Here is a 72,089-nt window from a genome sequence, read left to right as displayed (position 1 = left end):
TTTTGTCTTTGACAGGGCTACTGGCCTAATGGATAGAGGGGAAGCCGTAGACATGATATATCTTGATTTTTAGTAGGGCTTTTGACTCAGTCCCACATGGCATTCTCATAAGCGAACTAGGAAAATGTGGTCTAGATTAAATTATTATAAAGTGGGTGCACAACTTGTTGAAAGACCATACTCAGTTGTTTACTGTCAAACTGGGAGACCATATCTAGTGAGGTTCCATAAGAGTCAGTGCTGGGTCTGGTACTATTCAGTATTTTCATTCATGACTTGGATTATGGAATGGAGAGTTTGCCTGTATAATTTGCAGATGGCACCAAGCTGGGAGAGCTTGCGAGCATTTTGAGGACAGAATTAGAATTCACAATGACCTTGAAAAATTGGAGAATTGATCTGAATACAACAAAACAAAATTCAGTAAAGACAAGTGCAAAGTATTTCTCTTAGGAAGGAAAAAATCAGTTGCACAACTACAAAAATGGGGAATAACTGGCTAAGTGGTAGTACTGCTGAAAAGGATCTGGGGGTTGTAGTACATCACAAATTGAATATGAGCCAACAATATGATACAATTGCAAAAAAGGAAAATATTTTTCTGAGGTAAATTAATAGGGACTGAAAATGATTAGGGGGCTGGAGCACATGACTTATGAGGAGAGGCTGAGGGAACTGGGATTATTTAGTCTGCAGAAGAGAAGAATGAGGGTGGGGGGGATTTGATAGCTACTTTCAACTACCTGAAAGAGGGTTCCAAAGAGGATGGATCTAGACTATTCTCAGTGGTACCAGATGACAGAACAAGGAGTAATGGTCTCAAGTTGCAGTGGGGGAGGTTTAGGTTGGATATTAGGAAAAACTTTTTCACTAGAAGGGTGGTGAAGCACTGGACTGGGTTCCCTAGGGAGGTGGTGGAATCTCCTTTCTTTGAGGTTTTTAAGGTCAGGCTTGACAAAGCCCTGGCTAGGATGATTTAGTTGGGGATTAGGTCCTGCTTTGAGCCGGGGGTTGGACTAGATGACTTTTTGTGGTCCCTTCCAACTGTAATTGTCTCGCTCTACTCAGTACAGCTGAGGCCTCAGCTGGAGAATTATCTGATTTTGGGTGCGGCACTTTAGGAAAGATGTGGACAAAAGGCTAGAAAATCTAACCTATGAGAAAAGATGGAAAAAAAACTGTGGGTGTTTAACTTCAAATATGTTAAGGGCTGTTATAAAGAGATCAATTGTTCTCTATGTCCTACCTTCGGTGGACAAGAAGTAATGGGCTTAATCCGCACCAAGGGAGATTTAGATTAGATATTAGGAAAAACTTTCTAACTATAAGCATAGTTAAGATCTGGAATAGGCTTCCTTGATTTTTAAGAACAGGTTGGACAAATAGCTGTCCAGGAAAGCCTAGATTTACTTAATCCTGCCTCACCACAGCGGTTTGAATTTGATGACTTCTTGAGTGGCCCTTCGAGCCCTGCCTGTAGTTCTGACCTTTGGTTAAACTGATCTCCAATTCAGATCTGAGAGCCATCTGTGACAGAAGTGAAGCTGCTGTATGATCTGTAGTAATTTCTGAGCACTATTTGTGAACACTGTATGTGGCCAGATAAGTGAGGGGAAGTTATTTTATATTGAGTTATAACATTTTGCTGTCTGGACGCATTGATCTAACTTGTACTGGGGCTGTGACACAAATAAATGGGAAGGGACACAGTGGCTTCCCAGAACTAGAACACTGGACATTACACACTAGAAAGACAGTGCAAGCTGTTTGGCTGCCAGAATTTCCTGTCTCCAACAGATGCAAATTTATTTTGCCAGAGCTAGGAGCCTAGAGATCAAAAGGAAATTAAAGCATTATAAAGGGTTCTGAGGGGAAGAAGAAGTCTTTCACTTCTCAGCAACTATTTGGCAGCTATACGCCCCTGCTTTATAGTTTTTATGATGGGGTTTCTTTTTTTAACTTTATTTTCATTGTTTTTATATACAATATAAATACATAATAAAACACATAATCATACATGCACAAGATGGAAATACCATCTTAATAACAAATAACAAAATAATAAATAACAAAATTCAGTGTTCATTATTTGTAAAACCTGAAGAAAAAAAACCCAGACCAACCAACCAAACCAAAACATGAATCCACAAAGGTCATGCAGGGCATCATTTCTTAAAGTGACTAAATAGATAAATGAGAACATAAAAGTATCAGGGACTAATATATACGAAACTTTATGCAATAGTTTCATGTGTGACCAGACTTCCTCATATTTTTTCCAAGAGTTTCTATTAGACAGAGTCATTTTTTCCATTAATGCATTAGTAGAGAGCTCACTAAGCCAGTCTATATATGAGGCAGGAGTTGAAGATTTCCATTTTCTCAAAATAACTCTTTTGGCCATTAAAATAGGTACTGCAAATTTCTTAGTGCTAACTCAGTGCATCTGGCACCCCTAAAATACACAAGTTTGGCAAAGGAAAAATAGCAACACAAAGTTTTTGAGAGAGCACTGAATATGATGATCCAGAACATGTGCATTTTTTTACAGGTATAGAGGATGTGTGAAAGGTAGGCATGGGGCTGTTTGCATGTCCAACAGTCACTTGTGTGTTGCCAAACATTCTGGAGTCTAGTAATAGCTGTTTAATATCTTCTGGAAGAATCACAAAATTAAGCCACAAAAGCAACGAGGAGTCCAGTGGCACCTTACGGTTAACAGATTTATTTTTGCATAAGCTTTCGTGGGTAAAAATCCCATGCCCAAATAAATTTGTTAGTCTTTAAGGTGCCACTGGGCTCCTTGTTTTTGAGATGAGAATTAGTAAGATCAGATGCTGTAATCGTCTTAAAGTGTTGGAGGATTCCCCCATGTAGATGCAAAGATTGGATTTTTCCTTAAGGTTGTGGGTAGCCTTTTAAGATATATAAAAGAAGAAAGGAAACCAAATGGCATAGTGATGACTCTAACCAGGGGTGGTGTGTATACAGACCCACTGGAGTGGAACCACCTTACAACAGGACACATTTGGAATGCTAGATAATATAGAATTCTTTTCCAGGTGTCTAGCTGGATCTTGCCGACATGTTCAGGATCTAACTGATCACCATATTCGGGGTTGGGAGTGAATTTCCCCCCAGGTCAGATTGTCAGAGACCCTAGGGATTTTTCGCCTTCCTCTGCAGTATGGGTCAGTTGCAGGCTTAAACTAGTGTAAATGGTGAATTCTCTGTAACCTGAAGTCTTTAAATCATGGTTTGAAGACTTTAGTAGCAGAGCCAGAGGTTATGGGTCTATTACAGGAGTGGGTGAGTGCCATTTTTATCCCAGTTGAATTATAAGTCTATTTATTCGCGCAAAGAAGAGACCTTGAAAGGCAATAGGCTAATGATATAAATCATTCATGGGCAGATATTCATTTTGGCTATTTCTGTTCTCCCCAGTAAGGACAGAGGGAGGAGATACCACCTCTCTAGATCTTTGGGAATTTTAAAAAAATATAGTCCGAATTTATAGAAAATTTTTGAATGTATTAGGACAAATCTTAACACCCACATAAGTTATTTCCTTGCATATTTGAAATGGAAAATGCTGAAACTGAGCAGCATCTGGTCTTTTGGATACATCCATTGCTTGTGATTATTCCAGTTAATGCAAAAACCAGAGATCTTTCCAAAAATGTCAACTTCATTCAATAATGATAGGACTGATGAGGATGGATTCTTCAATAGTACAAAAATATCAGCATATAAATTGATTTTGCATTCTTTCCTCTTTATAGTCACACCTTCAATGGCTGAGTGCTGACGCACGTGCATTGCTAGTGGTTCAAGAATGAATTAAAAATGAGAAGTGAGATGGGACAGTAAGATGGGTTTTCTGTGTAATGTTTTTCTTCTAAATAAATGATCATTTGTTTTAAGGGGTTGCTGATTACCATGGTCTTTGCTCCAGAGGGAACAAAATTGCAGAGTCTGGATTGACGTGAGTCAGAATTGCTCAGAGGATCCTGGTTGACACACAAGAGACTACTATCCAGCACCTCACCTGACAGGGGGAGAATTGCATGATTCCATCATGAGACAAGTGATGGCTTGAGACCTAGAGGTGGTCACCTGGAGATACCAGGAGGGGCGGTGTGAGGTGCAAGCAGTTAACTGTGACACCATTTGTTTTTCTTTATTATTTTTATTAAGTGTGAAATGCATGACCGAATGCCTGCAGCTGCTCCTACTCTGAGACCTAGTTAGATCGTTTATCATCCAGAGACTTGTGACGCCAGTGGCTGCAGCTGTCTAAACAGAGTGTAGAAAATCCTGAATTCAGTTTTTTTAATCAGCTGTTAACTGAATTTAAATTCAGTTAAGTAAAATATTTCAGACATTGGGAAAGCTGAATATTGGAATTTGTTCCACAAAAACCAATGTGTTGACTTAAAACGCTCTCCATGAAGTTACGCAAGTTCAGTATGACTGAGTATCTAAGTATTGCTATAATTACTGCATAGTTATAAGATTATTACTACTATCCTTCTGCCTCTGCACTAAATACCAGAGAGTTCCCCTCCTCTGATTTAGCATGACTCAATGTCCCATCACCCACAGTGCTTCCTATTTCCCACCATCCCAACTCCAATTTTTTATTACAGTCTGTATTTTTATTATTTTTTTCACAGATCTGGAAACCAAGGTCCCAGTCCTGAAAACATTGACAAATGAAGTCAGTGGACACTATGGGCCTGATCCAGATCCAGTGGAAAGACTAACTTCCAAGTTTATGGTAAGAAGGGTATAAACAGGTTTGTCAAGATTCTTCTCTCACCCTGGCGTAAATCAGAAGTAATTCTATTAGTCAATGGCATAAATCAGAAGTAATTCTGTTAGTCAATGGAGATACTCCAGTGTAAAACCGATCTAAGTGAGAGGGGATTCGGGCCCATTGATTTCCATGGGAGCGCTCACATTGGTAAGCATTATATGTCTGATCCAGCACTTGTTGAAAACAACGGGCGTTCCATAGGTCTTATGCTCAGCAGCACATGTCTGACAAATCCAGGCTAATTTTGGGTGATGACAGACATAGTCCACCATAATTCTAATGTGCCAGTTTTCTGTATGTTTATCAAACTTTATATATGTTTGTGAACAAATGTTGGCTGTCCTCTGGCATCCATCCAACCCCCACTTTTGCCACAGCTGAAGTAAATACCATATTCTTTAATTAAGGTTAAGTATGTTTTGGAATTGGTTATATACTTTGTGAGTTTCTCCCACCCTCCAACTTCACTGTAAAACAGCGCTGTTGAATGAGATATAGGAAGGAATGTTAAAGGAACCACAGCCCAAAGTTAATTACACTTTCTTTATTGTTGGTCAACTTAGTATTGATGGGGACGTAGAAGTCAAGTTGCCTAAGTGAGGAACTTTCCCTAGCTGACTAGGTCCAATTCCTGTGATCAGCAAGGAAGGGTGAATAAAGTGTTATGTAGAACCAAAGACTTACCAGAAACAAAGTGGTCATTAAGAACATTTGACAACTCCTGCTAGTTCTTCTCACTTTAACTTTCCAGGGGAGTGGTTGTAAATTCAAAAACAAATTAAGTATTTTAGCTCTGGAGGATACTGTCTATCTGATCTGATTAGACTTTGGTTTTGACAAACATCTAGAGTGTCTGATAGTATTGCTAAAATTATTAATGCATTGTTCTGGATTTTCTATAGTGTTATACAATGCAAACTCGTTACATGGGATGATGCCTCTCTAAGCCTGATAGCAAACTATAGATTCCTAAAACTAGACAGGTATAATGTATTAACTTCTTAAGTGGTGCTTCATGTGCCTGGTATATGGCGCAAAACACATCAGGTGCTGCCCCATGAATCATCAGGTAGGCACCTTTCTTCTTCGAGTGCTGTCCCTGTGGGTGCTCCACTTCAGGTAACGGTGCATCCCGGCACCGTTGATCAGAGATTTTTGGAAGCAATGCCTGGTCAGGCTACACGTGTGCCGCAGCTGCCTCGTAGCACTGTTGGAGTCTCGTTCAGCGTGCGCACAGCCCAACCCCCTCAGTTCCTTCTCAACGGTCCTTGGCTGAAGATGGAGCTCTGGCCAGTGCGACAGCTTCTCCCACTAGAGATAACAAAAATGGATAGTTGATAAATTCAGTTATATTTTCCCTTAGCTAGATAGTTAATTAGTTTGTAGCATTTTTTAAAAAACAACATTTTAGTTTCTTCCTTCCCTGGTTCCTGGCTCCCTTCGGAGCACGAACTGCAAAAGTTCTCTGTCTACCCAAGACACTAGCTTGATCATGCCAGGCTCCCTGGCTTCAAAAGATGTGGCTTCTACATGGAGGCCATCCCATGGTCCAACCGGTACTTTCTCTGCGTGAGATGCCTCAGAGAGACACACGTACTATCCAAGTGCGCCCGTTGCAACAACTTGAAGGCAAGAGCCCAGTGCGACCAGGATCTGCCTCTGCCTCAAAATTATCCTTATGGAAAATTTGTTCCAACTAGGATCAGAAAAGGACACCCCGAAGCCTTCTCCCAACTGCTCACCAACTTGGTCTGAACCGACGAAGAGCACGGCTCCATTCTCTCAAGAAAAAAGGAAGCGAGCCTTGACTGCTCCACAAAGGGAACCGCACAAAAAGAACCAGTGTCCTGCAGGGTCGTTACCATTGGTGCCAATGACACTGAGAGTCAGTACATATGAATTCCCTAGCACCAGCCACGTCATACATAAGAGCAAGGAGTCAAGACATGAACCATGCCATGTCTCCTCCTCAGCACCGACTGTACCGATGACCACATCAGATATGGCACTGACCATGCAACCTCCACTGGTGCTGATTATGACCACGACGCCTTGGCCTTGCTCAGTGCCGACAGATAGCACCGCAATGGGCCCACCGACCCCAGTGAAGGCGAAACAGAAGATGCCTAAACACCTGACTGCCATTGGTAAAACATCATGCCATAGCCACCAACATCGCAAAAATTTTTAACTCAGAAAGACATCACTGTTGTGTCTGTGCCCCAATCACCTCTCCTGGACACACAAGGACTACCAGTCCTCACACAACTGACATCACCATCAATGTTGAGTGATAGTGACAAAGGACCAAGAGGATGGAGTTTTTTCACCACAACGCTCCCGCACACCTCAATGTAAATCTACTGGGGAGACACTAGGACCTAAAGACCATCAGGCACAACCTCACTACTCATGGTATGGCCCACTATGGATGGGTCCTCCCATGGCATTCCCTATGCAGTCGCCACCATGGGACCCATGGTCAGCATCAAAGCCCATTACACTCAAACATCCTCACCACCTAGAGGAGAGCTCTGATCCCCTCCTGTATCTCTGGTTCCTACAACATCAGTAGTCATGGAGGATATGGCCGAGGAACCAGAGGAAGAAACTGGTCCTGAGGAAGTGTCCACTGCACACAATTCTTCTTCCTCTCCTGATGAAGCCATCATGCCTCCTCTACCCACACTGGCTGATGACTTTAAACAATTCCAGGAGTTATTTAAATGCATAGCAATTAGTCAGGACATTCCCCTAAAAGAGGTCCAAGAAAATCAGCATAAGCTGTTAAAAATCTTGTAACCATCCTCTTCATTGAAAATTGCTCTACCCATAAACAATGCCATCCTAGACCCTGCAGAAACAGTCTGGCAGACTCCCGCCACTATCCTTCCAATATGCCAATGGGCAGACAAAAATATTATGTGCCAGCCAAAGGAATGGACTTCCTGTTTTCCCACTCACAACCAAATTCTCCAGTGGTTGAAGCAGTTAACCACTGGGCCAAATAAACTCAACACTGCTCTACACCACGAGACAAAGACCACAAGTGCCTGGACCTCTTGGACAGCAAGGTCTACACCTTCTCAATGTTACAATTCTGGATCACCAACTATAGTGCCCTCCTAGCTAAATATGATTATGACAATTATGGGAAACTCTTTGAGTTTACTTCAGATCTCCCTGAGGACAAGAGAGCACAACTGAAATCCATGCTCATCAAAGGAGAATTAGTCACCAGGATGGCCCTACAGGCCTCCCTGGAAGTTGCTGATACTGTTTTGAAGGCTTGGTCGAGGTCTCCCCTTTACACCAGCACCTATCTGCCCATTTGGTCACCACCTGCAGCACTTTTACCAGCCGTGGGATCGCATTACACAAGACAGTTGGGTCTTAAAGATAGTACGATCAGGCTATTCCCTCTTCAGGGACCCTTTTCATTTGCACCTTTTAAGACTGGAAGTAGATCATCTGCCACAGTTAGGTGCCGTGGAATCACTACCAACCCAATACAGAGGGAAGGGTTTTTATTCCCACTATTTCCTGACCCAGAAGAAAAGTGGTGGATGGCGCTCGATACAAGACCTATGAAAACTCAACAAATTCATACGCTCCCAAAAATTCAAGATGGTCACCTTAGGCACAATTATCCCCATGCTGGAACGGGGGACTGGTTTTCAGCCCCTGACTTACAAGATGCATCCTGCTCACAGACAATTCCTCAGATTCACAGTGGGACACTACTATTTTCAATACAGAGTACTTCCATTCGGCCGGTCTACTGCACTGAGACCCTTCAAAACCCTTGCAGTAATCGCAGCTCACTTGTGCAAACAAGGGATAATATTTTTTCCATACTGTGACAGGTTTCAATTGGTCCACCGAGCCCCTAGGGGGCGATGGAGAGCTATGGTCCGACGGGCAGGCCTTAGTCACACCTTTTGGGCGCTGGGGAATTAGCGGAAGAGGTGTGCCTGCCGGAGTCCATAGCGTGCCCCTCAAGCCCCGGGGCGCACCGGCACGAGTCTGCAGCGCGCCCCTCAGGCAGCGGAGCGCCGGCACGGGTTTGTAGCGCGTGGTTCTGCTACCCAAGGCAGGTTGGCCGGGGTAGGGGAACGCAGGCCCACCGAACTCCACTGTGTTCCAGCCCAGGGCCCTGACAGTGGTGCCCGCTGACCAAATACACCCACCACATGGTGCAGTTCTGCCCCGGGCTACTTCCTTTCCGGTCTCTCAAGCGGGCCTCTCCGGTCCCTCCAGCTCGTCCGGGTATTCAGCTGCTGGCAGCTCCAGCTCCCCATCTGTGTCAGGCTCATGCTGGCCTGGGTTACAGCCTGGCCCCTCCAAGTCCTCCTGGTACTCAGCGGCTGGCAGTCCTGGTCGCCACAGGCCTTCCTCCCAGTCAGGTTCCTCCTGGCCTAGGGCCTCCCCTGGGTCGGCAGCAGGATCTCGAGGGAGCACCCAGCAGCCTGTGTCTGTCTCCCTCCCTGGTGCTCTCTTCACTGGGCAAAGGGCCCTGCCCTTTGTACTTCCTGTCCCACTCCTCCCCTTCCAGGGATTGGTGTAAGCTTGGTCTGGCCCCGGCCACTCAGGCTGAGAGGGTGGCTCTTTACCCTCTGGTTCGGAGGGAAGCCACCCTGGCTCCCTACACATACCTAGATGATTGCCTTCTCAAAGGACACACTTATACAGAGACAGAAACAATCACACAACTGACCATCACCCTCTTCCAAAAACTGGGGCTGCAACTGAACATCCAGAAGTCAACATTGGTACCCACACAACAACTAGACTTCATTGGAGCACATGTCGACTCAGTTCAAGCCAGAGCATTTTTTCCTCAGGCCAGTTTTCAGGCCACAAAACATCTCATAGACACCATCTCCATTTGCCCATAAATCATGGCAAGGACCTGTCTACAACTACTGAGACATATGGTCACCATTGCATTTGTGGTTAAAGCATGCCAGATTACACAAGCGGTGTCTACATGCCTGGCTGAATTCAGATACAAGCCGACCAAACACAGCCTCCACATGATGGTAACACCAAAGGTTCTAGCATCCCTACAGTGGTGGGCAAGACCCAAAAACCTCTGCGAAGGGATTGCCTTTCACCAAAGACCACGCTCAACCATAATCACAACAGATGCCTCCCTACTGGGCTGGTGGGGCACACCTGGATCACCACACAATAAAAGCAGGTGGTTGCCATTGGAGACACACCTCCACATAAACTTGCTAGAACTCAGAGCGGTAAGGAATGCCTGCCTCCACTTCCTACCACTCATAAGGAACAAATCAATATGGGTGCGGACAGACAATGTCGGATGCCTGTTCTACATCAACAGACTAGGGGGAGCCCGATCCCACTTCCTGTGCACAGAAGCCATGAGGCTATGGAATTGGTTTATCCATCACCACATCGACATTTCAGATTCTTACCTTCTGGGATGCCAAAACACCACTGCTGACACACTAAGTAGAAGGTTCTCACAGAAGCATGAGTGGGAAATGAATCCTGCTGTGCTACAACAGATATTCCATCAATGGGGGTTTCCCTCAATTGATTTATTCACCACAGTGCAGAACCACAAATGCCCCCTATTCTGTTCCAGAATGGGATTAGGGCCCCAATCTTTGGGGGATGCCTTCCTAATCACATGGGAGAGGACACTCGTGTGTGCATTTCCTCGAATCCCACTAGCACACAGAATCCTATGCAATATCCAGGAAGACAAGGCCAAGATCATCATGATTGCCCCAGCATGGCCCAGACAGACCTGGTACCACACTACCTGCTGCATATGTCTGTTCACGCCCCATGAACTCTCCCAATGAGAGCAGATCTTCGTTCACAAGCCAACGGTCAGATCCTACACCCGACTTGGCAAAACTCCATTTGAAAGCGTGGCTCCTCCATGGTTCCATTTATACGAGTTAACCTGTTCAGAACAAGTCAAACGTATTATTGAACAGCAGATGTGAATTCACACACAATACTTACCTGCAAAAATGGAATTGGTTTTCCACATGGAGCCTAATGAAACAGCCTAACCCCCAGCTCACACCTCGACCTATGGTGCTAGAGTATCTTTTAGAGCTGAAGAACTCAGGTCTGTCCTTAAGCTCTATCAAGGTACACGTTGTGGCGATCAACACTTTCCATGACAAGATCAGTAGATTCTTGGTATTTACACATCCGACTACAAAATGCTTTATAGCTGACCTCCAGAATCATCACCCTGATGTACTCTTACCCACTCCCATGTGGGACCTAAGCCTTGTCCTCAAGGGACTCATGAGACCTCCTTTTGAGCCACTGGCTACCTGCTCCTTACTACACATGTCAATGAAGCTAGCATTCCTGGTGGCTATCACAACTGTGAGAAGGGTTAGCGAGATAAACGCACTAATGGCCAATCCACCATACATGATCTTCTTCAGAGACCAGGTCACACTGCGACCTCACCCGAAATTCCTTCCCAAAGTGGCATTGACCTTCCACATTAACCAACCTATTCATCTCCCTACATTCTAACCTAAACCTCACAAAAATGCACAGGAAGCAGCATTACGTTAGGCAAGCAATAGCCTTCTACCTAGACAAAATGAAATCTTTCCGTAAATCCCCGAGGCTCTTTACCTTGATGACGGAATGGTCCAAAGGGGCTGCCATATCCAAACAGAGGCTTTGTAAGTGGATATCGAGCTGCATTCACTTGTGTTACCAAACAAATAAGATGGAACCCCCGATAGGGATCAGATCCCACTCTACACGAGCCATGGCAACATCCATTGCATTCCTGTACAATGAACCTATTTTGGAAATTTGAAGGGCTGCCACATGGGTATCAGAACATACTTTCACCAATCACTATGTGATCACACAGGATTCCATGACTGATGCTATACTAGGTCTTACAGCCCTCTTCTCTTCCACTATGCAAAAACTCCAAAGTCCCCCCAACTGTAAAGGACACTGTTCTACGTTCACCTGAAGTGACACAGGGACAGCACTTGAAGAAGAGAGGGTTACTCACCTTATGCAGTAACTGTGGTTCTTCGAGATATGTGGCTCTGTGGCTGCTCCACTACCCACCCTCCTCCCCTCTACTTTGGAGTTTGATACTAGGACTCTATGGTAGAGAAAGAACCGAGAGGGTCCGGCTGTGTGTGCGCCAAACGAGACTCCAGTGGTGCTGCGAGACAGCTATGGTGCATGCACGGCCCAACCAAAAATCTCCAATCAACAGCGCTGGGACGCCCCGTCACCTGACCACGACAAGGACACCCATCTCAAAGAATCTCAGTTACTGCACAAGGTGAGTAACCCTCTCTTATGTTCCACCTGAATGTACAAACTGCAGAGAAGCATTGCTGCAACCCTCTGCAATGCAGAAGCTACAGTAAACACAGAAGTAAAGGGCCCTGGTGAAAAAGAAGCACAAGTTCAAGGACACTTCCAGGAAAAATGTTTGGTTTGGGCAGAGGATTCCAGACAGAGGACACAGCTTGAATAACTCTTCTGGTAATATGATCTGAGTATATTTGATAGCTAAATGCCATGAAACTAGTTGAGAATGTCAAATCTTTCAGTGGTGGGGTCAAAAGGAAATTGTTGCCAATTTAATTACAAGAATTGCAAACAACATTTTTCTTTATGTAATTACAAAACTTTTCAGTAGCAGAGTGAGTAAGGCCACTTAACAAGACAGTAACTCTGCTCAGCGCAAAAATAATTAGGGGTTTTTTTTTCTCCAAAAGGTACCTAAAATGTTAGTAGTGCAGTCACAAAGTAGCTATCTTTAGGGAAAAAGAGAACTCTCAAACAAATCATTAGGGTGAGTGCAAATTAAAGGGAAAAAAGTACACACAATTGTTTAAGATCACAAATCTGTACAACACAAATGCAGGTCCCACCTCTGAGTACAGAGACTTCCCTTAAAGTGGAACAACTGCAGCATGTTACTTGATTCATTGGTATATTGCTTGACCCAAAAGGGCCTATGTCACTTTTGAAAGTGGGACTTGGGCTCCTAAGTCACTTCTGTGTTTTGAAAATGTTATTTCTATCCTCAGTTAAGTTCTTCTGAAGTCATTTATTTACCTGCCAAGGACTGTATTGTTTTTTAATAAGAAGGAAGAAGGAACCTGTGATGTAGCTACGCAGTCCAAAGTCAGATTAAGAAAGTAAGCCTTTGCATGCACCTGAGTTGAATTCAATATAACGGATTTATCTTTAGAAAAAATAAAGGTGTGGAGGTGAAATGTGGAAAAAGCTTCCTGAATTGGAAAGGATGCGAAAAAGAATGTCATGTATCCTTAAGTTCCCTTATATCTCTTGGTGTGTTATTGAACAAGACTTGGACTAAGTAGCAAGCTTCAGAAATTTACAACCAAAGGACAAAATATAATTTACTGGAAGCATAGCTGGATTAGCACATTCAAGCTAACTGATAACTTTTTGAGGAAGAGACTGTCTGACTGCTTTAAAGAAGACAGACTTTCCAACTCTTTCCTGTTGTCTGGATGCTAACTTTAGCATTCTTTGTTCCTAGACTTTCCACTCTTTTGTTATCATATAGAAATCTTGGATTTTCCTTTAATCACAAGACCTTATTTCCTATTTGATATCATACACAATGCTGCATTTCAAAGAAAGAATAGTTCATTAGGAACGAAACAGGGTTTGGTGAGCTAGGAAATTCAAAATCCCCATGGTGTAATAATAACTTTACAGTAAGTAATTCGTTTTTGCTGCCCTCTGCAACCCCCCCATGCCAATTAGGCTCAGATCATTCGATGGGAGACTGGCACCCAAATACTTTTGAGGATCTGGGCCTTACTCCTTCTGTGACGGTGGTTAAGAGGCAAGACCTAAATTCTGTTTTTTGGCTCTGCAGCAATCTTCCTTTGTAGTCTTGGACTAGTCACTAATCTTGTCTGCTCATTTTCTCTTGTGTTAAGTGGGATTACACCTCACACAAGTGCTCTGATTAAAAAATAATGCATGTTCATAAAGTGTTTTGAAATCTTCCAGTGGAAGAGAAACAGATTGATTACTTGAGGCTGACGTCAGGTTGCCCAGTGTAACATCCTCACAAGCCAGAATCTACTTGAAGCGGTGACAAATCTGCTTGAAAGCATCTTTTTTGGCAAGAAAAGGGTAAAATGTATGGTGGTATGGGGTTTAATAGTGACTAATCAGAGCTTTTGTGAAACAAAACGCAACATTGAAACTGGAATGCAGAAAATTTAAAACTCAGATTAAAGAAATGCAGGAAGGTGAGATGCAAGAATTGAGAAACAAGGTCACTATGTACAAGTTCAAAGGCTTGGAGAAAGCTCAGGAATGTGAGCCTCTTACAGAATGTCTACACTGCAATGCAAGCCCATGCTTGAGCTTGGGCTCAAGCCTAGCCCCACTTGCATCTACACTGCAATTGTGCTAACCCAGGGCTCGAACCCAGGGTCACAGGACCCTGCAAGGTCTGAGCACAAGTCAAGCTGGGACTCAGGGTTCGCTCTATTGCTTTGCAGTGTAGACACAACTCCTTTTGACTTGTGTCCTAGTAGTCTGCCAGAAATATCCCACAATTCCATGGGACAATTCCTTAGTCCTCTCTATCCCAACAATCTCCAATCCACTCTACTGAAAATGGAAACCACCCTCTCCCCTCTTGGCAGACGGCAGCAGCTCAGGTCGATGTTAACCCATTCTGTTCTGATCACCGATCTGCAAGCACACTATCACTTGCTGGAGGGTTCTCTGCACCTTGAAGTCTTCAAACCATGATTTGAGGATTCCAACTTGCAGCAAAAGCAAAACACAGAGTCCTTCAACACTGAATATTGTAACCAGTTTCGACCAATTTCTTCCCCATTAATGAGTTTCCTCTTGTAATGCTGAGCAGAGAATTTTCTTTTATTTCCATCCTTAGGGAAGGGAACTTGTTCAGATCCATGTTCCACGAGAATTTGCCTCACGCTGTCATCACATCTGGTTCATGAAGCTGGGTCCCCTTATTGTAACTTGTTTGTAACTTCCTCAGCCTTTCTTAATTCTACTTCGTTTACTTCAATTTCTGCATGTGTCTCTGAAGAGGAATAAATTTTCTCCATTTCCGTGTTAGTCTGATGCTGTGAGCTGCCTTCATCTAGAAGTAAGTTCCCATCATCTTGATGTTCCAAACTGCGGATGTGAACTAACCTCCTCTCCAAGAAAAATTCCTTCTTCTGGATGCTGTGAACTGCTTCCATCTTTATTTGGATTAAAGAGAAGATATTTCAGGAAGGGTCACTGCTGTTTTGCTTGGTCCTTTTCCTTCTCAGCCTTTCTTTTATGATACTCAGCTCCTGAGGGCTTTCTTTTTCCTCTTTCTGTTATGGGGCATTTGGATGTTGTTATGTACTAACTGTGTTCCCTCACTGCCATAGGTCCATTCAGGAAGGCTGTGAAGAGTGCAGCAAGCCACAGTAATGTGCACAGCATTAATGACTGGAATCCAAATGGATCTGTAGACACCTCCAAGGGGATTTTAATCAGCCAAAAGTGCATTCGACAACCATTCTACACCTGCTGAGAATGGAATGAAACCTCCTTTTGCCATGGCATTTGAGATAAGGGTACGGTTTCATAAGCCAAGGCAAAAGTGGGTAGTTAGGGGTCCTCTGGAATAACAATGGGGACAGTAACCTTGCTTATATCAATTGGTAGGAGTAGCCTGTCCATGAATATAGACTTCTGAGCAGCTGAAAACGGTGGCACCATGAACTTTTCCAGTACAGCCCACACTGACATGCATAAATGTGCCTCTCTGGTCCACTAGTGCCTGCATAATGATGGCGTAGTATCCTTTGTGGTTTATGTACTCACCACATGCCTGATTCCCGCAATTACTGTGCCAGAGCTTTACCCACAGTCAACTTTCCAACCCCAAACTGGTTGACAACAGACCTGTAGCAAGCAGTCCGTGGTAGCCAGCTACCAGATGCCTACAGCGACCCAATTCTGAATTGGCCAGGGTGATCTCAGTTGTGTCTCATTATGCTGGGGTGGGGTAGGGGCAAGCTACTCACAAAACTCCAGAAATGTGGCTTTCTTCATGCAAAAGTGCTGGTTCCACTGCTGGCATACAGGGGGGTGGCTGATGTGGTTTATGAAGTGGGCTGCCGTCACTATGCCAGTTATACTGAGCAGCATCTACCAGTGTGAGTCTGTGATGCCAGGGAACTCCTCCTCCTCCTCCAGTTCCATCAGGGTGGTACAGAAAATGCCACCAAACTGTTCACCAGTGCCTTGCAGATGCAATGTCAGTTTCCCGACACAGGAGTGAAAGTGCAAGCAAGAGAAGTTCACCAAAAGGCTCCTCCTCCATGTTGCTGACTCCAGTGACTAGGAGTGCACAGACCCGAAGGACTGCTCAGCAGGCTGTGTTGGCAGGCTGGTCAAACTTCCTGTAACATGCAGGGTGGGCAGTCAAGGTTTTCTGCAGTGCACCACTGTCCTAGGTTTAGAGCAGCCACATTTCAGGAGTGGGGGATTCTGCAATAGGGTTACTTTGACTCAGGTCTCTGTGCTGCAGTGTGGATGCCAGAGCCCCAGGTTCAAGCACAGATTAGAAAGTCTTAACGTAGGGTTAGTGAGATGAGGTGGGTGAGGTAATATCTTTTTTGGGGCCAACTTCTGTGGGTGAGAGAGAGACCAGCGTTCAAGCTTATTCAGAGATCTTCTTCAGGTCTGGGAAACTTAGGAAGTAGATGTTGTTGTTAAGTTTTGCTTCCTTTTTCTTCATATTATGGCTTAAAAAATGATGTAGGTGCTCAAGCCCCAGGGTTCCCTTACATGGCTCAACTGTGTCAAGTCCCACTAACCCAGGGCTTACATTGCAGAGTAGACATGCCCTCAAGGAGCAGCATGGCAAGTTGTAAACACAGTTAGAAGCTGTTGGAAAATACAGAACTGACAGAAACTTTTAATCGCAGTGAAACTTTTGGGAGGAAAAATGGCATAATGTGGACAGTGTTGCACTGTCTGAAGTGGTTCCAGCTCCTTATTATCCACTCTTTCCTTCCTTGAACAATCTGGATTCTAAAGCTCTTGGCACTGTGGAGCCTATAATCATGTCCACAGTCCAAAACAATCAGGGTGGTGGTACCTGTACAGATGTGAAGGTTAGAAACTTTCCCCAGAGGAAAGCTCAGCCATAATGAAAGAAATAGGTCCTTGGCTCCGAAGCAGGGGCATAGAGGAATTTCTAAAGTGGCTTGTGAAAACTGGAGAGCAGGTTGAATTTTGTGATCTGATTAGAGGAGATTGGGAGAGAATTTTGCAAAAGAGCATCAGCTCTGGGGTTGGGCAGCATATTCCATAGGGCTATGGAGCTTCAGGACAGTGGCAGTTCTTGTGGTCAGAGCTCATCTGAGTTTTATTCGGGTCTGATGTGGCAATCACCATTTTTGGTACAGTTAAGCAGAAACTGCACAAGCCCCTGGCAAAATATGAAAAGTGACTGGTTTTTCTTGTGCTTATTCTCTGACTGTGAATAATTCAGCTTGTGATGGTCCAGGCTATCCACAACTTGTTATAGATGGGCAACTTCCAGAGGTGAGAGAGGCAGCTAAAATGGTGTTTGATAGGAGCTGTACTTACATTCAGATATTCGTTGGAAAAGCAGCAGAATATGCTTGTCGGCGTACCCAGGAGGGTAAGGCTTGGGACCCAGGGGGTGAGAGGAATCTAATTCTGAGGGTAACACAGGAACCCCTGGGTACTGGAGAGGACGTGGCCAAGGGAAAGGAGGTAGCCATGAGAGCCCCTGGATCACCTTTTATGAGGTGCAGAGGCATAATGAGGAACTGGAGGAAGAGGTGCAGAAGCTTTAGGAGCTGGCCTTGGGAACAGGGCACAGTCCACCAGGTGGAACGGTTTCCTCCACCCCCTCTAGGGATACTGAGCTTCCTCCCAGTCGTCCGAGGATTTACTCACATTATTTTGGATGAATGAGGATGCCTCAATGTGTTATTAGTTATGTGAAGCATTTGTAGGCAAACTGTGTTTGATTGTGGATGGTCTATCTCTTTAACATCTATAATTCAGGCAGGCGATGTCACACAACTGTGTATTACCGTGACCAGAGTGAAAGGGCAAGGAGCCACTGTGGGGTTACTAAACCCTTAGATGTCACGGTAGGTAGTTTTCTGTTACTCATAGCTGTGTGGATGATGATTTTAGGTAGATTTTAGGAGCAGATTGGATGAACGCTGGGGGGTTGTATGGTGCATTTAGCTAATCTTTTGCTGTGGAATATCTCTAAGGACAAAGAGAACATGTCAATAGCTATGGCTCACACCGTGTTTACAGTTAAGGAGGTACATTCTTTAGATTGGCAGAAGTATGTGACAGATGCTGAGTTTTTGGAGCTGTGCATGCCACTTGTTGAAATTTTTGCTGAAGATGAGTGTGGGAGGATAGATGTACGTTCCAGGTTCAGGGACAGAATTTTCCCTCCCCAGAAATAGTATCGGTACCCGAGGGAGGCAGTGGACTCTATCCAGAAAGCAGCGGTCCTTAAAGGACTGTGTCTGGGAGTAGTTTTGCAGACATAGCTGCAAAGTGTGCTAAGCTGCAAAATGAATATAAAAGGCACAGAGATAAGCTTAAATCTGCCAACTACACTGGCTGAAAACAGGATCACTCTGGGTGACAAGATGGAAAGTTTCCAGTCCCAGATTCAGTAGCCAGCAAGGCCTTGGGAAATGTTTTACTTGACAATGAAAACCTGAGGCTGAGTGGGTTAGGGAAATGTGGAGGTAAAAGATGTTCTGCACAGACTCTCGGAACGCTGCAGAGCTCAGAGGAGAGTAGACAGTCAGGGCAGTGCAAGGGTTAAAGTGTGAGAGTGGAAGTGCATGTGTTAAAAGGATGTTAAAATTAAACAACAACAATAAAAACAAAAAAGAGAAGGGGGAAATACCTAGGAAGCGAAGAAGAAAAAATAAATAACACAACAGCTACCACTGCCTGTCAGAGAAAGAATAGTAAAAATGCAACAGCAGAACTACTGAAATCTATGTTGGCTGAGCCTCCGAAAAGAACACAGAAATCGAAGTGTCAGTAAAATGTAATGCTGCTAAAATATAGCTATTAACAGAGCCCAGGCCAAAAACAACAATAAAAAGTTATCTCGCCTGCGATGTTATTCAAAGCTGAAATAGAAAAATGAAATTGCAGGTTAGAAATGTGAGCTGCTTAATTTAGGGGAAGCCAAGTGAAAAATGAAAAGTTATTCTTATGGCCAAGCTTCTCGCAAGGCGTATGACGTGAGGGAGCGGGGATTTGTGCAATATGTCTCAGATAAAAAGCCCTTTCCAAAAGCCATTTGGGAGGGTCCTGGCTACGTAATGGACAAAGCTAGTCCAACAGTATATGTGGTTTGGGTAAAGGATGAAAAGAGGTGGTGAATCAATGGTTGCATGTTACGCAGATGAAAGCATACAAGGGGAAGGACAGGAGGGAATCTACTAATTGTAAAAAAAGAGGGAAGTGAGAAAAATGGTTTTCTCTCAGTTTTTGATCATCTTGTGAGGTATAATATGCACTACGTTAGGGTCTGTGGAATTTGGGATACAGCAGAGAAACAAAGCCGTGACAGTGCATGAGAGATAGAATGCCACCCTAGCCTTAGGGTTCCCAAGTAGTCATGCAGGAAAGCCTACAGTGTTCTGGTACAGACTGGACTGCAGCCAAGATGAAGAATCCTGCAGCCCAAGCAAATCTCAGGATCAGGGACTTGGACTGGGGGACCTACAAAGGCCAATGTGTTTAAATGGGAAGATAATGGCTAAGGTAGCCATTCACAGCATGCAGTTAATACACTCAGGAAATATTACAGTTACTTGAGCAGATCACTGAACTACTGCCCAGGAATCCACCTACCATACCAGGAAAATGAAAGTGACTGAGACTTTGACTGGCTCCAGGAATGTCATTAAGGACTGGCAGAGTATCACTACCTCTCCTGAATATACTGAGTAAGAATGCCTCCTACTCCAGAACTGAACCAAGATGATGAACTGTGCCCAGAAAGAGAGGCAGGACCTGACAATGGACTAGTGATAAATTGTGAACATCAGATTATGTATAATGTACAGTACCAAATGATACCTGAATTTAACCAATTTTATATTACCACAGCAGCTCAGTCATGCAAAATATGTGCATTTCTATATGCAGATGATAGCAAAAATGGTGCAAAATTTTAGACAATCAGAGGATGGGGCAGCATTGGAGGAAACTTGGTGGTCTGAAAAGGAAAAGCAGCAGGGAGAAAGATATAAAAGAGATATAGGAATAGAACTAGCAGTTGGGGCATTGGCAACATCACCATGGAATCATATGAATATCAAGTGTTGTGGGAGGAAAATCAGAAAGTTAAAGTTCAATTGCAAAACTTGTTAAAGTTAAATAAATGACAGAATCAGGATATAAGGGGGGATTTAAAGGATTTTCAGGGTGCTAGAATAACAGGACAGCTGTTCTAGGGAAGTGGAAGCAGTTGTCCATTAAATGGGAAAAATCATGAACTAATGTATTGAAGGCAATCACCTGTTTGTGCTATGGCAGCTTCCTAATACAGGAACTACAGGTAGGACTAAAGGAAACTCAAGGTGGGGAAGTGCCTGGGTTCATAACTAATAAGATGTTGGAATAATGGACAGAAATGTAAGAAGTAGATTTGTTCAGGGTTAGGTATAACTCAAGGGTCTCTTACACTCTGAAGAGGTGTAATCTTGATGCAATTTGGATACTTCCTGTGATACTAGCAATGCCCGTAGCCACAGGATTAAGTGCGGCATTAAGTGTATAGTGTCCCATCCATAAGGACGTTGGCACCTACTATAGCAGATTACACGTGAAAGGAATATGTCACTTGTCCTCAGGTACAGCTAAGGATGGGGCGGGGGGGTAAGGAAAGCCCCAGATACCTTATGTTGTTTCAAGAGGCATGGTACTTGGTTTTGTCATTGTGATGTACTGCAAAGTGCATTGCCGGAGTGTGAGTTCATCTTGTATAAAGGAACCCAAAATTGCACAATATGGCTGAGGCAATGGGGACAAGGTCAAGCCAAGGTCGCAAAGGCTGGAGAAGGCAAATATTGGGCAATCTCATGCATCAGACACTTTCAATATGGGACACGCATGTGGCGTTATGATTGGCTAATTGTTGGCTTAGTTCCAAGAAAGGTTAGCCGAATAGGGGACAAGGTAATTTTTCCAGTTCCCCAACATGAGATCCACAGTCTGTCAGTTGCTGCTCCTCTGATTGGTGCTGCCCAGGTACTGTGAGATACTGTTAAGTCAAATGATACCACCATTGCATTTAATGTGCAGTCCTTAAAGAGTCAACTTTCAGAATGTATGTTGACCTTGAACCAGGAGAGTCAAAATATTCAGTGACATAGATATTCTGGGAAATGCTCCATGGTGGAGGTTAGCATACAGCATTGGGGAACATTCATGGATATGCATGATATCACTTGGCTTTGTAACTGCAAGCCATATTACTAGGGGTGTTAATTGCATTGATTTGGAAGGTTAGGAGCATGGTTAGGCAGTTAGGAAAGAGAAGAGATGTATATGAAATACAGGCTTGATGAAGCCATAGAATGAATTCTATGGCTTCATAGTAGGAAGTGTTGGAAGTGAAGCCATATTTAGGTGTGATTAGAAGGCTCCTGTTATTTAAGAGTCTGTTCTGATAATCTTTAACAGCATATGCATAAGTGAACTGTATGTGTACAAATTCCAGAGTAATCGTGCATAGTGTTGCACAGGTGTAAGAAAGATACAGAGTAATCATGTTTTTAAGGAAAATAAAAGAGAAAGCTAGAAGAAACTGGCTTGAACTAACACTAAACCCGTATTGACAGGGGAGGAGAGTTAACATGGAAATGAGAGATGTATTTGTATATATAAGAAAAGATAACAGAAAGTTATAAATAAGTCTCTGTAACACAAGGAGATTGAAGCTGTATTGTCCACTGCTGGAGGTGACTATGATGAGATTGTCCTGATGTGGTTCCCACTTATATCTGATCACTACTTTCTGAGTGTTTTGCCTGAATCAAGATTTGTTAGACTAACCTGCTGAGTAAGTGAATCTCAGTCCAGCAGTTTTAATACCGGTGTGTATAAAAGTGTGCACTTAAGGAAATTGAGCTTTGCAAGAGTCTCCCACACTGAGTCCTCATTGTCTTCCCCTTTTGCATAGGACAGAATCTTCCAAGCTTGGTGTCTAACCAAATAATTCCTGATTATAGTATTTTGCTTCTATCTGGTTTCATTGAAAAATAGGAGAACCTAGGAAACTATATTTAAAAAAACAATAGTTGAGACCATTACATTTACATGGTTAATCAATGAAGAGATGAGAAATAACACAACTAAGTGAGCATACACGAGCTTAACTCTGCCTCGTGCTACATGGGTTAAGACCACAATTCAAGAAAATATTTCAGCACCTGCTTAAGTCTACCCCTATCAGGAAAGCACACAGGCCAGTACTTAAATGCTTTCCTGGATAATACCTAGCTTTTCTATAGCACTTTTCATCAGCAGATCTCAAAGCACTTCACAAAGGAAGTCAGTAGTATCATTATTTCTATTTTACAGATGGGGAAACTGAGGCACAGTGACTTGTCCAAAGTCACCCAGCAGGGCAATGGCCAATCTGAGAATAGAACCAAAGTCTCCTGAGTCCTAGTCCTGAGCACTATCAACTAGGCCATGCTGCCTCCCCTGAATTGGGTCTTAAGAGTGTCTAATTACATGCTTTTATACTATTTCTTAAATAATATAACTAATTTACTCCCTTCCCCAAGCAGTCCTGTAGGATGCTCACTCCAGCTCCCCTCAAGTGAATTTTGTTGCCTGCAGTGGGAGTTGGATGAGGGCCCAATCAAGGGACAGTTGTTCAGTAAAGGCTAGTTTGATAAATTTCTTGGGCTGTGTACGGCCTTGTCTACACTACAAAGTTTTGTTGGCAAAAGCTGCCTTTTGCCAACAAAACTGGGGAGGTGTACACACTACAAAGCTACTTTTGGTAGCAAAACAAAACCACCTCAACAAGAGGCATACAGCTTTTTGTAGCAAAGTTAAGTGACAAAGCGTCAGTGTAGACGCTGCTGTTTGTTTTGTCATCATAACTGGCTTGGCTCCCTTGACACCTTCGAGGAGCAGTGGGAGCTGTCCGGGGTTCTCTGCTCAGTGTCCCCGTCAGGTTCCCTTCGTTTAGCCCTGTGACATCACTCCTGTTCCTGTTGTATCTTTAGTTGTCCCCTGCAATCATTTGGAATCCTGGACCTATAGGTCCTTCCCTTAGGCTGGGGGGAGGTCCTTTAGCTTCCGCCCACCCACTTCCTGGATCCCAACAGGACCAGTATCCCGCAATGCCTGCGGTGACATCTCTGCTCACTGTTTTAATCTCTGCTGCCCTGCAGGCATGTGCCCCTCCCTTTTCAAAGCTCCGGGAAGGAGAAGTATGTGACAGCTGGGCATGCTGCTCTGCTCCACAGGCAGACTGCTGTGGCAGGGAGCAGGGATGGGGGGGGGACGACTGCTGTGCTGCTTTGACATTCCTCAGCAGGGAGAGCTCACAGAACTGCTCAGGATGCCGCTCCCAGCAACTGAGGCAGGCTGTGGAGGGGGAGAACTCAAGGGAGAACCATAGGCAGGCCAGCAGGCAGAGCAGGCTGCTTCGGGAGAGACTACAGGGAGTTTCCCTCCCTCTGCCTCAGGATAGGTTGGCCAGCCTGCTGTCTCCCTTACCCCAGACACACTGCTCTCCTCTCCCCCCCACACCCACCCACTTCAGTTGAAAAGCAGCTGACAATCTACTCGGATGCCCCTGGAACTATGGGATTGAGAAACTTGCATCATGTGACACTGCACCTGCCCCATGAGGCATTGCAAACCCTTCCCAAAGCACCCTGCGGCCCTTGCACAGTGGGATGGCTATCACAATGCACTGCTCTCTGTGTCAATGCAAGGGCTGTTAGTGTGGGTGTGCTCTGCCGACACAAGGAGCTAGTGTGGACATGCAACAGCGGTTTTAATTAACGCGCTTTGATTAAAGCAGCATAAGTTTGCTGACAAAATTTGTTGTGTAGCCAAAGCCTAAGTTGTATATGAAATTGGTTGTTAACCTGATGCTTGCTGAGGCTACATAAATGGAGAACATGACAGGAGCCTGGTGCACACATTAAATTCTAAAATTTGACTTTTTCTGTCAAGTATCAAATATCCTCAAATACTCTTGATTTGTTTTAGTTTTCTAGTGGATGCACCAGTGAAATGTTTCATTCTTTTGTTTACAAAAAAGAACTGTTGCCCACAAGGAACCCGCATTGTGGTTATTATTACAAGTATTTCTACAACTGTAACAGAAGTAATATGTTTAACGATGTTTAAAGTTATATAGTTTGCTGAGATAACATGTAAGCAGAACCAAGACTGTTAGCCAATGGCCAAGGATGTTTGGTGAGGTGCCAGCTATGCCCGTTTTATACCATCCGTGACTTTAACCGCTAGGACGCACTGTCCCTTCGCAGCGAGCAGCCCGGGCTAGGCTGACGGATGCCCCAAAGTCTTAAACACCCGTGACTTTAACTGCTAGAGCTCAGAGCTCCTTCGCAGTGGGCAGTCAACACTGACTGACAGGTGCCCCAATGGCAGCACTAAGAGCCTCTCCACACCCGTGACTTTAACTGCTAGAGCTCAGAGCTCCTTCGCAGTGGGCAGTCAGGATTGACTGACAGGCGCCCCAAGAGTTTGCCCCGTGGAGGCGGCACAACTCAACGCTAGGCTCTTAGTACTCTCACCTAATGGCCAGGCTTTATAGCCAAAACGGCTGAGGTTCTTTAATTGTGTTGGCTGCTTTACAGTAAGCCAGAGAAACAAGTCAGGCTTATGCACAAATGGTTACCAAAATTTATTAAACTAGATTCTAATCGTGTGGTTACAAAATTGCTAGTGCCTACTTATTTAAATGTAGAGATGTTACACACACAAACAAGTTACAAAACTGAAGCCACAATCCCAAAGAAAGAAAACAAAGTATAGAGCTCTATTTCAAAATATGTGTACACTAAAGATAGGAGATCAGGTGTGGGTGCTTCTTACCCTCCTTGCATCTCTCGATTCCAGCGGTGCCAAGCCAGGATCGGTCACTCAATTCCGCAGAAAGACGAATAAGGGACAAGGCTTAGGGACCCTCTTAGCTGCAGAAGCCTTGGGAGGCTGTCACTTATCTGACCAGCAGATAGATAGTGAAAAGCACTCAAAAATCATGGTACTGTAGGTCCCATACTTATACCTCTGTACTCCTTTTTTCTCTTTCTCCTTTCTTATGCCAAATTGGAGCTGGTCTGTCTGGGTGACGCCAGCTCTCGCAAGAGTAGTTTACACTTGCAAGTGAGAGAAACAATAAGTTTCGACTACTGGACATTCCTTTTATTAGGGTAAATATTTTCCCACCTAGGATGTTGGGGTGTGTGCATCACGCTATTTAGTAGGGGCTAAGAGCCATGTCTGTCACAGCTTCTCTGTCTGCTGTGAGCCTAATCGTTGTATATGTTCCCAGAGGCACATTGTAGCAGCACACCTGTGCTTCTCACAGCTTCAAAGGCTGTGCTGGAATTTATGTTAAGTGCCCTGTTGTTTTGGTTCCCTTGTGTTCCCAGCAATGCTGGTCTGAGAGCGGGGGCTGGCTGTCTGGCTACAAAGACTCAGCTGTTTATACAGGGATGTTGCAGAAATTGAAGTATTTATTCACCCACCAAGTCAGTTGGACCTGTCACATTTCCAAGAAAATAAGTAATTATTTATTAACTAAACACATTTACTGTGCCCTCCACTTCATTCAATCCCCAGTTAATTTGATCATTGTTTCAATTTGATGATAACCGCTGGCACCTAACTACTTTTGTGTAGTTAAAATTGTAACAATAACAAAATCTTCATCCTTTCCAGATAACTTTGGCTCATTTTAAGCACACACTATTGGATAATTCAACTCTAAGGAAATGTACTTATTTAGGAAGGCCAAAATTCTGGATTCCCTACCGATTTTCCCTGGACATAATCCGAGTGGTGTTATTCAGACATTGTTAAGATCTGCTCTTTGCTAGGCACCTTGACTTGACGAACTTGATTTTTTTTTTAAGAGGAAAATACTGTTTTCCTCCTTTCTGCTGGAGAGAGTCCAAACTATTTTTTTTAATGTAAGCACAGATGTTTTTATTGCTTATGTGAATGTGTATCAGGACTCTGTTGTAATGCACTCATACAAGCAGGCACCCACTGCTCTGAAATGAGGGCTGAGAGGGGTTGGTGTAGAACCGGCTATGCTAGCTCTGTGCTCGTGGAAGATTCCATTATGCCCAGGGAATGCTTGGCAGCTAGGTGGCCTCAGGTAAGTCAGTTCATATCTGCTTTAGTTTCCCCATCTACAAAATGCGATAATATTTCACCCTTTGGAAATTTACTGAGTATAGATTAGTCAATGAACAATGATAGGAATAAGCATTGTATTAAATGGAGGCAGACAATTTGGAGCTCAAAGAAGCTCAGTAAAAATGAGAGACCTACAGCACCTGATTCATGAGTAGATATTAAGAATTTAGTGGGTTTAGCTCAACTTGGTGATGACTCAGGAAGGGATGTGTGGCTGTCTACGAGTACAAAGAAGAGGGAGAGGAATTATTTAGGCATGTGCCAGGAGGTCTGTTTAGAAGCATAGTCCTGGGATCTTAAAATTTCACTTGTTGAGCTGGATCATCTACTCAGCAGAGGGAATCCCATTGAAGAGCGATACCAATATATCAAATTCTAATTCACTCCCTGAAGGACAAAGCTGGCAGACTAAGGGTTTGTCTACACTACCGCTTCAGTCAATATAACTTATGTTGCTCGGGTGTGAAAAAGTCACCCACCCTGAGCGACGTAAGTGACATCAACTTAAAACAATGTCCACACTGTGCTATGTCAGTGGCATCTCGGTGAGGTGGAGTAATTACGTTGGTAGGAGAGCACTCTACAGTTGACGTAGTGCATCTTCACCAGACATGCTAGATTGGTGCAGCTGCATCAATGCAGCTGGCTGATATAGCATGGTAGTGAAGACAAGCCCTGAGGTCCTCCAACTAGAATGGAATGAAATTAAAAAGAAAACTTAAATTGAATATCAGGAAAACTTCCTGACAGGGACAAATCCTTTCCTCTCAGAAAAACTTGCAGGAGGAGGAAAAGTTCTACCAGAATACCCGCACTGTGTGCTTGTGGAATTTCCCATGTAAGGGGTGAATAGAGGAGAACAGTCTGATGTCTTGTAATTGCAGTGTCAGAGGATCAGCAGGAAATCTAGTATCAGTGGTATGGAAAATCTTGGTACACATTGCCATCTGGTGGGCAATTACATTTAAGAATAAAACAGTTAAGGAGACAAACCTAGTTGTCTGTGGGAAAAGATGGCATTTTTTTCCCATTGGACAAAAATAACAGAAAATTGCCTTTTTTCTTATGGTATTTTAACTCAGCTTGATTTGGAAATCAAAGTAGTTTGCAGAGTGGTAGGAACAACTACAGAAATTGGAAGAAAAACAAGCATGAAGAAACTTGACAGACATAGAAAATAATTAATTGGGTAGTGAAAACTGACCCTTTTTACCTTGTCCCAGAGTGAGAGGAAACCAGCTTGTACAAAAATGTCCATCTCCCTTCAGAACAACGCACACCACTGTGGCGCTGTAGGGTACATCTACACTGCACGCTTCTTTTGGCAGCATGTAGTGCAGTGGCTCTCATCCAGCAGTCTGGGTCCCACTAGGGGGCCGTGGGCAGGTTTCAGGGGAAATGCCAAAATTAAACCAGAGAGTAGGCCAGGTGTTAGACTCACTGGGGCTGAAGCCTGAGCCCCACCGCCTTTGGCTGAAGCCAAAGCTCAAACAACTTAGATTTGCGGGTCCCCTGTGGCATGGGGCCCCAAGCAGTTGCCCTGCTCACTACTCTCTAATGCCAGCCCTGGCTTCTAATCTACTGGAGTTGTTGTGGCACAGGTGGGCACTGGAGCTTTTATAGCATGTTGGGGCTGCCTCAGAAAGACAAAGGTTGAAAACCTCTGACGCAGCGTACATACACATAGACCTCCCGTAGCTTGGGGGTAACGAACAACATAGACTGTAAGGCATGGCTTTGGTGAGTACAGACAGGCCTGAAGGGTGTGGCTGTGTACCCGAGTACACACCCTACATGCCTCTCTACTCCCCACACATTGCCTTCGGTCTCCACTGCTGTTTTTGCCGTGTCGTGGCCTGCTGCCTCCCCACTGCTGGAGTCTTTCCCTGAAGCAGGGAAAGACCAGCAGCAGGGAAAGGTTCTGGCAGGTGTGAACAGTGGGGAAAGGCTGAACCTTCCTCCTCTGCCCACCCCCTGCCAGAGTCTTTCACTGCCACAGTGAAAGGCTCCAGCAGTGGAGAGGATTTTGAAAATACCGATTTCTCCAGGAAAGCATTTGAACAAGATTCAACCCTGGTTTTTATAAAATAAGGGTTTTGCAGAGTTTGTCTCCTCATGACTGTTTCCTTTCATAATTTGTCTGCACGTGTTGAGTCACTTTATTCATGTACCATTTCAGTTTGTCCTTCCTGTCTGCTTCACTTTAGCTTGAACACATTCGGTTCTCTAAGCTTTCCGTAGATAGTAGGTTTCATTTTCCAAACATTCTATCCTTTCTGTTGCTCTCCTTTAACTCTTCCCAGTCTGGCTCTAACTGAGGCCTACCCAGTGCTCAGAAGAGAGGCATTTTGAATGTCTGTCTCTGTGAATGATATAACCACTATCCTTTGGGGGTGAAAGGTGTCTTAAAGTGTAACTATCATTGTTACAAACCCCACCACCGCTCTGCTAGTATATTCACTCTATCTGTGGCAGCATCATGCTGCAGTTTAAAAAAGTAATGACTACCAGACTTAATGGTATTCTGGGTTCAGATCTTCAGACTTCTCAGAGGGAAAATATGACTCACTCCTCGGGGGCTTTTTGTTTTAAACAGTCCTTCTGACAGTGCTTTTTTGGGAAATTCCAATGTATCTATACACAATTTCACACTAGAGTTCACTACTACAAATGTAAGAAGTTGTTTTAAGGCCCCTCTGTTCCAAACTGGACAAGCTGTGTGACCCACTCAGGCCTTAAGAAATGGGCACTCATAACTTGCACTTGTCAATAAAAAGGAGCCATAGCCGGTGCTGCACCTCCTTGTAAGTGAAGCCAGAATGACAGTCCAGGATGAGGAGATGTAGATGTGCCTTTAAGCTACTTCTTATACTTCCCTAATTCTGGCCTGCTCTAGGGGTTGGCGTGGCAGATTACAGAATGTTCCAGCCACACTCTCTCCCTCCTGCTTGTCCTCCATCTACACTAGGACTACATGGGAATGTAGCGTAGGACAGTCCATACTAGTCCTATCCTACCCCTGCATTGGGGAATTCCCAGGAGGGCATTCCATCCCCTTTATGGCAGTAGAGCAGCATAAAAGGGCTGCAGTGGGGGACATAATCAGCCCCAGGGGGTGTGAGATCTGTACACTGACAAAGGCAAACAATCTGGTTACTTATTACTAATTATTCATATAGTATCAGGGTGCCGTTCAGGTCCAGCAACTCTTCTGATCATGTGCAACATACAGAACGCAGAAGTTAGATCACCTATTTCCTAGCTATCATTGCAATTAGTAGAGGGCTACTTGAGGTTCCTATAAAGGGAGGAAGATTGTGAGCGTTTTGGCACTCTGTCTCTGACATCGGCATGCTGATTGGCGTTAATACATAGTGGTTGGTCATTCTGAATGTATAAGCATGGGCTAGATGTGAAGTCTTGCTCCACACATGTCAAGAGATGTTTCCAAAAGTTCAGCAGGCATATTCCATGTAAGAATTGAGGTGTAGTTGTGGATCCTAAACTAGTTGTAGGCTGGATAGCCATAAAAACTCCATGGACAGAACCACGAATGGCTGAAATTTCTCAAATGTATCTTATTGAGAGGACTGTCTCTCATTTTAATCTCAAATTTATCTGTTTCACACAAACCTGTCTTTAGCACTAGGATCCATTCAGGTCAAACTTTCCTTCATAGCCCTCCCAGGTCATGCAATCCTGGAAGATTTACTGTATTTCATTAGTAGCATGATCATTAGTAGCAGACTCCTAAGACTGGTCTCAGCATTACACTCTGCGCAAGCCTGCCCTGTAGCTGATTCACAGCACCTGATGCTCCTTTGCCTTACATCTGGGTAAAGTGCTACTTTTCTGATTACAACCACTTATCACAGGTGTAAATGACTGCATGGGTGCAAAGGCATAAGGTACAGACTGGGGAGAAACAGGCCCATACTCTTTGAGTAGCCAAAGAGCCATTAGTAGCAATGTGGCTCATGGAAGCAGTGTCAGGCAGTGCACTGAGTCTGACTAATGGAGTTACTGCTGGAGGACTGAGAGGCAGTGAGTCAAATTAAAAATAGCAAAGGCATCATGTGACCAGAAAATCTCAGTCAGGAAGAAGAGAAGCGTTCACCAACCTAAAAATTCTCAGGAGACTACCAATAAGCTGCATGGAATCAGTGAGTGGAGGGGGACACTCCCCAGATTTCAGTGATAAGGTGAAGTCCTCCACAGGAGTCATGAGAGGTGAGAGACTTCCCTCAACAAACAGTCCTTGTAACTACTTTTCTTTTCAGCCAGCTGTACCTGGATGCAAGAAAATTAACATGATGGACAAACGATGCGATACAGTGTAGCAAATATTTGTACCTCACTTGCTCCTGGAGCTATATAAAGGACCTAGGAGAGAGGGAGAAAAGGAAATAGCTCCAGCACAAGAAATTGTGGACTGTAGGAAGTAGGACACTAACATAGGCTTACAGATTAACCTTTCCTTCCACAGAGTAGCCCTGCAGTTCCCTAGATTCTTTTGGAGGTTGATAAACTATGTGGCAGCCCAGTCATGCTGAATAGATTGGTCTGGTGCTCAGCTTTCTGGGCTTCATATGGTCCAGAGATGAATGGAGCTTTCAGTTTTCATTCCTGAGGTTTACTGATATCAGGAATCTGAAATCTTGAAACTGAGGTTATTATAGGCCAATTTATACAAATTAAAGGAAAGAATCATACACTATTTCAAGCTCTTCTTTTATTGCAGCTTGTTCTTACTTTAAATCTTTGCATTAGAAAAGCTAGTATCAAACATTTGGGCCTTGGAGAGATCACAGTCGGTATGACAGACCTTTAAAAATTGAGGACCCAGTTCTGTCCTTCAGTTATACAGGCACAGATCGCATTTCATTTCACGGATTTTTTTTTTTAAGACCAGAAGGGACCATCATGATTATCGTAGAAGGCAATAATCTGCACCCACACATCTGTGGTTAGTTTGGGGCCTTCCATGAAATATCTACATGTTCATATGCTTTCACAACTGAAAGTATCATTTAAAGTAATCTATAAAAACAAGTATATTCATCTTCCAAATACATAACAAGTGAATAGCCCCACTGACTTTAAATGGGATTTCTCATGTGAGTAAATCTTTAACATGTTTACAGATTACATTAAAGTTAGTCTTTAAATTTAAAGTAATTGAATTCCTTTTTTTCCCCCTAAGTGTGTTTGCTGAAAATACTGTAAACGTAACACCAGAGTTTTCATTCTCTTACATAAGGAAAATAGCTATAAACCATAATTTTAGCATAACTAAACACAAAGATCATCCATTGTCTGGGACCATAAATCTTTAACTAAAGCTTCATTCCAAAATGTTGGCTGAGTTTTTTTGTGTGACACACAGAAGCATTGTGAGTCCTCTGCATGAACTCCTATATTGTTGTTTTTTTTAGTGAATGCTTCCCAGAATCTCTGTTCCCAGTCCTTTACAAAGGATAGCAAAATCTCAATCTCTGAAGTGCACATCGATGCATTTCCAGAAGTTAGCCATGCTGTCTGTGTTTGTTCACTCACCTCTTCTTTAATCAGGTAGAAATGCTGAAGGAAACGGTCTTTGAAAACTTTGTTATTTACAACATAAAAATAATACTTACCTGTTTAGAAATATTTTTCCACTGACTACACATTATGTCTATCAGAATGGGTGCTGCTTTGCTCAGCAGTATTGACATTTGATCTTCCGTTTTCCTGACTGCTGAAAGTGACCGCATTCAGTTTTTTCTCAATTTTATCAGCAACAGCACGCATTTTTAATTCTCTCAGGCTGACGATCAAATTTTCATAAGCCCCCTTCATTCCATGATGTTGATACCACATATGGAACAATTTGATTTTCTGCTCAGTTGAATCATTTATATAGTCCTGGAGTGTCTGCTCTATGGCAGGTTCTGGGATTTCATGCTTCCGAACAAAAGCCTTGACTTGTGGTAGCGTCATCACCTCCACAATAGCAGGAATGTGGGCACTCAGGTCAACATCTGACAATACAAATAACATTTGAAAACACAAATTCATGGCACTAGTATTTTACTGATTTTTTTTCATGTTTTAAATAGATTACACGTTTCCTATTCAAAACAGATATTTCAAGCCTAAGTGAGAGATCGAGAGAAGTCTTTTACAGGGAACTTCACAGTAGACATGGGTCAACATGCTACACTTTCCCTTGTGTTAGAAAATTCAAATGTTCAGGTATGGACCCATATCCCCTTCTTGTGACTTCAAATAAGTGCTCGGATCTTTCTATAGGACCCTTTCTCCTTCCCTTCCTCAAGCAGACAAACACCTCTGGCATCCTCTTAGCTCGGCGCTGAACCTCTCCATAATGATACTTCCATTGCTGGACTCATGCACTTGACAGTTCAGTGTCTAGAAGCCTATCTTCTGGGCTTTGCGTACTACTTGATCTGTAATACAGGGTGAATGCCTTTGGCTTTGAAAGCTGCAGAGTCCAGGAGATCAGAATATATGAATACCTGAGATCTGGCAACAAGATTGCCAGTGTATCTACTGAACCACCAGAGGGTTTCTTAGTTAGAGAGTCCTGTGGGACAAAGTCTCCAAAAATCTGCATATACTCACAATTTTTTAACAAGCAGGAAAACAGTTGGGTGCTCATCCAAGCAGAAACATTTTGGGTTTTTCAATAACTAATTCCTGCTAACATTAATCAAGTAACACAGAGTCTGCAGACCTTACTGAGGCAAAACGTCCTTTGATTTAAAAAAAAAATGAGCGTTGTGTCTTAGTTAGGACTGGAGGTTTGTTCCCATAACTGACATTTATTTAATAAGGAGAGTTACAAATCAGTGAGGAGTGACAGCTCCTCGAAACAGAGACTGACCTTGCATTAAATTGAACAAAACATATATTCTTGCATGGTTTCTAAACCATATTTCTCACCATTCCTACACAGAAAGTAAAATGTTATTTCATACCTGTGTACACAAGAGGCTCCACTTCCTGGAAACAGATAAAGAAAAAAGTGTAAAGGAGGCCCTGCAGATTGTAGAGTCTCTGCCCTTCCCCCCCCCCAAGTTTTTCTTGATTATTGATTTTTTTCTGTTTTTTCACTTTGTACCACTGAAAGAAGAAGAGAAGATGGGAATGTCTCTTTTGTACCTTAGTGGGGGGGTGGGGTTGGGCTCCCACTACCAATTTTTTTTAAAACACCAAATTATGCAAAATGCTAAATTTCATGAAATTTGGAGTTTTCTCTCAGCTTTATCCATGACCCCTCTCTTTAGTAGCCAGGCCATGTTTAGAATACAGTGCACTAGCCAATTTTAAACTGAATAATAGAAATGAAGGTGGTCTCTATTTGGGTCACCGGACTAGTACACGAACTTCAGGATCTTAGCTACTCAGAATGCTTAATCAATGTATGGAACATTCTTTAGGAGAGAAATGATCCTTTGTCTAAGTGAGGAGCTCTGTACTAGGCTGGAGAGAGATGCTGCTGCAAGAAGGTAGCTTCCCCTAGCTCCACACCCTTCCTGTCTACAGCCCACAGACAAGCATCGGGGGCGGGGAGGAGAAATGACACTCAACCCCTCTTCCCCCACAAACTTTGGGCCGCTTTTTGCATGTTTCTGTAATGATCTGACCCTAATGAGTCAGGCCAGGAAATACATTCCTCCCCCACCCCACCCCCGCCCCAGGGTCCTCTGTAGAAAACTCTTCTGACCCCAACTCTCACTCTGCTTCCTCATGGTCCCCTCAGTGTTGCAACTGTCCTTTGGCCATAGAGAACTGGATTAACTGAGCCCTTCAGTACTGCTCATAGATTATCTGAGAGAGTAGAGAGGGTCACAGCAGAATGACACAATGTCCTCTCTTATCCTCAGCTGCTGGGCACTCATTGCTAGCACCTTCCACTCTAAGGAACAATACGTGTTTAAAGATAGGACTGTTTAGGGGATAAAAGCTTCAACTTTATCTCAGGCAGAAAGAGTGGAGCTATTCGAATAAAATCCCTGACTTCCTTCCTAGCTTGTGTGTGTAGCTGGGACAGGAGGGTTTGAAAACTTCTTCTTGTTCTCCATATATACATTGTACTATACAAAACACTCTCTTTTTCAGAAATGCTCATAGGAAGCACATGGACAAATCCTGTTATTTGCTTGGCAAAAATAGTTTGGAACTCTCCCACGTATCTTTCTCTCTGTGGTGAAGTTCACTTCTCTCACATAAAGCCAGAGGGTAAAGGGAGGACAGGCCTCCACAATCTACACAGCCCCAGTGTGGATTTAAGTGGTGCAGAGGGCCTCATGCACCAAGCTGAATTTCAGCCATGCTAAACAATGATACCTACAGAGGTGGGTGGTTTGTGGACAACCCGAGACAGCATCTGATTGTTCACATCAAAATCCTTCCGTTTCTTCTTGTCTGAAACAAAACATGCCAAAGAATTTTAAAAACCAGCGCATAGTATGTATCAGTGCTAGAGTGGAGCACCTAAAAGAGGAGAATTATGATTAATTAAGCAGTAGTCAATTCAGTATACAATATGGATGAATAAAAGAAATTAACTTACAACAGTACGCTGCTACGGCTGATAGTGATGCTATAGCGATGACAATTCCAATCACTAGATAAATCCACCAGAAGTTTCCTGATAATTTAGAGCATTGTAAAATTTACATAAAAGCAAAGCACAGAAAATCAGTGCAATACAACAACACACTTGGAACCCTTCACAGGATTATAAAGGCCAGACCGTGGAAGGACCTTGTATAGATGCCTCCCCAGACGCAGCACACGACTGGTGAGGTGCAAGGAGTCTTCCCTCTCTGCTCCTTGCAGCCCTGTGCCAGGGCAAGACACAAAAATGATTCCTGTTCTCTCCTGCCAACAGGGACTGCTCCCCATTACTGTTCCTACGGTACAGGCCACTCTACAAGGGGCAACCCCGCCATACCAGCCAGCAGAACTGACCAGTCATGGACTGGAAGCCATGTTCCACCCTTGTGCAGCCATGGGTGTGCTCCCCCTGCATACCAGGTGTCCCCAGGAAGCATTTTATATGGTGGTGCAGCTCCATGCTTGCTCCACCTTGGGTCTAACACACACAATCTGGCCTACACTGCATAGCTGATTCTGCTGTATCCAACTGACTCTACCTATGGAGATACCAAGATTAAGTAATTCACTCTCACTTTTGCATATGGTATTTGTGGTCGGAGTGCATACTTTTTCAATTGCGCCATTTTCACACCTAGAGAAAATATGAAAAATATGTATGTATTTAATAGTAATTTAACAATAGAAAAACAACACAATCTGTCATGAAAAGAAGGCAAAGTTATCTATGCCCCCCACACTGTTACCAGCTGGCTTAATATAGTAAGAAATCGGAATTTTGAATTTAGTAGGGAGGAAGAAGTGTCTCTCTAGTCCTCCAATGTTGTTATATTTAGTCTCTAGGGATTCTTGTCCAGTTTCCTATAAGTCATAATGTAAATGATGTTAATACCACTATTTACAGAGTGCACCCGCACGGCCTTGTGAGCAGCTCAGGGTGCTGTACGCCAAGATAAAACCCAATGAAACACAAAAAAAACAAAAAATATCTGCAAGATAAAAGAAGGGAGGGAACCTAATAGGAAAAAAGGAGTGAAGAGAAAGGCAATAAAGAAAGGATCAACAGCGCTCCTTCAAAATAACCCAAACACCTTTAGAATAAAGTTTTTTACTTGCTTTTTAAAAGTAGGGAGAGATTAGGAAAGAGATGGTTTTGGGGAGGCAGAAACAGTTCCACCCATTAAGGTGCCCAATAACAAAAGCACAATTGCACCATGTGACCTCCAGAAGAAGAAAGGGGAGCATCCATGTACCAGCAACGCAGATACAGGTAAGTAAACATTTTCATGTTCTCTCCACAGGTACTAATGCGGAGGGTGGACTAGATGATACATCTGAGGGAAGGGGACAAAAGGAGACTCCGCCGATTGGAAGGCATGAGATGCACTGTCCTAGGGTTGGGGGTTCCACGACCACTGCTCCCAAGAGAAGGAGGCAGGTGGTGGTGGTCGGGGACTCTCTCTCCTCAGGGGGACCGAATCGTCTATCTGCTGCCCTGACCGGGAAAACCGAGAAGTCTGCTGCTTGCCAGGAGCTAGGATTCACGATGTGACAAAGAGACTGCCGAGAGTCATCAAGCCCTCGGATCGCTACCCCTTCCTGCTTCTCCACGTGGGCACCAATGATACTGCCAAGAATGACCTTGAGTGGATCACTGCAGACTACGTGGCTCTGGGAAGAAGGATAAAGGAGTTTGAGGTGCAAGTGGTCTTCTCGTCCATCCTCTCTATGGAAGAAAAAGGCCTGGGTAGAGACCGTCGAATCGTGGAAGTCAACAAATGGCTACGCAGGTGGTGTCGGAGAGAAGGCTTTGGATTCTTTGACCATGGGATGGTGTTCCAAGAAGGAGGAGTGCTAGGCAGAGACGGGCTCCGCCTAACGAAGAGAGGGAAGAGCATCTTCACAAGCAGGCTGGCTAACCTAGTGAGGAGGGCTTTAAACTAGGTTCACCGGGGGAAGGAGACCAAAGCCCTGAGGTAAGTGGGGAAGTTGGATACTGGGAGGAAGCACGAGCAGGAGCGTGCAAGAGGGGAGGGCTCTTGCCTCATACTGAGAAAGAGGGATGATCAGCGAGTTATCTCAAGTGCCTATACAGAAATGCAAGAAGCCTGGGAAACAAGCAGGGAGAACTGGAAATCCTGGCACAGTCAAGGAATTATGACGTGATTGGAATAACAGAGACTTGGTGGGATAACTCACATGACTGGAGTACTGTCATGGATGGATATAAGCTGTTCAGGAAGGACAGGCAGGGCAGAAAAGGTGGGGGAGTTGCATTGTATATAAGGGAGCAGTATGACTGCTCAGAGCTCAAGTATGAAACTGCAGAAAAGCCTGAGAGTCTCTGGATTAAGTTTAGAAGTGTGAGCAACAAGGGTGATGTCGTGGTGGGAGTTTGCTATAGACCACCGGACCAGGGCGATGAGATGGACGAGGCTTTCTTCCGGCAACTCACAGAAGTTACTAGATCGTAGGCCCTGGTTCTCATGGGAGACTTCAATCACCCTGATATCTGCTGGGAGAGCAATACAGCTGTGCACAGACAATCCAGGAAGTTTTTGAAAAGTGTAGGGGACAATTTCCTGGTGCAAGTACTGGAGGAACCAACTAGGGACAGAGCTCTTCTTGACCTGCTGCTCACAAACCGGGAAGAATTAGTAGGGGAAGCAAAAGTGGATGGAAACCTGGGAGGCAGTGACCATGAGTTGGTTGAGTTCAGGATCCTGACACAGGGAAGAAAGGAGAGGAGCAAAATATGGACCCTGAACTTCAGAAAAGCAGACTTTGACTCCCTCAGGGAGCTGATGGGCAGGATCCCCTGGGAGAATAACATGAGGGGGAAAGGAGTCCAGGAGAGCTGGCTGTATTTTAAAGAATCCTTATTGAGGTTACAGGGACAAACCATCCCGACATGTAGAAAGAATAGTAAATATGGCGGGCGACCAGTTTGGCTTAACAGTGAAATCCTTGCTGATCTTAAACACAAAAAAGAAGCTTACAAGAAGTGGAAAATTGGACAGATGACCAGGGAAGAGTATACAAATATTGCTCGGGCATGCAGGAGTGAAATCAGGAAGGCCAAATCACACCTGGAGTTGCAGCTAGCAAGAGATGTTAAGAGTAACAAGAAGGGTTTCTTCAGGTATGTTAGCAACAAGAAGAGAGTCAAGGAAAGTGTGGGCCCCTTACTGAATGAGGGAGGCAACCTAGTGACAGAGGATGTGGAAAAAGCTAATGTACTCAATGCTTTTTTTGCCTCTGTCTTCATGAACAAACTCAGCTCCCAGACTACTGCACTGGGCAGCACAGCATGGGGAGGAGGTGACCAGCCCTCTGTGGTGAAAGAAGTGGTTCGGGACTATTTAGAAAAACTGGACAAGCACAAGTCCATGGGGCTGGATGCGCTGCATCCGAGAGTGCTAAAGGAGTTGGCGGATGTGATTGCAGAGCCACTGGCCATTATCTTTGAAAACTCATGGCGATCAGGAGAAGTACCGGACGACTGGAAAAAGGCTAATGTAGTGCCCATCTTTAAAAAAGGGAAGAAGGAGGATCCTGGGAACTACAGGCCAGTCAGCCTCACCTCAGTCCCTGGACAAATCATGGAACAGGTCTTCAAGGAAATCAATTCTGAAGCACTTAGAGGAGAGGAAAGTGATCAGGAACAGTCAGCATGGATTCAGCAAGGGCAAGTCATGCCTGACTAATCTAATTGCCTTCTATAACGAGATAACTGGCTCTGTGGATGAGAGGAAAGCAGTGGACATGTTGTTCCTTGACTTTAGCAAAGCTTTTGACACGGTCTCCCACAGTATTCTTGCCAGCAAGTTAAAGAAGTATGGGCTGGATGAATGGACTATAAGGTGGATAGAAAGTTGATTGTCAGATTGATAGATTGTCAGGCTCAATGGGTAGTGATCAGTGGAGTGCTCCAAGGGTCGGTCCTCGGGCCGGTTTTGTTCAATATCTTCATAAATGATCTGGAGGATGGTGTGGATTGCACACTCAGCAAGTTTGCAGATGACAGTAAACTGGGAGGAGAGGTAGATATGCTGGAGGGTAGGGATAGGATACAGAAAGACCTAGACAAATTAGAGGATTGGGCCAAAAGAAATCTGATGAGGTTCAACAAGGACAAGTGCAGAGTCCTGCACTTAGGACAGAAGAATCCCATGCACCGCTACAGACTAGGGACCGAATGGCTAGGCAGCAGTTCTGCAGAAAAGGAACTAGGGGTTACAGTGGACAAGAAGCTGGATATGAGTCAACAGTGTGCCCTTGTTGCCAAGAAGGCCAATGACATTTTGGGATGTACAAGTAGGGGCACTGCCAGCAGATCGAGGGACGTGATCGTTCCCCTCTATTTGAGATTGGTGAGGCCTCATCTGGAGTACTGTGTCCAGTTTTGGACTCCACACTACAAGAAGAATGTGGAAAAATTGGAAAGAGTCCAGCGGAGGGCAACAAAAATGATTAGGGGACTGGAACACATAACTTACGAGGAGAGGCTGAGGGAACTGGGATTGTTTAGCCTGCAGAAGAGAAGAATGAGGGGGGATTTGATAGCTGCTTTCAACTACCTGAAAGGGAGTTCCAAAGAGGATGGATCTAGACTGTTCTCAGTGGTAGAAGATGACAGAACAAGGAGTAATGGTCTCAAGTTGCAGTGGGGGAGGTTTAGGTTGCATATTAGGAAAAATTTTCACTAGGAGGGTGGTGAAACACTGGAATGCGTTACCTAGGGAGGTGGTGGAATCTCCTGCCTTAGAAGTTTTTAAGGTCAGGCTTGACAAAGCCCTGGCTGGGATGATTTATTTGGGGATTGGTTTTGCTTTGAGCAGGGGGTTGGACTAGATGACCTTCTGGGGTCCCTTCCAACCCCGATATTCTCTGATTTTATACCTACAACCACTAATAGCTGGGGGGGCGGGGGAGGGGCGAGGGGATAAGGCAAACCTTGATAAAACTGAAAAGCATGCTGGCCTTATTCACAACAGATCTGGTAATCAAACAGTCATGCAGCAGGAAACAGAGGGTATGCCTACAGTACGCTTAGACACCTGTGGCTGGCCTGCTCCAGCTGACTCTGGCTAAAATAATCTGGCTAAGAGGTTATTAAACTGTGGTGTAGACAGTAGGGCTGAAGCCTGGGTCTAGGACCCTGCAAGGTGGGAGGATCTCTGAGCTGCAGCCTGAGCCCAAACTTTTACACTGCAATCAAACAGCCTCTTAGCCTGAGCTCCTTAGCCTGAATCAGCTGGCACGGGCCAGCTGTGAGTGTCTAATTGCAGTGTAGACATACAGAGAATTCCTGTTGCACCAGAGCTACATGACTGTTTATGAACAGGAACCAAACTCATTTCTCACTCTGCCAAGGCCCCAGTGTGGGATACAGTCAGTTTGTGACAAAGACCCAGAATTAGAGATTTAGAAAACTCATACCAGAAAACTAAAATGCTGAGGGATTCCTTCAGACAAAATCGCTCTAAAACCTCAGTTTCATAATTTTAGATTTCTGATGAAAATTAATTTTCATCAGTAAATGAAGGAATACCAACTCTGTATGCACTATACTTGCTTTGTGACTAAAATGAGATGTATGCAGTGTTGTTGTAGCTGTGCTGGTACCAGAATATTAGATAGACAAGATGGGTTATGCAATATCCTTTATTGGACAAATACATTACCTCACCCATCTTGTCTCTCTAAAATGAGAGATGTCACTTCCTGGGGGGGAGATTAGAGAGGTATGAGTCCAAATGAATTTGTCAGAAGATCCTATAAAAGGCACCTGCTGCTTTCCCTGAAGTTCTCTTCCTCTACAAACTGTCACCCTCTGGTATTGCCAGACCTTCCAACTTTACTTCCTCACCCATCCAATCCATCATTCCATAACCTCCTGACATGGAATAAACTTCTGTCTACCCCAACAGAATACACAAAGACAAAGCTCAAAAAACTTGGAGTGGGAATTATTAAAAATGGCCTCTAAATTTGTGTGCAGATTTGTGCATTCAAATGCATACAGATATTTGCACACAATTGTGGTAACTATCCATGCAGATGGGTACCTATAAAATTTTAGGCCTTGTCCAGACTAGAAAAAAAGTGCTTTTTTCCCCCTAAATGAATGAGTTCAATAGGACTAGCTTAATTCATCTGAAAACCTTGCTAGGCTATAACTTGACCACTAAATGGAGCTAAAAGGTGTTTAACCGTGTTTATGTCGATGTGGGATTTTCAATTGAGTTAAGTGAGCTAAACTGACTTCTTTCCTAAACAATGCATTAGAGGCCACATTGATATTGAAAAACTGGCTGAGCCTGGATAATTCACATTAAACAACAAACCATCTGAATAGTTAAATAATAAAGACCTCAAACTTACTTGCTGCATGGGTCGCAATGATGACATGAGTCAGAAGAATTGCAAAAGTAGTGTTGTTTACACCTGCATTTTGTGTTCTGAGTGACGGTACAAGTTTCTGCAACTTCGAAACCTAAAATAAATCCCAAGAGTTTTCTTCAATTAGAAGAAGGTGGTACTCTAACTATTTTAGTGTACCATTAGCAAATGCTATGCTCAGGCCTATTGCTTTTAAGCTCTATTGCTGTATGCATCAATGTGAGCTGGTCATAAAAGCAAGCATCACCATATTGTTTTCTACATGCTCCTTCTGATTGTGTGATACTGGGAAGAGGAGGGAAGGAAGGAGTCCTCTGCAAGCACATGCTGCGAAGAAAAAGAGCTAACAATAAGCACTTGCTTTGCTGGAAGGGGACTAGTATATAACATTACAAAATACTGGCTGTTTTGTTTTCATTCATCATTCTATGATCATTCATTATATAAAGTGTCTGGTCTCCTGCATATTCAGTTGCCACTTCTATAATGATTCCCTGTGCATCTCCTGCATCATCTGCTGGAATCATCCCCTGGTGCAGTTCCCTGATGTCTGTCTACTTATTTGGACTGGACATTGAGTAAAACAGACAAGTTGGGCAGTGCCAAGCCACTCTGTTTGGCCTGGTTTGAACTAGTTTAGTTTTCTTCTACTAAGCTCTTGCTATTTAAAGTAAGCTTTTATCCATCATTGGCTAGTGAGATTGACCTGACTGCGGAGATCTTATAACAGCAAGAAATACCCATACAGTACCAGTAACACACCTAGACCTGAAGGTGACTTTTAAAAAATAATTTTCTTTAGCTGACAACCATTTGAGTCCCTGGTGAGGCATGCACTCAGATAGTGAGTGGAGACCTTGTCAGTACCTTGAGAAAGATTAAAGGAAAAGACATGCTGCTGAAACCGAACCCCAGCCCCCACCTAAAAATGCCAATTTCAACAGCCACCAAGGGTTGTGATGTGGCTGCAAGAGAAAGCTCTGTGTGCCCCCTGCCACACACTTGCACAGCCAGAGGGCCAGACACAATCAAGTGCAAAACCCTGTTGGATGCTCAGTGTCCTGAGCCTCTAATAACTTTAAAATGAAGTTTAAATTCATTTAAAATTAATACAACAATTCCTTATTGGAAACTCTTTGTAAACTAAGGATTTTCAACTCTTTGATGTGACTTGTCGCCTCCCTCTCAGCCACTTTCAAACGGGTTTCCTCAAATGCCTCTTATAATATTATGCACAGATTCTACTATGTGTTGCTTATGCAGCACCTCTGAGTTTGAGAAGAAGCAGCTGCAAACCTGCTTCAGCGAGGACTAGAGTGGGAACAGGTTTCTGTTCTCCCAGATGATTGCTTTGTGTCATGGGTGTGTTTGTCCATTTTAAAACACTCAAAACTGTGTGTCTGTGAGAAAATCAAGTTTTATCTCACATTGTCTAGTGTGTGTGGGGTTTTTTATCATAAGGAATGATTCAAGGTAACTTCTGTAAGCAAGGTACTAAATAAAAATATTGGTTTTGGTGTACCTTTTGTTAACACCCGAAAACCTTTGAATATATCTAAAATGGTTTCACTGAGGATCAGATTGTGAGCCAAGGTAAATGCCAAAAAAGGGACTCTAGGGCATAAGGTGAGTGTGACCGACTGCACCCCTGTATTCTGACCCTACACACTATTGTAATAATCATTGTACAGAATATGCCTTGTGAGGTATTATTTGAAAACTAATAACTCACTGGTCAATCATATCATAGTGAAATGCACATAATGACAAGGTACAGTTATGAACATAAGCTGAAGTTACAACTGAAATGTGTTTACCAGACAAGTTTGGGGAGTAGGTAACCAATTTCCCGAAGACAAAGGACAAGCTGATGCCTCTAGCCAAGTGTCATCAAAGTTGGCTGGCCATCACCTTTTAAGTGGCCATACTTTGGCAGCAAAGAGGGGGGCAGGAACAGATCGATTCACATTTTAACAAACAACATGGAACCTCTTTTACCACGAGACCCCATGCCTCCACCATCACAGCTGGAAGGTACTTGATCTAGGGGTAACCCTGACGAAAATGCATTTCAAAGGGTGGCTGGACTATAAAAGAGAGGGGGCAAAAACACCCCAGGTAGTCTCTTTCTCTATTCTTTCTCTCTCTCTCTCTCTTGCTTTTTCATCTAAGGAGACAAAAGAAGCAGTCTTTGGACTTTGGAAGGGGTTCTGACCTGTGACTTTGGTTAGCCCTATTGCTGGAAACATTTGGTAAGAACCTTGAATCAAGTCTAGTTTGCTTTCTTGTAGTTACCAGAAAGCATTTTATCCTTATTTTTCTTGTAGCCATTTCTGACTTTAATGCCTTATACTTGTACTCACTTAAGAACCCATCTCTTTGTAGTTAAGTAAACTTGTTTTGTTCTTTAATCAAAATTAAAATTAATCCAGTGTTGTGTAAAAGGTTGTTACAAGGAGGAGGGAGAAAAATTGTTTTTCTTAACCTCTGAGGATAGGACAAGAAGCAATAGGCTTAAATTGCAGCAAAGGAGGTTTAGGTTGGACATTAGGAAAAACTTCCTGTCTGGGTGGTTAAGCTCTGGAATAAATTGCCTAGGGAGGTTGTGGAATCTCCATAATTTGAGATTTTTAAGAGCAGGTTAGACAAACATCTGTGAGGGATGGTCTAGATAATATTTAGTCCTGCCATAAGTGTAGGGGACTGGACTAGATGACCTCTCAAGGTCCCTTCCAGTCCTATGATTTGACCACTTACAGAGGCAATGGATATATAATACCTGACTGTTCAGGAGAGGGCTGGACAGAATAGAACACACATTTTTTGGGGAAAATGTGGGACTGGGAATGTGTTGGGGCCACCCTCAAGTGGTAACCAAGGCGAGTGGAAGCTGGAGTTTGACTGGAGTGTTGCTGGCAGGCTGCAGCTATATACAGATACTCAGGGTGTGACCTGCACACTGTTTGTCTTTGTGAGGGGCCCATAGCATTGTGAGGCACCCAACGTTGCAAGGCAAGTGGTGACACAACCCCTCACTAGTCTGGATTGCACCCCGGAATGTCATAGTGAACTACCCAAATCACATGTCACACTGTGGGCAAAAGAGCCAACTCCAGAGACTTCTACTTGCCCTCCAACACAGGTGGGTGAGGAATGGACAGAGCCTTAACTCTGTTTCCTCTCAAACTGCCAACCAGTGCACCTGAACAATTGCTCAGGAAAAGCACTGCCATGGCATACTTCCTCCACCCCTGCAGAGAAAAGGGGATCCAGGGTACGAATTGTAACTCTGTCACAATTTCCTCCCTGGTCTATTCCTGGGACATCATAACTATATGCTATCCCTTACTCAAAGCTTGTGGTAACTCCCCAGTCTTGTCCTATGGACAGTTTTTGTTGCCTGAGTTGCTATTTTACAGACATACCAAGTTCAGAGTCACATGACTTGCACCTTCTGCACACATGGAGGGAATTGTAATGATCCATGAATGTTGATCCTTCTTCACATGGTTTACAATTTGAGGTTTTGTTGTTCTTTGTGCAATCAGCAAGTTTAAATGAACCTGTTAAAAAAAAAAAAAAAAGAAGAAGAATGAAAGTTGCAGTATCTCTACCCAGAAGTTGTCAGCTGGAAGTTCTGCTTCAGATTTTCTATTTCTCTTCATCTCAAACTTTCTGATTTATGAATAATGACGGGATCAACACTTTCTAAATGCTACAGATAAATTATATGGGTATCTATCCATACATGTCTTTTGGTAATGTAGCATATTCAGGGTTGGATTTAAAATTCTAATTATTAAAAACAAGAAGGAAAATTTACTAAACAAATGATATGTTCAATGAAAATATGCATTCACAGGTATAAATGGGGAGTTGTGTGGGCAAAAGAGCATGAATGCATTTTTTTAGCTCCTTCAAAATTGTGCATGTCAATATCCCAGTGGTTCTCTATGAATCCAAGTAGCTTACACGGACTTGTCTGAAATCCATGGAAAGTTATTGGCATGAACTCAGTAAATATTTGTGTGTTTTCTACGATTCTGCATTCTAGCTACGCTTGGAACAGATCATGTGAAAGTGCTAGAATAGCATGGAATAATCATATACATCTTTACGGAAACAGCATAAATACAAGAAGGTTAGAGACCAATCCACAGAATACAGTTTTTAGTGCCCAAGGGATTTCCGAATGAAAATATGAAGCCAATGTAGTCCTGTCACTTGGGGGCCAGAGGAAGGCCCTATAACACTGTGTCCCAGTAGAAGCTACAGCATGTAGAGCAGGAGTAGTCAATTATTTTTATTTGTGGGATCCATTCAAAAGTGTCTAGTGGTCCAGATTTGGCCCACAGTCCACCTATTAACTACCTCTTATGTAGGGTATTTATCAAGCAGTATGTCATTCTGCCTGTGGCCATTTCCACTCACCTCTTTATTTTTCAATAAATTATTTTAAAATGATACCTACCAGGTGCACACTCCTTACAGCAGATATTTTCTGCAGCATATTCTCTCTCTCCACATTTAAGTTCCCTTTTAGAAATATTCCTCTTTATAGACAGCTTATCATATATCGTGTGTGCAGCAGATACATCACTGTCCCACTGTGATCCAATAGTCCAACCAAACACCTAGGAGAGAACAGTAAAATTATAGGTGTGGGAAAATTGCTCACACTCTGCCTTTCTACCCTATCCTCCTGTTACTTGTACAGTGGGCCACAGTAGCACTAGACCCTGAGAGAGGAGTGGATGAAGGTGTGGGAGCAGTACCCCACAGCAAGGGTTGGAGGAGAGGTGGGGAGGGGAAAGGGGGAAAACAATATCTCATTGTGTGTTCCATATCTCAGGGGTCACCCTACACAAAGATGCCGCAGTGACAGGATCATTACCTCCTTCCAGGCCTGTGAGGCGATTGGCTCTGGAGCCAGAAGTGCTCCGAGTGCTGTAAAAGCATTGCAGGGATGTGGGTGTCCGTGTCCCCCAGCGCTTGCAGCAGCTCTGACTGACTGCTTTGCTAGGACCTACAGTAGGGTCTGTAAGCCTGAAGTCCATGGGGAAACCTGTAGGTTAGCAGGTCTGACACAGGCTCAAGGAAGTAAAATGGAAGTAGAATTGTCCTTAATCCATCTACTTGGGCTATCCTGACCACAGGTGCAGCGCACAGGTGTAAATGGGGCTACACTGTGAGTAGACCTGAAGGAAATTATTATGCTGGCCACAAACAGGAGAGCTGTGACTCAGAGAGGTTTCTGAGTCAGAATGCTTCTCAGAGCAGCTCTTTGGGCATGTAGTCTAGCCATCATTCCTTGCTCAGGGCTGTGCCTAAAGTCACATTCTTGCTCTGAGAAACTGTTCATGTTCCAGAAATATTTATTCTCAGACACACTGGGCCTAATTCTCCTCTCCTTTACTCTTTTATAACAGTAACAGTTGCAGTTCCAGCAATTCAGAGGAGGTAATATTGATTGACACCAATGAGAGAGAGAGAGGAGAACCAGCACCAGAGTATCAAGCCAAGCAGCTGTCATTTAGAAAAGGAGGATACAGTGTGGAACAGAAAGATAAACACAAGGAGAGTGTACAGTGGAGCAAGAATCAGTGAGCCAAATGTATAGTGTTACTACAAATGCCATTTAGTTCTAGGGACAGAAAGTGAAGGACATTAGAGAAGGAGCAAATACAAGATGAACATGAAAAGAAAAAGGTGTAAAGAATGGGGTAGAAAACAGGATAAAATAGGTTATTGTAATAGAACTTTCTAAATGACAGACACGTGCAAAGCAAATAACTGATAACTACGCAAAAACCACACTAACAAACCTTTCTAGCTTCTATTACGTGCATGCATGAACTCAGAACTCACCTCAAAACCACCAAAACCGCCCCCTTGTTGACACAATAGGGAAAGACAGAAACATAATGTGTAGTAACATATATAGAACCAATTTATTACCAGATAATTCTGTACTTCCCAATACAGTAAGTGTGGACTACCTCTCAGGATCTGTCTTTCAAGTAGCATCATATAGGCACTCCACACAGAAACTTTATACAATGCCCTACATCTGATATTCTTCCTTTTTTGCTTCCCCTCATCCCCAAAGTGACATTCTAAATTTTCCACAATATTTCTTTATATCCTAGAGTCACTTTATATTTTTTCTTTTGATTCTCCTTGGAATTGCCACTCCCACATGATATTCAGTCCTCTGAAATTAAAATTTCATTACTAATAACAAAAGGAACACTAATGTTAACACAATTTGATGGTACGCTTGGGAAACCACTCATGTCCTCAGTAGTACCCATATCACTCAGTGACAATAACTGAAGGTACACACATGCATTAAGGGGATGATAGGTGCTTTTGGATCTGTTTTCATACAAACAGATGTATACAATGTATGCTTTCAGCCTACAATGACTCATGGAGGCTTGTTTTTGTTCTTTTCCTAATCTAACACAAATGCCATTTTTTAAACTAAAAGTCTAAACATCCAGTAGGAACAAAATAAGTAGGGGCAACTAACCCCAGAAAAACCCTTAGAAATCATAATTTGGGCCAGATTATCAATTCCAATTGATCTGCTCAGGCATTAACCTTCTTTCAGAGCCATAGAAGTGGGTTCCAATGGCAGGCATCAGTTGGGGAATCCGTGGCAGTGTGGCAATTAAGCCAAGCTACCTACAGAGCCAAGGCAGAGCCACTGAGGGCCTAGTGGCTCCTCCGGGATCCATGTGATTTGTGGACAATATCCCAGGTCTTTTACACAGGGGGAACACTTCAGAGAAAACACTATGAGGGGCATAATGCTCTAACCCTACCATAGTCATAATACATACAATATTTGTACGTGAGACCCAGATAGTGATGGACAATTGCTTCAATAGTAAGTTTAAAATAAATTCTCTGCTTCCTCTCAGTCACCCATTCTCTTCTTCCATTAATTTCCCATCCCCACATGGGAGCATACACCTGCATCTATTCATTTGGGGCCATAATTTTAACCCATTCAAAACCTCCCATCTGTTCTTGCATCAGTCGCACAGCAGCAAGTGCACATAGCTCATTAGGGGCTCTCAAGAAATTTAAAAAGGGGGAGAGGAGATTTCCTTGCTTTGGTGTTGGATAGCAAGACGTGGGAAGTTTCGTTTATGTTCTGATGTTTGCTCTTGGTAGTTCTTTCACAAAGGATGATTTTATGAACAGTTTATCCCCCTTTTGCTATTTTAATGAATTTTTTCTTTTGCAAATTAAAAAGCTTACATTAATCCTATCAAGATGGAACTGTCAAACAGGTGGTAATTTTATATAGTTTGGCAAATGGATCCTTTCCTTGCACTCTTTTAGATGAAGCAGACTTCTTACTATAACAGGTGCTCTCTGGTCCAGACATGCCAAACCCGCAAAAAAAACATGCAGAAATTGGGCTTGTTTTTGGTTTAATTGGCTTGTGAATTGCTTGTGGGCTAAGTTTGGGCTTGCAGCTTGTTTCTTCTTCTTTTCTGATTGGCTCCTGGCAAGCAGGGGCAAGGGGCAAACAGGGGCAAGGGCGGGAGAAAGTCAGGGGTGCACAGCAGGCCCACCACAGTCCCACACTGCACACCGGGATGATCTAGTTACACAGAGTGTTGGGGTTCTTAGGGATTGGCTTGTTTTGGCCTTGTTTTGAAATGAGATTAGCTTAATTTTTGGCTTATTATGAAAGTTGGGGGGCTTATTTACTGTGTGAAAGTTGGCAACTGTGCTCTGGTCCAGTTTCCAGCAGCACATTTTTCTCTTTCCACTCCCTCCTCTTTTTGCTCTCTTTCATCTATCCTTTTCTTTTTTCACACAAAGATGAAATGCACAGTTATCAGTGAACTGCCCTGAAGCAACCACTCAAAGTGACAGTTCCTCATGTTCCAAAGTTTTCAGCGCACTTGAGTCATGAGAACCAGCAGGGCCAGAAAGAGGAATTGAGTTTAATGTTGTGAAGTCTACACAGTTAGAGTGGTGTAAACCCCCTAGAATCTGTGTATCTGTGGTGCTGAGGTTAATAGGATCTGTGTGTGTTCAGTAATCAGACTGGAAATCAGATTCATGGGGGTCTTAACCCTAGTCCCCACAAACAAGGTCAAATTTGAAAATGTTGGCATTAATATCTTATCGCAGTTTCCCCACCTGTACAGTGGGGATAATAACACATCCTTGTATCACACGAGTGTTCTGTGGATTTTTTGGAATTCTTTTTCAATGCACATTTATTAATGATTACTGTCTATTGTTAAGACTTGCAGCAACACTAACAGCTTCTATGTCATTGTTGCTACTCTGTGGCCGGATGTCAAAATGGAAGATTCAAGGGAAGCTTATGATCTGTTTTTTTTCTTGTATACAATATATTGCAGTTCACTTCTCAGCATTTCCTGGTTGTTCAGTGTATTGCATCAAAGTAGGAGAAAACAGAAATTCATCTTAGCAGTAGAATAGGTAAACATATTGTGCAAATACAGACCCAGTTATGCAAACACTTATGACAAGATTAACTTTACACGTGAGTCATCCAATGGACTTGAATCTGACTATTTATATGCATTCATTTTAAGCACGTGTACAAATCTTTGCATTATTAGAGTCATAAAGAATATCATGGGTGGAACAAACACTTTAGTGTGAGGGCCTTAACTTCTAAGAGGTCTTTTCTAAATTCTCAGAAATTGGCTATTTATTATATACAAGACCTTACTATATGAACTAGAAAATTATTGGCTAGTATTAGTTTGCTGTTTGAAGGTACCCAAATCTGTTCCTATTAAATTTAGTTGTTTTTCCTCTATTCTGTTTTATATAGGTTCTGGTACCACACTCATCATTGTACGAGTGTCCGCCAGCTGTTTTTTCAAATGGTCTATGCTTTGCTTTTTATATGAGGACAGGCCTATGATTAGTCTTTTGGTAACAGAGAAGGAATAGTAAGAGCCTAAGGAGGCAAACTAGGCATCACCTAATGAAATTAATAGGCAGGAGAGGAAGTACTTTTTCATGCAACACACAACTAAGTGGTGGAACTTATTGTCATGGGATGTTGTGATAGCTAAAGTATCACTGAGTTTAAAAAAGGACTGGATAACTTCAAGGAGAATAGGTCCATCAATGGCTATTAGCCAAGATGGCCAGGGTCACAGCCCCATGCTTGGGGCAATCCTAAACCTCCACCGACCAAAAGATGGGAGTGGAAAATAGGGGTGGATCACTCCATAATTGCCCTGTTCTGTATGCTCCCTCTGAAGCTCTGGTATAGGCCACTGGGTAAGATGGACCATGATCTTACGTGCTTAAGGATCCATTTCTGCAACTGATGTGCGATGATTCCACAGAAGCAAACCCTTGCACTCATTTTCAGGATCAAGGCCTAATAAACCCAACTACTCTCATATTTGGGTGTAAGTAAATTAATCAGCCAGACACATACTGCAGGGCTTTTTAAAAATTTATTATTTTTTTTAAGTGTGGTAAAATCATATGCTAGAAAAATCAGGGAAGAGGGAATAATAGGTTTATGGGAGAGCTACTTCCTCTCTGGCTAATGGGACTGGGATTTGACAGAGAGCCAGGTTTAGATGGAAACATCAGCCTATTGTGTATATTGAAGGAAGGGATGATGGGAAGAAGTTTTGTTTACACCACTATCAGTTTGACCTAAATAAATTCAGGATATAGATGCAAATCTATTTTTGACTGTGATTATGTCTATTTAAGCATGATATATTTAGAGTACGTCTCTGCAATTGGTGTGCTGAAGGCGTTTCTCCCCTTTTGACACACACAACCTACACTTCTGCTGTTTGGATGTAAAGCATCCTCTATACTATTTAATCTATATTTTGGTGTTTTGTGGAGTGGCACAGTTGTAAAGCTCCACAGTATAAACTGAGTCACATAACTGCATTACCAAAATTAATTTTGTACCCTTCAAGTGATGAATAAAATCTACTGTTAAAATTTTGCTACCAATCATCTCAATACTAGCCTCTGCTCCGCAAACAATCATTCAGTGCCAATTGTAACCATGCTGTGGGAAGATCTTACGTATGAAATTCAAGACCATATCTCTGAGAGAGTTGACAGCAGTAACCGAGGGACAATTCATAGAGTTATGGTCCTCAGACAAAATGCTAGGAAACATCAGAAAGAGTCTTAGGTCCAGTGTATCTCCCTGGACTGGAAGAAGGGAATGATAAATCCCAGTCCTGCAAATACTTAAGCACATGCTTAACTTTACTACGCTGAGCAGTCTCGCTGATTTCAATAGGACTGCTCATGGTAGCAAAGTCAAGAATGTGCTTAAGTGTTTGCAGGATCGGGGCCATAATAAATAAGTTTATAAACCAAGGATGTCACATTTTCAGGGCCCAATCCTGCTCCCAACTGATATCAATAGTAGTTTAGCCATTAATATTTTTGAATTTCATCTCAAGTGTGCAGTTTGCATGGATCACCATTAAAGGATCAGTAATTGCCAACTGCTGGGACAGTTTTCTTATACTAGGAAATAGATGTGATAACTGTGTAGTGTTGGCAAATGTCAATTTTCAAAAATAGAACAGGAGTACTTGTGGCACCTTAGAGACTAACAAATTTATTTGAGCATAAGCTTTGGTGGGCTCAAATAAATTGGCTAGTCTCTAAGGTGCCACAAATACTCCTGTTCTTTTTGCAGATATAGACCAACAGGGCTGCTACTCTGAAACCTTTCAAAAATAGAACAGCAGCTCTCCAAAAATAGGAATTCACTTGTAAGCCAATTAAAGGAGGGCCCTATACCAAGTCTGAAAAACATTCAGTTTGTCCTCTATTGTATCATGTAGTGTACTTTATAATTTTAGTACAAGTGAGGGAGCGAAAGACTTCAGTTTTACTGCATTGCTTCACTCCACAGAAAGACCCGAAGCGAAAAAAAGTATAGCTGAATAGAGGAGTTCCCTTTACAGGCCACCTGGAGTCTTCCTTCACTAGTCTTTTTAAAACAGTCCCAAAATCAAACCGCTTCTAGGAACCAATATTTCCGAGCCACGTCTCCTTCACATGGTCTCTGAGTCAATTGGCCCCAGACTTAAGGAAGCAGGAATGCTTTCTGTTTATTGCGGTTGTGTCACGCAGCAGGCAGGACTTTATCTCTACCTGATCTCGCTTCTCAGAAACGATCATTGTTTCTGGTCGAAGGCGAGACAGCGAGCGAGACAGCGAGCGTTACCTGAGGACGGGAAGCTGGTTTCTGCCCCGCGCTGTGCACCCCAGCAGAGCGAGGGAAGTGACCAGTCCTGACCATCGTCCCCCGGCAGCTGTCTGCGCCCCCCCCCCCCCCCCCCGTAGCCACCGGCGCAAATACGGGGCCGGAGACTCTCCGCGAAGGTGGCCCCGCTAGAGGCGCAGCCCTGGGGAGACGGACAAGCGGCCGCCCGAGCCGCGGGAATCCCGCCCGGCCCCCTCCCCGGACAGTCCGGCGGCCTGGCCCGGGCGAGACGGGACTTACGAGGACGAGGCGGAGGAAGAGGAGCCCTGCGCTCATGCTGCCGCCGGCCGGCGCGGTGCCCGGGCAAGCCCTCCAAAGCGAAAGTGAGTCGTGGCGCCGGGGAGCTGCCCTCGCCGCCGTCCCCCCTGGGCGCGCATCGAGCACTGGGTCCCCAGCTGCAGCACCTGCCCCGCCCCGCGCTGTGCCGGCCACCGGGCAGGCTCCTCCTCCGGGGTTAGGCGCCGCCCGTCCCGCTCCCGTGCCCGGCGCCGGGGTTGGGCGGGGGGAAGGAAAGCAGGGAGGCAGCACCGCGTAGGGTAGGGAGCGCCTGGAGCACAAGGGGACCGCCTGGCCCGGAGAAGCTGGGCAGAGCCGCAGTTGGGAGGATCCTCCTCCCCCCAGTAGCCACCGAGGGTTGTTGCTACAGCGTTGCAAGGTGCAGTGTGGGCTCCCTGCTCACCCCAGCAGCAGGCTCGTGGACAAGCGGGAAACAATTGATCTCATCGTTAGGCGTTAGCGTCCTCTGGTCCTGCGCCTGAACGGGGCCCTGCTATGCTTCTATCTGGCCAGCTTATTTTGGAAAGAGTCCCAGATGTCTCTGGCCACATGCTTAGGCTTACCAACCTGTAGGATTGGCCTGGAGTCTCCAGGAATCCCCATCAATCTCCCCCGGGGACGTTGAAAGCCAGCCAGGAGATTTTAATAGGATATTTTAAGAAAATGACATTACCTTGGGGGGGAGAGGCGGGGAAATCTCCCGGAATAGCTTCAGTCAGAGTTGGCAGCCCATGCTCTTTCAGATGCCTCAGTCCAGAACAGTCTTGCTGTCAGGTGCATCTGAGTGGCAGTTCTGTGGTGATCTATGGGGTAGTAATAAATTGTACTCCTATAGCACCTTATGTACAGTGACCTAGGTATTTTAAAATGAATCAGTTAAAGCGAACAATACCTCTGTGATGTAGATTTACAGAAGAAGGGCAGTGCACTGGCTAGGCTGCTAGACTGGGACTTGAAGTGCTCAGATCAGTTTTGTTCTCTGCTGCAGAGTTCCTGTGTGACCCTTGGGAAAGCGACTTAAAGCCGAATTATTACATGTAGGTACATAATGATTGCAGATAGCTGCCTAGTGGGATTTTCAAAATGCCGAGCTGTCTAACTCCCATTGCTTTCAGTCCGCACTTTTGAAAATCCCATGTGGTGCCTATGTGCATCTTTAGGTGCCTAAATACCCTTAAAGTCTGGATTTTTGTTCTTTCTCTGTCTCAGTCCCCATCTACAAAATGGGGGAATAGTATTTTCTGGCCTTGCAGGGGTGTTAAATAAATATTTAAAGGCTATGTGGTGTTCAGATATTATAGTAATAGGAGCTGCAAAAGTACCTAAGATAGATAGTATTAAGTCACTTGTTAAAGTTTACACAGCAAATCGGAGATGGATCCAGGAATAGATCTCATGTCTCCCCACTTCAACCACTAAATATGAGACTCTCATCTTGGGGGGGAGGGTTGACTGCCCTGCCTTTGTTAAGTATGTAGGTGTAGGGCAAGAGAACCCAGATAGGATAGAAGTGAGTGGAAATATGAAAAAGATTGAGAGACTCACTGCAATGGACAAGGCTGCCTTCCACTGTCTTGCCTGAAGGGGCGCTGACGAGGCCAGTAATGTGATCTATCATCCGTGCTGTTTCACAGCCTTTCACATGCACATAATGTAACGGTTGTCTCTCTTGTGCTTGCCTTCAGTGAATCCTTGGTCTTCCAAGCTCTGCCTACAGTATCTGTTGAAGGTAATATGACAGTCTCAATCAGGTATCAGTTATTGAAATAGTTAAACATGTTTCAGTTTATGCCATGATAGTACTGTGTTTTCAAGACTGTGGTTGCATCTGAGCTGGTATTTCCATTTTAAAGCCAATTTTTCAGGGGTTTATGACTCACCCTTGTATTTGCAAGCACAGAAGCAGCTGCGCTTTGAGAAATGTTGCTAAACCAGTTAAGCTATGTTCAGAAACTTATTAAAAAATAGCTTCTCTTTCAGACATTTTAACCACTTCCGCCTAAAACAAAACTCTTCATCTAGAACTGCTGATGCTTTGAGATGCTCCATCTTTGATGTAGATATTAATGGCAAACTCCCCTATCTCCCAAAATGAAGTGAGATGGCTAAGAAGTATGTGAAATGTGGGCCCTGTATATACACCATAGTTTCAGTTCACAACGGGCCCAAATCCCAAAGTACTTACTCAGTTCACACTCCAAGCTATTGATTTTAATAGGAGCTAGCCTGAATAAACACTGAGTACAAATGAAGTGCTAGATTGTCCTCACTGGCTGGAGGGGCTCTGCAAGGCTACAGAGCCATAGCCGAATTCGTCAATCAAGAGAGCAGGGTTCACCTTAAAAACAAACACCCCCCCCCCAAAAACCCATCCAATAGGGTTGGCCCCTTGATATGTATCATTTTAACATAAAAAATATCCAGATTCTGTTCTATACCGCCCTCATCATCATAGTCTCTGAGTGCCTTCCAGCAATGCATTACTAAGTGACATGACTAACGTATTTCACATGTCAGTTGGTCTTTCTGTCATCATCTCCCCAGGGGAAGAATTGTACATGCAGTGTAGTGTGTTTTGTTTTGGTAGGTGTAGTGTATACAAACTGGGTAGGATCCCTTTTAAATAGCTTGAGCCCTCTAGTGGTTCTTACTGGCTTCTAGGTTTCAGAAGCCTCCAGAACCCTGCAGAGCAGCCATTGATTTATGTAGCTAGGCCGTGCATGTGGTATATAGTTAGTAAACACTGTTGTTATTTAGACCTCACTGTGTGTGTGTTTGTAGTTCCTTTAATTACCTTTGTTGTATAAAGAGCAAAAGACACAACAGTGGGATTTTTTGGAAGGGAGAGGGGAGTATTGTTTTTGTTTTTTAAAAATGATAGTCCATTAACATTTCTAATTTACTCTGGTGAAAGTGTTTGGTTTGTACACAGCTACCGGGATTGTAGCAGCTTCTTTGGCTGGAGGGAGTGGCTGCTGTGACTTTGAATTTCTTTTCTCCCCCATTCACCTCTGTTTAAGGGCTTGTCTACACTTAAAATGCTATGCCACTGCACCAATGCCATTGCAACGCTTCAGTATAGATGCTACCTATGTAGCCCTGTACTAGCTTTAACATTTATTTTATTTAGCAGTAATGCAAGGAGCCTACAGGCCTTTATCCTGTATGACATTGGCTTCAGCAGTTAGCATGAGGGCTGAGATCTATGAACTTGGCACAGATAATGGCCCGATGGTCACCCTAAATTTTGGGGGACTGGGAACAGAGTGTTTAAGGGGGAATTTTGTCCATAACGACACCAGCCGACCACAGGAATATGAGCTAACACCAACTTTTGGATATTTTAGGATGGGAACATCTGCAGATGTCTGACCACAAGAGTACCATGGACATATATGATAATTGACATATATGACATATATTGACATATATGATAATAAGTTGAGATCATTAATATACTAACCAAAGGAGAAGGGCACCCTAACATTAATAGGGTGAGGAAATACAAATAAGGAAGACGGGAGAAACCCTTACTGAATATGCATTAGAGTGGCATCAGTGTAACATATTATAAAAGTTGTATCCCAGCCTGTGTGCAGGAGGAGGGAAAGATGTAGCCCTTGAGAGATGCCAGAATGATGGCCCCCTGGCAATAGTGATGAGAAAGATAATGGCTAACGTTTCAGGCTGTTCTGTAAGGGGTGGTATGAGTATATGGATGTTCAGATGTACATTCTGCATGATCTTTGTCTACCTTGCTGGGACAGAGTTTTGTGACTTTGCCAAATGTATTAATAAAACTATTACAAATATAGAAAGGTTCCTAAAGTATGAGTGTTGCAACCAGGCACATCAGGGCTACCAACTGAACAGTAATTTTAATAATACAATCCATAGATCAGGCAACACATATGCCAACAGGAGGTGTTCTCCCATCCAGGTAGGTAATCCATCTCCCTGAGAAGTGGTAGTTAGGTTGATGGAAGAATTCTGCAGTCGACTTAGTGCTGTCTTCACAGGGACGTATGTTCTTATGACTTAGGTCATCTTAACAGCGCCGCTCAGGGATGTGGATTTTTCACACCCTGACCGACATTGTTAAACCGACCTAATTTTCTAGTGTAGACTAGGCCTAATTCTTAATGTGAACCTGGATTGTACTGTTTCAAGTTAGAATAATATAACCTCTGGCCTTAACTATACTCTCTTGCCACTAGATGTCCTCATAGCTCTCACCGCAGAATAGTTATAAAAAACTGGGAGCTGTGCCTCCAGCTACAGTTAATGCACAGGATCCTGAACTTTTTAGGTCATCAGGCATTCAGTCTTTGAAAATGTATGTTGTTACAGTGAACTCATCCATTCATAGTTTAAACTTCTCTCCACACTAGTTTGATTCACAGTGGCCTTTATTTTGCACCCATGATGATGGCCTAATCATCACAAAGTAGACTGGAGAGAGTCAATAGAAACTCACAGGAGTAAAACTTTGACTTTAAAACACATGACTGTAGTGCTCTGCTAATAAGAATCATGATGTTTTAATTTGTATTTATGCTTGAGTTGGTGTCAGGGTTCCTCTCTTTTCCCTAAAGGTGATCTGGCACTTGGGAAAATGGTACCCAACAGGCATTATGGCTTCTTGGAGTGACTATTAGTGTAGTCTTCTCAAAAACTGGCTCTATAGGGGAAGAGAAGCAGGACATTGTGGGATAAATCAAGACCATAAGCCTGTGATCAGTAAGAGGGATAGAGCCTGTGGCCCCCAAACCGTAATGGGTTGTTTTCAACACTTGGAATAGTTTTACCTTTTTAAAGAGAGAGAACCAGATAAAGCTGCATTATAATAACCAATCTTTCTTTCTTTTTTTATTTTTTAAAACATACCAAATGTCTGCAAATGCTGTGTTTACTTTTGAGATGCTTTCACATATGTGTGTGTCTCTTTCACCAACAGAAGATGGTCCAATAAAAGATATTACCTCACCCACCTTGTCTCTCTCATATCCTGGAACCAACACAGCTACAACAACACTTCACACAATATTATAGTGACAGTCATTCTGCATTAATATATGCTGTTATTAGGTTAAATTGTTCTACACTAACTCACACAAATAGTCCCATTGACTTAAATTAGCCTTTGGCCCAGGGTTCATGTTGGATTGTTGCACAAAGGAATTATGGTTGTCTTGATGCTAAATTATTAAGGCAGGATTGGTATTTTGTACCTGCACAGCAGCTGTTAGGTTGAGCAGCTGATGAAAGATGTGGGCTAGAAACTAGGTTCCTTTTCAAGTTGGAAGAATTAACTAGGTATCTAGATGGCTTTTACTGCATCTTCATTTTTCTTTGTTCATATGCCTTATTCTGTAACTTTATTTTTTACACAAATATTAGATTTTTTTCAAAGTTGCTAATGAGTCAGAATAATGAATGAATCAGGCAATTATTACTGCAATATGATATGGCTTAGTTCTAACAGATTTTATATTTCCACTTTTCCATTTCAGTTTCTAAGTTTGTATTTTTATTTCTAATCATGAATGCAGGAAAAAGAATGGAAGGATCTCAATATATCAGATCATCCAGTCATAAAAGATTACAGAGGCCCAAATGTGCTTCTCCCTTTGTGAATGGAGGAGAGCTGACACAGAACTATGTGGGCAGGAAGGTAATGCATGGGTGGAGAGCTGTGGCAATGGCACATGTTCCACCCTTGCCTATGATCACCGTTTGCGTGATCACCAAATGGTGGTGGTCCCATAAGCTTTGGCTAGTGGGGGTGCATCAGATCTGAAGGGGATGCATGTGGGGAACATCCATTGTATGCAGCATGCTCCCATTAGAAGAAGGCTTAAAGTCTGCAGCAATTTGATGGTCAGGCTGTAGAATTAACTTTATGGAAGACATTGTAGTGTACATCCATGGGGGAAGTATTGCCCAAAAGCCAGCCATGCTGCCAGAGACAGGATCTTGGAGGACACATAGGTCTTTTGTTTCATGAGTCCAGTCAGGGTCTGAGGGTTGGGACTACATTTAACAACAGATCTCTAGGCTGTACAACCTCACCTACTTTACCTTCTCTGAGGCCACGTGGGGTTGATATGGTTGAGGTATTGCAGCAGGAACCTCACCATCCAGAGTAAATAATCTTTCCCCCCTGCAGTTTTTCCACTGGAGGGATGATTGGTCCATAAAGATCAGTGGTTTGGAATGGTCCCTGTCATTCTTGTGGGAAGCTAAATTATATGTGTGTCCTGTCTATTACAATTCAGCTTCTTGTTACAGCCCTGAGCCTCATGTTTTCATTAAACAGAACCGAGTTTGACAAGGTCAATGAATTTTTCGCAGCAGAACCAAATTTCAAACCGACTGAGCATTTTCTTAGTCTCGAAGAGTGAACTGGCTGGGTGCCTGGTGACTCTCACAGCCAATCACTGTAAAGTTACCATAAATGTAGATATGTTCCATCTCAGAGTTGACTATCTGGCTTTGTTATTTTAACCATGTGTTGTAACACTCTCATGTGTGTTCTATCAATGAATGCTGAGTTTTGTACTGATCCCTTCTGGTACTATATTATTAAACAGTCATTTCTCATCTCTAGGTACTCTTTATAAAACATCACTTTGGTTTCTTGATTAAAGGTACTGTAAATGCAGCTGCTTATTGTAAGCATTGAGATTTCTATATCTCTCCAGATTTTTAGCAGCATCAGACGGTTTCAGTACCTGGCTTGCTGTCCATTTTTAAAGTTTAGCTCCTATCAATCATTCCCATGGAGGTAATAGTACTAAGGTTCTGCTTTACACCCATAAAGCTTGGTGCAAACATGGAACAGCTGTGAAAGCTGCTCAGGGAGTGTGATGGAAGTCAAGATCCCATCCAGAGATTGTCAAGGAAAAGTTTAACTCTTTCCCTCTGCTAGAGAAAGAGCACACAGTCTGAGTCAGTCTGAGGAATTTATTAATGCCCTCCAGCGTGTGCCATGTTGAGTGTGGGTCTGAAGCTGGCAGTGAAACTAGGGAGAAAAGACCTGCAAAGGGGAATGGGAAATATGGCTGAAGTGAGCCACATTTTATATCTTTGCTTTGGATGTGGCTGTACCAGGCCACACCATATACCTTTCCTTTATGCTTTGCTTAAGGGAAGCCCTATTTTTCACCCAAATAGGTGCCTGGCATTCTTTTAGTTACTTTTCTCCATACTCCATCTCAGCAGCAGAATCCTTTCTTGCTCTGTCTGACCAGCTAGTCACACACAAAAATTAGGAAAATGTGGCATTAACTTTTTGATAAGCTTTACTAGCCTTAGGAACCTAGGACAAGTTAGATTAAAGTCAATGTAAAATGTTTCATTATCCCTTTACTTTTAAAGAGCTATTTTAGAGCACCAAACGCGTGGAAAGGAATTAAAACATTTGTTGGTTTTGGACTTGGTTGATGAATCTCATGGCCCATTTGTCATCTTCCCATCTCTGGGTGCTTTACAGAAGTGAAAATAACATATCTAGAAAGAGTGATGGTATGACGCTGAGTCTCCCCTCCAAGTTCTCCTCCCTCTTACTCTTTCTACTTACCTCATGCCTTCTGACTTTTAAAAAAAGGATTTAACAGAGCTACTCCCTCTGTTTCTAAATCAGTCTCCTGTGACGTCTAACTGTCTCCTTCAGAAAGAGAATAGGATGCAGTGATCTCCATCTGAACGTTAGCTTAGATGTTAGCAGCATCATTCCTTTTCTAGTATCAGAGGGGTAGCTGTGTTAGTCTGTATCCACAAAAACAATGAGAAGTTCTTAAAGGTGCCACCGGAATCCTCATTATTCCTTCTCTACTAGCCAAAGGTTAAAATTCCCACCCGGTTGGTGGCATGAATTTTAAACTAGGGTTGCCATTTTAGGTTTATGATGAAAAATACGGCTCTTAGACAAATCGCTGTTAACACCGGAGATAACACTTGCATGGCTTGATGTCTAAAGCTGAATTTGGCCTGCTTTATGCCAGCTCAGATGTGCCAGCTGGTGCTCTGGGGAGGCAAGAGTGGTGTGGTTTGCCCATATCCTGCTCTTCCTCCCCCTCTCACCCCCACTGCAGTACCTGCTTCCTCCTGCACACCCAGACCCAAAGTTTGGGAAGGGTGTGTACAATGGTGAAAAGGGGTCTTATTCCCCCATGTCACCTGTTCAGGGCACAGCCCAGCAGGTGATTAAGCTCTATATAATTATAAATAAAATGAAATGAATAGAAAATGGGAACTAATTATTTTTGCCTTGAATAACTTATCAGGAAACTATTATTATCTACCTATGGTTTTTATCACTGCAGCATCTGTTCTGGAAATGGGGTGACTGGATTTCTCTAGGGACTGATGCTGATGAGCAGGGATGCAGTGAAGTTTAGTTTTGAATAAGTATATCACTACATTCCAGCCAAAATGTCAATATTCAACTTCAGCCAAATAATTTTTCAAATACTTCTTAGAAGCCAAGTATTTCAGAAGAGGCACCTTCCCTCACTGTGCTATGTACAGCAGTTTGGCTGCTGCATCTCACCTCTTCTTTATAGCCAGTTCTGATGGTGTCTCACCAAGGCTCAAAGTGTCTGTGTTGGAGATTAAGTGGAAGTATTAGAAGGGCGTGAGTAGAATGCTGCTTTCTGGTCCCTTCTAGCATCATCATATGCATCTCCCATTATACTTCTGACTAGTTCAACCTATTGCTTAAATTATCCTCTGTACCAGAAGACTGAAGAATAGCTAATGTAACACTGATTTTTTAAAAGAAGTCTCCAGAGGTGATCCTGGCAATTACAGGTAAGTAAGCCTAACTTCAGTACCAGGCAAATTGGGTGAAACTATAGTAAAGAACAGAATTATCGGACACATAGCCTAATAAGATTTGTTGGGGAAGAGTCAACAAGTCTTTTGTAAAGGGAAATCATGTCTCACCCATCTATTAGAATTCTTTTAGGGGGGTCAACAAGCATGTGGACAACGGTGATCCAATGGATACAGTATATGTGAACTTTGAGAAAGCCATTGACAAGGTCTTTCAGCAAAGATTCTTAAGAAAAGTAAGCTGTCATGGGATAAGAGGGAAGGTCCTCTCCTGGATCAGTAACTAATTAAAAAATAGGAAACAAAGGGCAGGAATAAATGGTCAGTTTTCACAATGAAGAGATGTAGATAGCTCAGTCTCCTAAGGATCTATGCTGGGACCTGTGCTCTTCAACATATTCATAAATGATCTGGAAAAAGGGGTAAACAGTGAGGTGGCAAAGTTTGCCAATGACGCAAAATTACTCAAAATAGGTCCAATGTTGAGTAAGAGTTATAAAGGAATCTCACAAAACTGGGTGACTGGAAAACAAAATCGCAGGTGAAATTCAATGTTGATAAGTGCAAACTATTGCACACTGGAAAACATAATCCCAACTATACATGCAAAATGATGGGGTCTAAAATTAGCTGTTACCACTCAAGAAAGAGATCTTGGAGTCACTGTAGATAGTTCTCTAAAACATCTGCTCAGTGTGCAGCAGCAGTTTAAAACAACAACAACAACAGAATGTTAGGTACTGTTAGGAAAGGTATAGATAAAAAGACAGAAAAGATCATAATGCCACTATATAAATCCATAGTACATCCACACCTCGAATACTGCATGCAGTTCTGGTTGCCCCATCTCTAAAAAGATATATTAGAATTGGAAAAGGTACAGAGAAGGGCAACACAAAACATTAGGGGTATGGAATGGCTTTAAAGATTTAAAAGATTGGGACTGTTCACCTCAGAAAAGAGACGACTAATGGTGTGGAGAAAGTGAATAGGGAAGGTGTTATTTACCCCTCCACATAACACAGGAACCAGGGTTCACCTGATAAAATTAGTAGGCAGAAGGTTTAAAACAAAAGGAAGTACTTTTGTAGAACTTGTCAACCTGTAGAACTTGTTGCTAGGGGATATTGTGAACTCCAAAACTATTCTGGGGTTTAAAAAAACTAGATAAGTTCATGGAGGATAGGTCCATCAATGGCAGTTACCTAAAATGGTCAGGTATGCAATCCATAGTCCAGGTGTTCCTAATCCTCTGACTCTCAGAAGCTGGGACTGGATGACAGGCAGTGGATCACTAGATAAATTGCCCTGTTCTGTTCATTCCCTCTGAAGCATCTGACATTGGCCACTGTCAGAAGACTGGATGCTGGGCTAGATGGACCATTGGTCTGACCCAGTATGGCCGTTCTTATCTTCTTAGATCCTTAATTTGTCATTCATTTTCTCTATATCGCCTCATGTCAGAGTACTCCCCTGCTCATGAGGATGCTAAGGAACCCTGCAGATTTGAAGTAGCCAATCAAGGGGTGCATTGCTTCATTCCTCACTTTTTTGTGAGAACCAAGATGGGGCTCTCATCCTTTAAGTATAATGACAGGTGCAGTGAAAGTCTCTTACCCCTGTAAGTAGACGTTCTGGACCAGATTCTCAGCCCTTCTTAGCTGTCATTTTACCACTCCAGTGGGGCTGGGATTTCACCCCTGAAATCAGTGGGAGTTTTGCCATTGAATGTGGCCAGGATTTTGCCCTAGGTGCACAAAGGGGACATAAAACTGCTTTAAGGCAGCAACTGGGGAATTCTTCTATTGTTGGGGAATTGTTCTGAGGTGCAGGGCTGGCAACCATCCCGTTAGCCCTCAGTGTAGGGGCATTAAATGCTGCTCTAAATTATGCAGGGGGCCAAATTTGCCCTTGGAACATCCCAGAGTCTTGGTGGTGAAAAGGTGTCCCAAAGCCACCTCTCTTGGCTATAACCTGAGAGGCCCAGAGGTGAATCTGACCCCACTGTTTTTTGTTCTGAAGGACCTAGGTGAAGTACAGGATCTGACAGAAAGCTCTGCACACAAATAACTCCGCTGCAGGGCTACACATGATTAAAATATTTTCTCACGGGGGCAAATCAACTAAGAAGGAAAATATAGCTCTGGTAGAAACAGTAGCTTATACTGTACACTTCCTAAGCCTTAAAAAAGCCTATCACCACCACACAAATATTAGAATATTTCCTTGAATGAGATTTCTTTCCAGTGTTTTATGAGATGTCCAAGCTGTTTACAATCTCAGTGGCACTGAACTACTTTAGGATGTCTATAATAAGTCTAAACTGTTTTGATTACACACTGTTCAGCAAGAGGGAAGAGTTTATACTTAAGAGCTGCTAATTGCATAATTTTCTCATTTATTAAACAATGTGTTCACCCTGTATAACACAGACTGATGAGTGCACAGCAAAGGTTTATGTTATACTGGAGAGGCTTGAGCATCTGACATCATAAATGGATTCCCAGAAACAGATAATTCCAGCTTATAAGTAACAAGCGCTAACTATGAGGATGAAAGTGAGAGATGTGCAAGGCTCTTGTAAGTACTGTGGAAAGTAAATTTAAGAAACTCAAACCTGGCAGGAAGTTGGTTAGGCTGCTGCACATTTTGCCAGAGAAACTAATGGATATCTGGGTGGAGTGTTTTCCTAAGCTGAATTTGCTAAATCAGACGCTTCAAAGGAAAGCTGGACTATGTTCTTATACATGGTAAGAAAGAGGAAACTGGACATGCCTACGTGTGATCACAGAAGCCATAGTCCCAAGATTTAAGGTATGTAGAAAGCCTCGGATGCATTTTATTTTAATCTATCGTCTAATTTGTAATAACAGGAAATAATTTTTAAACAGCGAGCCTTACAACTTCCTCTCTACATATATCTGAGACCAGTGCTTAATTTGTAATGAAAGAGATGCTGGGGCTCAAGCAATTAGGTGCTGGGGCTCAAGCATTTTTTTACTTTCATAACTGAGGTGGCAAGCCTGGAGGTGCCAGGGCTAAGAGCTGCCAAACCTAGAGGTGCTGGGAGTATGAGCTTCCAAGCCCAGAGGTGCCAGGGCTCAGCCCTGGCAAGCCCTGTAATGAATTAAGCACTGCCTGAGACCCTCTCCAAAGCTTATGCTCAAATAAATTGGTTACTCTCTAAGGTGCCACAAGTACTCCTTTTCTTTTTGCGAATACAGACTAACACGGCTGCTACTCTGAAACCTCTCCAAACGTTGAGACTGTCTCAGTGATGCCAGGTAATATATTTTCTCCTTACTCAAGTGGATGCATGAGAATGAGGTTTGTGTTTAGCAACTGACACTACCAATCAACATAGACCATATATTTATATTTAAAATTACATAGACTAATATAAGTATTTGCAATACAGACAAATGGAGAGACTCGTATTGACCACAGTCGGCTTTGGCTCAAGCCCTTGGGGCAAATCCTGCTCTTCTTGATTTCAATGGGAGTTTTGACAGTGTCTTCAGTGGAACAAGAAGTTAGCCCTAAATGGCACCACATGAAATAATTAAGAGCTTTGCAGAATCTTTCTCCTGAGCTGAGAAAAAACTAATTTAACATCTCTCTGAAATTAGTGAGTGTAAGACTTTTCTTGTAGTTGTAGATAGAAAACTGAGTAAAATAATATTCTTTGGTCTAGATATATGAGAGGAAGTCTGCACAAACAAACATCTGTGGGCATGGAAAATCCATCTTGGGAGAAGAGAAGGAACATTATTTGGCCATAAAACATGGACAAATACTCAGAAAACCAAACCAGAAAAAAAAGTACACAGTTCTCCTGTATAGCATTATGTACGGTACATTTCTAATCTATCTACAATTATTTGTTAGGGCTTCATCCAAAGCCTATTGCTATATGAGTTTCTCCATTGACTTCAATGGGCTTTGGATCAGGCTCATTATGAGGTTCTGAAAAAGTGAGATCACAAGCGTTGTGTGTATATTGATTCTCAGACAGAGAATTTCTCTAAATCCACTATGCAATCACAACTGATAATGGTATTTCAAACACAGACTATCAATTTGACTCCCCAGATCTTGCAAAAGAGGCCATTGACACCAGGCAGGACTGTCTGTGAATTTGGAATTGTTACTTCACTGGAAGAAGAAAGAGAGAGAGAGTGTGTGTGTGTATTTAAAGGAATAGGGAAAAATCATTACATAGGTCAAATCAATAAGATACATTTCAGAAGTTCTTCCTGGCCATCTACCTTCTCATTATTCATTGGCAGTCTCCTGTATGTGGGTCAGTAGAAACAGGCCTTGAGGGTTAATTTGAAGAGAGTGTTCCATGAATAATGGGCAGCATGGAAGAAAGCATGAAGGAACTTGTGGCAGAAGCAGGGGAACAGAGTATGGAGGCTGATGTCCTGGGAGAGTGGAGGAGGCAAAGCATTACATTTTCATTCCTTGCTGCACGCTAGTGAATAATACAAGCTCTGAGCTTGTATGTTTCTCTGCATTCTTATATACAACCAAAATGATTCTGGGCAGGGTGAGGATGAGGGGTCTTTTTACCACATATTCAAGCTTCGAAAAGGCCATATGTCGTGGCCAGCATCCTAATGAGAGGACTCCTTTCTGCACTAGACAGTGGCTGGCAGTGGCAAGAACATGGTTATGCAACACAAAGCAATTGCTTCCCCAACCACATCAAAAATCTGGGAGATCAGGAGTGAGAATGTTAGTCTAATAGTTGCACTGGGGAGGGGCATATAGAGGACAGTAAAGAATTGCAGTAGGAATATGTTTCCCTTGTCATCTTCAGCAGCGGCACCTATGCTTCAAGAGTTTAGGGCTGGTGGAACCCTCCTAGCCCAAACAGCTAGAGAAGGGGACTGGAAATTGGTCTTCTGTATGGGAATGCCCACATATAAATGACAGGTTTCAGAGTAAAAGCCATGTTAGTCTGTGCTCGCAAAAAGAAAAGGAGTACTTGTGGCACCTTGGAGACTAACCAATTTATTTGAGCATAAGCTTTTGTGAGCTACAGCTCACTTCATCGGATGCATACTGTGGAAAATACAGAAGATATTTTTATACACGCAGACCATGAAAAAATGGGTGTTTATCACTACAAAAGTGATAAACTCTCTCCCCCCACCCCATTCTCCTGTTGGTAATAGTTTATCTAAAGTGATCACTCTCCTTACAATGTGTATGATAATCAAAGTGGGCCATTTCCAGCACAAATCCAGGGTTTAACAAGAACGTCGGGGGGGGGGGGGGAGGAATAAACAAGGGGAAATAGGTTACTTTTTATAATGAATCAACCATTCCCAGTCTCTATTCAAGCCTAAGTTAATTGTATCCAATTTGCAAATTAATTCCAATTCAGCAGTCTCTCGTTGGAGTCTGTTTTCGAAGTTTTTTTATTGAAGGATAGTCACTTTGAGATCAGAAATCGAGTGACCAGAGAGATTGAAGTGTTCTCCGACTGGTTTATGAATGTTATAATTCTTGACATCTGATTTGTGTCCATTTATTCTTTTTCGTAGAGACTGTCCAGTTTGCCCAATGTACATGGCAGAGGGGCATTGCTGGCACATGATGGCATATATCACATTGGTAGATGTGCAGGTGAATGAGCCTCTGATAGTGTGGCTGATGTTATTAGGCCCTGTGATGGTATCCCCTGAATAGATATGTGGGCACAGTTGGCAACGGGCTTTGTTGCAAGGATAAGTTCCTGGGTTAGTGGTTTTGTTGTGTGGTATGTGGTTGCTGGTGAGTATTTGCTTCAGGTTGGGGGGCTGTCTGTAGGCAAGGACTGGCCTGTCTACCAAGATTTGTGAGAGTGTTGGGTCGTCCTTCAGGATAGGTTGTAGATCCTTGATAATGCTTTGGAGGGGTTTTAGTTGGGGGCTGAAGGTGTGTGTGTATAAAAACATCTTCTATATTTTCCACAGTATGCATCCGATGAAGTGAGCTGTAGCTCACGAAAGCTTATGCTCAAATAAATTGGTTAGTCTGTAATGTGCCACAAATAGTCCTTTTCTTTTCACATATACAATGTAAATTCTGTTGAGGGGGGCTGTCTGACTCGGCAGTTTTTACTGTCCAATTTACATATGCAAATAAGGCATATATAGCACCGGGAAGATCAGAAGGCAAGATTTTACTCTTCCGCTTTCATAAAGGAACATGATTAAATGCAGAAGTGAAAGAAGAGTCCTTCTGCAGGTCAACGAGGAGACCAGAAATGAGGTGAATATGTAACCATGACTCTCAAAGAGGAAACAGAAGTTAGAACTCTTTTGAAATGCAAAAAGCTGCTGGAACCCCAATGCCAAGAGTTTCTGAAACCCAGAATGAGGCTATATAAAAACAGTAGAAATAAATGTTGGGCAATTCCCATACACTCACCCATGTATTATTATCAACCAAACAGCAAATTGAGAGTTGGCACAAGCGTAGGCATCATTAGAGCTGCTAAACCATCGATAGTGACCATCTAGAACAGTACAGTAAGTGAAGCAGTTCTGTGTATATATTTATATATAATAAATTTAAATGGTCAAAGTTATGATTTATAAACAAATTTTTCTTCTTTGAAATTTTCATGACACTGAAATTGAAATTCAATTGAAAATTGAAATTAACCTTCAGTGTTTCTGAAAATTTCTCCACCTTCAACTCTTACCTAAAGTTTGATAAACAAAAGCTTTACTTCATATGCCACCAACCAATAAATCCCAAGCAGTGAAGGGTGTAATAGTGGTCATAGTGAGGTCATGAGGTACCCAACCTTGTGTATATGTATATCATTTTAAAAAAGATTTTTTAAAATGTTCTCTAAGGACTTTTTTCCACCGCTGCATGACTTAGATAGGGAACTGTAAAAGCTTGAAATAAGCACCAGGTTAATGCAGCTGTGCACAGAAGTAGACACACTGCACCTATATACATGCATCTTTGATTGACTACTTCTATATAATGGAAAAATGAGTAGAGTGAATGGCTCTGGAGCTGCTGATGCCTACTTGTACATGTTAAATGGATATCAGATGGGAAGACTTCCTGTCCAGACAAATACAAACAAATGAATACTTTGCAAAATCAGTTCTGATCAAATGAGCCTGATTATATTCTCACACTAGTGTGAATCAGGAGAGACTTCATTGAAGTTAATGGAATTATGCCAAGGTAACATCAGTGTAAGTGAGAGTGCATAAATTGGAGCAGAAAAGAACTATTCACACATTTCAGGTGTGAATATGCCTCTTGGGTTTTGGACTAGAAGGATCTTTATTAGAGAGATCACAGAGCAATATGCCCTGGCAGGAAGGTGGAAGGACAGGAGTGAATTAATAACTAGAGTCTCCCTCATCCCCTAATGGCATGGCGCAGAGGGGAATAAATATTTCCTTAAAGCTCCTAGAGCTGTCAGGAGGGAGCAGTGCCACCGGACATTGGTTTAGATTTTCAAAAGTAACATATGGTTTGAGGGGCGCCTCAGCTTTTGAGTTCCCAATGTGAGACACCTCAAAGGGGCCTGACTTTAGAAAGGGTTGAGTACATGCCCTCTGAAAACCAGGACCCTTTAAAATGTCTCAAGTTGGGTGCTGAAATGGGGAGGCACCCAAAATCACTAGTCACTGTTGAGAATTTAGGCCACAGTACCTCTCCCATTGCCCTGCTTCCAGTGCAAAGAGCCTCGTGAACTGCATGAGCCTGGAGGCTACTCGAACTTGTGTGAATTGATTGCAGCTCCAACAGAGCCACTCCACCAATCAAAACTGCACTCTGGCCTCACCCTTTCTTGACCCAAAATGCTCCTGATACTGTGGCAGAGCTGGCATAGTGCTGGCTATATGGAACCTACAGCTATTGAGGAGTCCCCTACAATGAGAAAATCTTCAAGTGCTGTCTTAAGGTAGCCTTTAAGTCCCCGTCAGGCAGCTGCAGCAGTGCAAAAAACACTTACAAGGGACTGAGGATCTGGCCCCAAATATTTAGCTAATATTCAGTACTGAACAGCCAATAATGGTTTATGGAAAATCCTAAGCAAGAAAGAAAGTCTATTCCTCCCCCACCCCTACCCCATGTTCTGGACTTGCTTGAGCTCTTTGGGAAGCAGTCAGTGCCTCATCAGAGAGGGCAGTGTCAGTCTGAGAACACTATTAGCAAGTCTGTATATCTGACAGTTTATACTGGGTCTGACACTTCACAGATACATCAAACTGTATGACAGCTGCAGTAACTCAAGTTGTTAAATGATCATTCTACTCCCTAAAGCTGTTTCTCTCCTTACTGATAAGTGGAGAGAAATGCTTGAAGCCTATCAGTGAGATACAGGAGAGCACCTGCAGATAGATAAACCAAAACATTTAGAGATTCTGCTATTGGTAGCAACATGAAAGAAATCCCCAAATCAAAGGGAGTCAGAGACATTTTTAGCTGAGCATTATTCCTGAGCAGCCAATTAAAACTAAGCAGGAAGAGCTTTACAGAAACCTAAGAATCTGTGTTCCCTTATAAAGTAAAGGCATGTAAGTATTTTGTCTACTATATGTAGAGGTTTCAGAGTAGCAGCCGTGTTAGTCTGTAGCCACAAAAAGAAAAGGAGTACTTGTGGCACCTTAGAGACTAACAAATTTATTTGAGCATAAGCTTTCGTGAGCTACAGCTCACTTCATCGGATTCATGTGGAAAACACAGTGGGGAGATTTTATATACACAGAGAACATGAAATAATGGGTGTTACAATACACAGTGTAACAAGAGTGATCAGGTAAGGTGAGCTATTACCAGCAGGAGAGCGGGGTGTGTTGGGGAGAAGAACCTTTTGTAGTGATAATCAAGGTGGGCCCTTTCCAGCAGTTGACAAGACCGTGTGAGGAACAGTACAGGGGTGGAGGGGGGGAATAAACATGGGGAAATAGTTTTACTTTGTGTAATGACCCACCCACTCCCAGTCTTTCTTCAGGCCTAAGTTAATTGTATCCAGTTTGCAAATTAATTCCAATTCAGCAGTCTCTCGTTGGAGTCTGTTTTTGAAGGGTTTTTTTTTTTGGAAAAACTGCCACTTTTAGGTCTGTAATCGAGTGATCAAAGAGATTGAAGTGTTCTCCGACTGGTTTTTGAATGTTATAATTCTTGATGTCTGATTTGTGTCCATTTATTCTTTTATGTAGAGACTGTCCAGTTTGGCCAATGTACATGGCAGAGGGGCATTGTTGGCACGTGATGGCATATATCACATTGGTAGATGTGCAGGTGAACGAGCCTCTGATAGTGTGGCTGATGTGATTAGGCCCTATGATGGTGTCCCCTGAATAGATATGTGGACACAGTTGGCAACGGGCTTTGTTGCAAGGATAGGTTCCTGGGTTAGTGTTTTTGTTGTGTGGTGTGTAGTTGCTGGTGAGTATTTGCTTCAGGGTGGGGGGCTGTCTGTAAGCAAGGACTGACCTGTCTCCCAAGATCTGTGAGAGTGATGGGTCATCCTTCAGGATAGGTTGTAGATCCTTGATGATGCGTTGGAGAGGTTTTAGTTGGGGGCTGAAGGTGATGGCTAGTGGTGTTCTGTTATTTCCTTTTTGGGCCTGTCCTGTAGTAGGTGACTTCTGGGTACTCTTCTGGCTCTGTCAATCTGTTTCTTCACTTCAGCAGGTGGGTATTGTAGTTGTAAGAACGCTTGATAGAGATCTTGTAGGTGTTTGTCTCTGTCTGAGGGCTTGGAGCAAATGCGGTTGTATCGTAGAGCTTGGGGTTACTTTATTCCCAGTTTTCTACAGAAGTCAGGATAATACTGCAGTTTCAGGCCTCCTTTACCAAAAAAAAAAGTATGACATCTACTAGTTAGCCCATGGAGTTCTGAGACCGCAGTCTTTTGGGCAGCACTGTACCAGCAGCCCAGGCCCCAGGCATATTCGCTGTACAGTTACTGCTAGCCTGGATTCCCAAGCTCATTTTCTGTAAGTGTCACATCTCAAAATTCATGTGATGAATTAAGTCAATACCTTTTAAAAAAATAAAAGGAATCAGTAATGAACTTTGCAATGGATATCTGGAAAAATACTTGACAACAGTGAACCAGATCCTCAGTGCACCAGAGCTTTGCTTGGTCCCATTGAGAAGAGATGGAATGGGGAAGGAAGAAGGGACAAGAGTGGCTTTAACCATCCAAGTCTGGTCATGCCATTTCTCCTGTCATGCCACCTATGCTAAGAACTGCAATGGGGAATGGTATGGACAAAAATGAAGAGTTTTGGAAACGCTCACACACTTTGCACGCACAAACTGTTCATGTGGCATTCTAGAGGCAGA

General features: G+C 43.2%; 1 protein-coding gene across 1 annotated transcript; it reads right to left on the bottom strand.

Annotated features, from left to right (window-relative positions):
- Window positions 1–31,064: 31,064 nt before the first annotated feature.
- Window positions 31,065–53,092, bottom strand: FAS (Fas cell surface death receptor). Its single transcript, XM_084634367.1, has 9 exons — window positions 52,887–53,092; window positions 45,837–45,999; window positions 44,791–44,928; window positions 41,348–41,459; window positions 35,536–35,594; window positions 34,914–34,991; window positions 34,692–34,765; window positions 33,316–33,340; window positions 31,065–32,355 (listed from the first exon to the last, which is right to left on the bottom strand). The coding sequence occupies exons 1-9, from the start codon at window positions 52,920–52,922 to the stop codon at window positions 31,997–31,999; spliced, it is 1,044 nt and encodes a 347-aa protein (XP_084490493.1). The 5' UTR covers window positions 52,923–53,092; the 3' UTR covers window positions 31,065–31,996.
- Window positions 53,093–72,089: the final 18,997 nt, after the last annotated feature.

This window comes from Lepidochelys olivacea (assembly GCF_965140295.1).
Source record: "Lepidochelys olivacea isolate rLepOli2 genome assembly, chromosome: 7".
NCBI lineage: Eukaryota > Metazoa > Chordata > Testudines > Cheloniidae > Lepidochelys > Lepidochelys olivacea.
This window is presented reverse-complemented; position numbering and strand designations above follow the sequence as displayed.

Excerpts from the sequence above, each read along its gene's own strand:
- FAS (XM_084634367.1), bottom strand. The coding sequence starts at position 52,922 with ATGAGCGCAGGGCTCCTCTTCCTCCGCCTCGTCCTC. Across the intron at positions 35,595-41,347 it reads CATTGCGACCCATGCAGCAA|GTGTGAAAATGGCGCAATTG; the intron begins GTAAGTTTGAGG and ends TATTTTCTCTAG. Across the intron at positions 34,766-34,913 it reads AGCCGTAGCAGCGTACTGTT|ACAAGAAGAAACGGAAGGAT; the intron begins GTAAGTTAATTT and ends GTTTTGTTTCAG.